At 38.7% G+C, this 72,089-nt stretch overlaps 2 protein-coding genes across 6 annotated transcripts; one reads left to right on the forward strand and one right to left on the reverse strand.

Annotated features, from left to right (window-relative positions):
• Nucleotides 1–12,305: 12,305 nt before the first annotated feature.
• On the reverse strand, nucleotides 12,306–56,576 carry LOC149163427 (cullin-3A-like). Of its 5 annotated transcripts, none has more exons than XR_016260613.1 (4): nucleotides 55,887–56,576; nucleotides 52,003–54,122; nucleotides 12,915–13,065; nucleotides 12,306–12,762 (listed from the first exon to the last, which is right to left on the reverse strand). XR_016260613.1 is itself a non-coding variant. In XM_089431706.1 (2 exons), the coding sequence occupies exons 1-2, from the start codon at nucleotides 56,045–56,047 to the stop codon at nucleotides 52,076–52,078; spliced, it is 2,208 nt and encodes a 735-aa protein (XP_089287832.1). In that variant the 5' UTR covers nucleotides 56,048–56,576; the 3' UTR covers nucleotides 51,789–52,075. The 5 variants fall into 5 exon arrangements, 1 of the variants encoding a protein (XP_089287832.1); XR_016260615.1 differs by having other exon boundaries at nucleotides 12,671–13,065; nucleotides 55,887–56,172; nucleotides 56,420–56,570; XR_016260612.1 differs by having other exon boundaries at nucleotides 12,671–13,065.
• LOC149163428 (uncharacterized) lies at nucleotides 30,219–30,665 on the forward strand. The gene has a single exon (XM_089429126.1). The coding sequence runs from the start codon at nucleotides 30,219–30,221 to the stop codon at nucleotides 30,663–30,665; it is 447 nt and encodes a 148-aa protein (XP_089285252.1).
• Nucleotides 56,577–72,089: the final 15,513 nt, after the last annotated feature.

The raw sequence follows: 72,089 nt of genomic DNA on the forward strand, positions 1-72,089 counted from the left end.
ATTGTGAAGGTATTGAGTCTTATACCCATTCCTTGATTCAGATTCATTTCGAATCACTTCATTAGAAGAGTAACTAATGTTAATATTTCAACATTTCCACAATAAAATTGGACATTTTAAACTACTTAAAATCATGTGCTAGTAAAAGAGATTAATCCCATTCCTTAAGCCAGATTATATGAATCATACCTCCCTCAACTAAGTTATATGAATCGTGCTTCCTCTTCCCTTTCCAAAAGGAGCAAGCCACAGGAGGAGACTAATTATAGAGCGGTTGACCCATGAACCATAATTGTCTCAATCTCTCTATCACTCCAAAAGAGTGTGGCAACTTGATTGACAAAGGCAACCTTGCATATTCTTATCCGGTTCCACCCAATGGTGATCCCTCATTAAATATTTCCACCACATGCGTTTGATATTCTTTTGCTTTGGACATTGTGAATCATTTTTCTTTTACCAAAAAACCCCCATAAACCCTTGCTCAAATAAAATTTGCAAGAGAAAGCAATATGTTTGTAATTATCTTTTGTATAAAATTAATTAATGTTTAATTTAGGGAAAAAAAAAGTGCACGATCAAAAGATCATGTCCCCTCATGTAAAGGCACCCAATGCTATATTTAAGCCAGGGCCCCTCCCATTGTAAACATCATCATTCAGTTTCTTATATATATATTAAAACATTGAAGTTATCTATTGCATCTAGTATCATATGACATTAGAACAAAACATTGAAGTTATCTGCTTCATCTAGTATCATATGACATTAATCTATAGAAGAAGCAAGACATAAAGCCAAAGCTGCAGAGAAGAAATTTGAAATAATACGCTACCAAAGATTGAAAAGAATATTTAAAACGAAGGTTGCCCCAATATTCTGACATGTAGAATACAAGGTATGTTCTACATCGATTCGAAAGAGGAAAATCTAATACAGAGGTGCAAAGAATAAAGGAGAATAAATGCAGACATTGTGGTGAAAAATGGGACCACATACACAAATGTTTTAATGGAAAAGATACCAAGAACTTATAAAAATGTGAAGCAACCAATGATTTAAATAACGAAGAATCGGAAATAGAAGAAGTTGAGGATTCTCAACAATTTTCTGCAGAACCAGATGGAAAAAATAATCCACAAGTATCATTATCAATCATAAAAGAAATAGCTTAGCCTCAGGCCTTAAAGTTAAAAGAACATATCAAAAAGAGCAATGCAATGGTTCTTATAGATATAGGAAGCACTCACAATTTTTTGGAATCAAATCTTTCAAAAAGTTAAACATTTTCACATATCCAATGCCTCATATGAAAGTGATGGTAGCAGATGGAAAGAAAATTGAAAAAGTAAGAAAATGCCATAAGGTCAAATCGCAAATTTAGGACTACAATCTAGAATCCCCATTCTACATTGTACCGCTTGGGGGAGTGGATATGGTTCTAGGTATCAGACCAGGAGGTAACTCAAAACAATTCATGATATTCATTCAGGTTGGTCTTTATTATATACATGAGGGAGAGACTGTTCATTTCATCTCCCGGTGACTCTTCATATTTTCTATTATTTATTTACATCAATTATAGTTATTCACCCAATCCTGATGATTAGGTGTCAACATTCCCCCCCTTAATCTGAAGGGATGTTGGTGAGTCCAAGCATCACTCTGGATCTTTCAAGCTTTTCTCTTCCAAGCGCTTTGGTGAAAATGTTTGCAATTTGCTCATTAGTGGAACAATGGCGAAGATGGATTGTTTTGGCCTCAACATGATGTCGAATTAGATGATATTTAGTATTGATATGCTTCGTTTGATCATGGAACTTTGGGTTCTTGGCCAACTTTATTGCCGAGGTATTTTCAATCATGAGTGGAGCCGATTGAACTTGTTTTCCCTGCAAATCTTCAAGAATTTTCCTGAGCCACACAATTTCTTTTGTTGCCTCAGCTGCTACCACATATTCTTCCTCTGTTGTGGAATCTGCTGGAACTGATTGTTTGCGTGATCTCCAGGAGACAACTCCTGATCCAAGACTCATAGCATAACCTGAAGTAGATACCCCAGTTTCTTTGTCTCCATCGAAGTCTGAATTAGAGTATCCAATCAAGCTAAAGTCGTCCACCTGTGTATACTTTATTCCAAAGTCTTGAGTTCCCTTCAAGTACCTTAGAACTCTTTTTGCAGCAGACCAATGTCCCTCACAAGGCTTTTGCATAAACCTGGAGAGGATTCCAACAGCAAACGAAATGTTTGGTCTGGTAGTAGTTAGGTAGTTGAGACTTCTTACAAGTTGTCTATACTTTGTTGCATCCTCAAATTCTTTTCCTTCAATGGATGTGAGCTTTATGTTTTGTTCCATTGGAGTAGTAAGAGGATTGCATTTTGTCATGCCAAACCTGTTCAACAAATCTCCAATGTACTTCTTTTGAGAAAGGAATATGGACTTCGGATGTTGAGTTACTTTAATACCAAGATAGTAATGAACATAGCCCAAATCAGTGATTTCAAAACCTTTCCTCAATTCCTTCTTTATGGATGCAATGTAGCTTTCATTGTTCCCTGTCATCAAAAGATCATCTACATATACCACAAGATATACAACTGTTTTGCCAACCTTCTTGACAAACAAAGTTGCATCATCAAAATCATAATGTTTGAATTTAAGTTTCAGAAGATGCTCAGTTAGTTTTTCATACCAGGCTCGCGGTGCTTGTATGAGGCCATACAATAATTTCACAAGTTTGCATACTTTATGTTCATGTCTTTTCACAGCAAATCCTTCAGGCTGGGACATAAAAGCATTCTCTTTTAGATCTCCATTCAAGAAACCAATTTTTACATCCATTTGATGGACTTTCCAACCGTTCTGAGCTGCTAGGGCAAAGAGTGTCCAGATGGTAGCCCATTTTGTTGTGGGGGAAAAAGTCTCCTCATAATCAACCCCTTCCTTCTGTGCAAAACATTTTGCCACAAGCCTGACTTTGTGCTTGTCAAGTAAGCCATTAGCTTTATACTTGTTCTTGTAGACCCACTTGCAACCAATTGATTTGGTTCGTAATGGAAGATCAACCAGCTTCCAAGTGCCATTCTTTATCAGGGCATCATACTCCTTTTGCATCGCTTCTTTCCATTCATCATGAGAATCAGTGTATTTGAAGGAATTTGGTTCAAAATCTGTAAACAAATTCAATTCACAATCATAAAAAACATCCATATCAACAGGTGAATCAGAGTCATCTACATTACTTCCATTTTTCCAGTTTGAATTTCTAGTTCCTGTCTTTCCAACCTCATCAGGATGAACACTTTCAAGTGTCTTTGTCAGCCACTTTGGGGGACCTTTCTCAGATAGTCCACGCTGCTCCGTTGAATGAGTTGGGACTGAATCAAGATTGAGTCTCCCAATTCTATCAATCACATCACTTAAAGTATCATCCATTGTTGGAGTTTCATGTGGGGGAGAGAGTGCTTCAGAAGAATATTTTATAGGTTGATCTAGTATAGGAATCCCCCCTTCAAGATGTGGAATCTGATTATCAAATTCTTGGAATGATTTTGCATTTGCGAATCTACCCAAGCAATCAAGTTGCCGCTCAACAACATTGTTATTTTTGGATGTTTCAAGAAAGATTACATCTCTAAATACAACAAACTTTTTATTGACTTCATCATAGAGACGGTATGCTTTGGAGGTGTTTGAATACCCCAGGAAGATACACTTACGACTTCTTGCACCAAGTTTGTTTCTATGTACCTTTGGTATCAAGGCATAACAGGTGGAACCAAAGACCCTGAGATGCTTTACCGAAGGAATGTGCCCATACCACATTTCATAGGGAGTCTTGTTTCTGATAGAATTAGATGGACATCTATTCTTTATATATACAGCACATAGAACTGCATCAGCCCAAAACATCAATTTTACATTTTTGAAAAACATCATGGAGCGCACCATATTTAAGATTGTCCTATTCATTCTTTCAGCTACACCGTTCTGTTGGGGATTATAAGGCACGGTTGTTTGATGTTTGATCCCATGTTGGCAAAGATAGTTTTCAAATTAATTTGAAGTGTATTCTTTTCCATTATCAGTGCGAATAGAGCCAATATGAGATTGTGCATCCTTTTCAATCCATGTATGAAAGTTCTTGAATGTTTGAAAATCATCAAATTTGTTCTTCAATAAATAAACCCAACACATTCTAGTGTAGTCATCAATAAATGTCATTATATATTTATTTCCATTTGCAGAAGGAACAGGCAGTGGACCACATAAATCTGAATGAATGAGTTCAAGTTTTCTATGTACTCTTGAATGTGAATCATGAAAACACTGTTTGCTATGCTTTCCTAGAATGCAAGCACACATTGCTTAAGTTTCCTAGGAATTGTAGGCAAACCAGTAACACCATTTTTCCTCGACAAGTGGAGGTTGTCATAGTTCAAATGTCCAAATCTAGCATGCCATAGTAAACTTGATGGAAGTGTACCTTCTTCATAATGAGAATTGTATGAGAAATGTTGTGCACAAGCAGAGGTACCCTACAGCTTGAGAAGTCTTTCTTCTTCTATCCCCCTCATGACAAGTGAGTGGTCAGATGCTTTTCTCACCTCAAGCTTGCCATCAAACATATGAATGGAGTGACCTTGCTGGCGGATGTGGACAAAGGACAGCAAGTTTCTCTTCAACTGTGGGAGATATATAACATGATGCAGAAGGAAGTCTGGAAGACCAGGCAATTTAAGCCTGATTGTGCCAAGCCCTGATGGCTTGAGTTTTGATTGGTCTGCAAAGTATACTGTTCCATCAACATTGTCAGCAAATTCTTCAAAAAAATCTTTTCTATGAGTCATGTGACAAGTTTCTCCTGAATCAAGCAACCAATCATTTTTCCAAGAAGCAAGTGAAGCATTAAATAAATCTTCATTTACTCCAATATTACATTGTGCCACAACATAATGAGCGGATTCAGGTGCTTTACCTTTGTCTGTGTCATTAGTTTTACCTTTGGGTTGGTTTTTTTGCTGCTCAATTTTGTCCCAAGGTAACTTGCATGTGGAGGCATAATGTGATCCATTTCTTTTGCAACGTATGCAGTGCAAATCTGACTTTTCTCTTTGAGAGTGTCTGCCCCCCCTGCCTCTGAAATATCTTCCTCTTCCTCTTCGACCACCTCTTCCTTTGGAAGAATCTTGGGCAAGATTCTTTTCTTTATGAACAAGGCACACAGTGTCTTCAGAAGATTCAGGGGTTGTCTTCTTTCCAAAAGCATTCTCTCTTTCAGCAAATTTTTTCACAAGAGAGTCAAAGGTAATATCTTTGAGATTTCCATTTGCTTGCAATGACTCAAGATAATTGGAGTAAGTAGGATAAAGTGCCTGAGAAAAGCGATAAGAGGAATATCCAATTCAACCTCAGTGGCTTTGATATCATGCATTATAGATTTTACTTTGGATGCAAGAGCAAGAGGATCATTATTTTTTAATTCAAGAGTGAAGAGTTTAATCATGAGTTGAACAACTTCAAATGCAGAGTGTGAGTCATAGAGTTCCTTCCAATCTTGTAAGGCTTCAAAAGCATTTAAAAAATGGTGAAATATGGCGACTCACTTATTCACTTATAGATGCTGCAATTAATGCATAGGCTTTACTGTTCTTATTTTTCCAAATGGTGAATTCCTTGTCTAAGGTAGGTTGTTCTAGCTCTTTATCTCTATCTCCAACACACATTCCTTGCCACAACTCATTGAAAATGAGGGTTTGTTTTATCTTCCGGGACCACTCAAGATAGTTCTCTTTGCCAGTGAGAACTACTCCCACAATAGATATGATTGAATGCATTGTAAACTCTGAGTGTTGTAAAAATACTTCTGCTGCAAAATTTTGCTCCTAAAAAAAATTTGATTCTGATATATGGAGACAGAGGTATCACTGTACAAAATGTAATACCATACACCGCAAGGTAGTAGCATTCACCATTCACCGACTCAATGCCATACACATATACAATGCAACAGCTCACAGTGATTAAAAATAATCATACCATTTGCGCAGAAGAGGAGGCTCTCATGCATAGGCCACGAGTGTATCAACAGAGGAGAACTAGAGAGCCAGGAATCCGAGACCAATACTGAACCCGTCACTCGATTTTATTTTTTTGGTTCAGGAACTGCAGCTCCTACGAATGCAATTGGGCTTGGTGGAGTGGTACCACAAGTGTGCGCTAATAATTGGATTATTCGCATTGATCATCGCCTTCTTGTTGAATCTTTTAGCATTTTTGTGGAGAGATAAATAATAATTGTAATACAGCCCCTCATCATTCACTCATAGGCCACGGAGCGTATCAACCTGGAGCAGCGATGAAATGAACACTAGTCCACCCAGCGTGCGTTTTCCCACTCAACGTTCACCTTACGGAGGTCGTTCTCCTTCTTCCTGCTGTGGGGATATGCAGTGATGGCGGTGGAGGCGGAGCTTTTCCTTCTCGCTGATGTGGGGATACGCAGTGATGGAGGCAGGCATTTTCCAAATGGAAAATTCACAATGCTTACAGAGATCGTCTAAGGCAGAGGCGGGAGCGGCTGCAGCGGGAGTCTCGATTTCATCGACAAGAAGTGCCCATTTCATCGACAAGTAGTGCGCAGCGAATGAAACCGTTTCAAAATTAGGAGTCCACTGTATTTTTGGATGGGAGGTAGCGTCAGAGCTGCCAAGCTAGGCAGAATCAGCAGAATTAAAGTGAGACCACCATGAAAATGGCAGACCAGGAGAATGGCAAGAAAATGCAAGACAAATTTCTGAAGAAATGGCAAAAGGGAGTTACAAAAATGGAGCTGAAAGCCAAAAATGGCGCTGGCTCTGATACCATGTCAAACCAGGAGGTAACTCCTCAAAACAATTCATGATATTTATTCAGGTTGGTCTTTATTATATACATAAGGGAGAGACCGTTCATTTCACCTCCTGGTGACTCTTAATATTTTCTATTATTTATTTACGTCAATTACAGTTATTCACCCAATACTAATGATTAGGTGTCAACATTTAGGCACGTACTCAACCAACTATCAAAAGCAATTTATAAATTTTAGATGGGAAGGGCAAAAATATAAGCTATTTGGTTCTCAACCACCTCAAAATCAAATTGTATCATCCCACCAGATGATGAAGCTAATCCGAAAAGGAGCACCAACGTATATAGTGCAACATCATTAAATGTAAGTGTTGGCTTCGATTGGCGAAGAACCACCTGAGTTTCAAGAGTTGATACAAAAACACAATAAAATATTCCAAGATATTCCAATGAAGATGTCTCCTAAAAAAGAATTGCACACAATCGAAGTCAAGTCGAGATCAAACCCCATCAACATCAAACCATATAAATATCTGCGTCATCAAAAGACTAAAATCAAAATATTAGTCCAAGATCTCTTAAAATGTGGTAACATTACAAAAAGTAAAAATCCTTACGTTGCTCTGGTGGTTCTAGTCTGAAAGAAGGATGGATCGTTTAGACTATGCGTAGATTATAGAGGATTGAACAAGATAACAATTAAGAACAAGTTCCTTATTCCCTTCATAGACAAAATGTTAGATGAACTTCATGGAGCCAAATATTTTTCAAAATTGGACTTGAGATCAAGATACTACCAAATCAGAATAACTCATTAAGGTCATTATGAGTTTAAAATAATGTCTTTTGGGTTAATTAATGCTTCAGCATCCTTCCAGACTATGATGGATGAGTTATTCTTACCATACTTAAGGAAGCTTGTGCTAATTTAATTTATGCAAAGATGTCCAAATGCACCTTTGGAAAAGAAGAGGTAAAGAACCTCAGACACAATATCCAATGGAGTAAAAGTAGAACCTAATTAGATCAATGCAATAAAAGAATGGCTTAAACCAACTAACATCTCCAAATTAAGAGGATCTTTAGGGTTGACAAGAGGTTTATTCGAAACTATGCTCATATAATCGCAATCGTAATAAAACTTTTAAAGGATTCCTCAGTCTAATGGGGATGATAAGGCACATAAGTATTTCAAAACCTTGGAAATTATTCCAATGCACCTTTATTATCAACTGTAGACTTTTCAAAGCCTTTTGTAATTGAATGTGACACCTCAGGGTTTGAAATAAGAGCAGTGTTGATGCAAGATGACCATCCAATAGCATTTGAAAGCAAAAAGCTCAATAAAATGGAATGTCTAAAATATGCATACAACAAAGAAATGTTCGCCATTATGCGTGCTTTAGACAAGTGAAGACAATATCTTCTAGGAAGTTAATACAAATAGATCATAAAAGTTTTCAACACCTTCTCCAGCGGAAAACGCTTTCTATAGACCAACGAAAATGGATTGATAAAATTGTCGCTTTTGACATGGAGATATTACATAAGAAAGGGAAAGGCAACATAGTAGCAGATGCTCTATCCAAAAATGATGAAGAGTCATCGTTGATTACAAATTCGGTTATAGTCCTAGAATGGCTTAAAGAAATTCAAAATGAGTATACAGAAGATCCAGAAACATGTGCTATAATCAACAATTTTGCTCATAATTCAAAATTCGAATGAAAAACAATATTCTTTGGTATAAATGAAGAATTTACCTAAAGCCCAAACTTTGAGTTTATGTCCAAAGATCTCAAGGAGTCCCATGATTCATTATCAGTAGGACATGCAAAATTCTTTAAAACCTATCATAATGCACACCAATCATTTTTCTGGAAGGGAATGAATAATGATCTTCAAAAATATTTAGCAGAGTTTGATCAATGTCAAAGAAATAAAAATGAAAACATTGACCCCGTGATTGTTCCATCCATTAAATATTCCAAACCAAAAGTGGGAAGAGATATCAATGGCCTTTATTGAAAGACTACCCATATCGGATGGAAAAGACAAAATCCTCGTAGTGGTCAACAGGCTCACCAAGTATGCACATTTCATAGGAATAAAGAAATCAAACTCAAATTGCAGATATATTTTGCAAAAACGTCTACAAATTACATGAATTTCCAAAAGTCATTGTTAGAAATAAGGACGCCAAATTTAAAGCGAATTTCTGGAAGGAATTTTTCAAACAGATTGGAATATACCTCAATATGAGTTCAATTTATCATCCTTAAACAGGCGGTCAAACAGAAATTGTTAATAAATGTATAGAAGCTTATCTTCGTTGTTATGTAACAAAAACAAAATAAATGGGCCCAATGGCTACATCTTGCGTAATGGTGGTACAATTTCACTTATCACACTTCAACAAAAATGCCTCTGTTTCAAACTCTTAACAATTACGAGTCTTCTAAATGGAAGAAATTCACCAATTATTAAGACAAAATTTCCAACAGTGAAAGATCAGTTAGAATAAACCCAAAAAGTCTTTCAAACACTACAAGAAAATCTAAATATTGCAAGAGATGGTATAAAGCAATGAATTGACCAACACAAAACAAATAGAAAATTTGAAGTTGGAGAATGGTTATTTGTTAAATTTCAACCTTACAAGAACTTATCACTAAAACAAAAAGGAATTGACACTAATGTTTTATAGGTCATAACAAAGTAACAAAAGAACAGCCTAGTAGCATAGAATTTAAGCCTCCCTAATAAAAAGTCACATTCACAACACTTCTGACATTAGATGATGAAAGGAAGATTATTTTAGCACCAAAAAGCATCACCACGACCAAGAAAAAGAAATTATGGTTGTGAGTAATTAAAAAATATCTTATTAAGTGAAAAGAACCTACATGAAGATGCCTATTGGTAGACAAGCATTTTATCAACAACACCCTTTGTTACCTATGCTTTGAGGACAAAGCAATTTTTTGAGTGAAAAGTAATGTTATGTATAAATTAATTAATGTTTAATTTAGGGTGAAATGGGCACAATCAAACGACCATGCCCGCTCTCATGTGTATTTCTTACTAAAACAATGAAGTTATTTACTTCAAATCCAATAATTCGTTTTTATTTCCCATTGTGCAACTTAAATTTGTCAATATTTTTAGTTCCCATTGTCCAACTTAAATTTGTCAAAATTTTTAGTTCCCTATGTCCAACTTAAATTTTTCATAATGATCTATGATCAATTCAATCTAAATATAAATTCAGACAAAAATAATGGAACCCAATGGCTAAGCTCCATATATAAGGTAATAAAATTACACCCAAAAAAAATTTGTCATAATGATCTATTCTCAAATCAATCTAAATATAAATTCAGACAAAATAATGGAACCCAATGGTTAAGCTCCATATATAGGGATATAAACTTACACCACAAAATTCATCAATAATAGAGGCAATCACCAATAAGCATTTCAAGGTTTTTTCAAGGGGGGGAGGGGGGAGATTTCACCGGTTCACTATTTTTAAAGCCATTTTTTGAAAGAAAGAAAAAAATGCAAATTTGATAATATTCAGCTAAAAAAATACAAATTTTAATAGTAAATTGTATGTTTTTATTAAACATTTGCTATGATAACTAAAATAGTTGCTAGAATATTATACATAGGTCTAATATTTAAATTAAATCCTTCAAAAATCTTTACATGAATTTTAAATAATGTTTTGGCAAACAAACAAAAAAACTGAGCTGCTCCGTAATATTTGCACTTTAGTGGTTAAACGAATTTATTTGTAATGCATTTTGTTATATATTGAATCCCGAAAATAGTATCTCTTGCACTAAGGAATATTTATCATGAAAAGTATATGAAGAGTATAACTATATATTCAAAGTTCACTAACAGGATTGCTAGAAACCTCTGCATAAATTTTAGTACTGTGTGATTTACCTATGTTATATCCACATCTTATTGATGCCCCATCAATAATGTTGCATGCATAACAATTATAAAACGTGCATGCTTTATATAGCATTATCCACAACAAAATTTTACCAATCCAAATGCCGGGCTTTGGGATGCAAATGCTTGAATTGGTGTGATAGCAATTACCCTATATTAACGCATCTAATCGGCATTCCAAGTGAAATTGGGATTTCATTACGCATAAATACCCCTCCTCTTCATATGAAACAAGGGAACCTTACTGAATGCATTTAGAAAGTAAAGCAATCCATTTGGAACTGTAGTGAACTGCATTTGTTCATTCCATAACGTTGCTAATGATGTTCACGAAAAGAGGAATTATCAATATCCAATTCTACTTTGTATAGTTTATTATATGCCTTAAAACAAGAACTCTGTTACTGCATTTGCATGTTTGTAGAGGCAGCATATAAATGTTTTTTTTTCTATTTTATATTGCCTGTCAGTTGCCCCTGGCATAGGTATATCGTCATCCGGGTTCATTTGCTGGGAATCAATTCATATTTACTGTGTTCTGTACTAAAACATTATATTTTCCCTATATTCGTGTTTATTTAATGAGTACAAATAAATAATGTTACATCTTGTATTCTTCACTAGGAGAATCTTTTGTCATGACTTGCAGTTTTTTTACATTGAAAAGCAAGCTACTTTATGCATATTAAGGTTAGTGTTGAGAACCATAAAGTAACACCCCCCACATGAAGTCATAATACCGTAACACCCTTGTTCACAAAACAAAAATGAAACAATGCCATTCTGCCAAAACTTTATGTAGTGTTAACATATGCAATTTGATTAATTTTAAATTTTTATCATACGCAATTGAATTATGTGCCTCTGGTCCAATTTTAAATTTATAAATGTCGGTAGAAATAAGAGAGTCGAATTGTAATTTGTCAGTGGAAATAATTGTGTTTGAGCTGTAGGCTTTTTATAGTAATTGGGTCTATATGTTATTTTCAAAACAATGAATCTAGAATGTGGAACTTTGATACTGAAATGCCTGTAAAATGTAATCATTGAGATTTTCAATTGTAGCTTGGTAAGGCCAACTGTAATCAATGACAGAAAAGTAAAATTCAAACTCCAATTCTCTATGTAGAAAGGGATGAGTAGATACATGTAGTAAGAGAGAGCAATGCTTAGGGTTCATCAAATAGATGCATCACCTTGTTGATTGACAAACTACTTGTTATGAACTCTATTAAATTTATTTTCTCTATTATTCTGGAAGCCAAAACAATAGTATCCGGTCTTAACAAGTAAAGCCATTTGAATCAAAAACCAACAAAGATGTACCTTCCACCTTTATGGTAGATGGTTATGTTCCTGATTAAAATAGCTAATAAGCAATGTTGCATTTTGCCATTATAACTGAGATGTATATACTAAAACAGCTAGAAAACTTGAGTTTCAATTGAAACGCGGGAGATGGATCCAGTCAAAACACTCACAAATTTGCACGAGGATGCTTTATATCATTTGCAATGAATAGCCGACACTTTGATGGAAAATGATAGTGTAAATGGCAAACTTCTAACCTAAAGAAATATTGGCATGGAGAGAATTCAGTTGAAGGGAACGAAATGATGAAAGTCTGGACTAACTAAAAGGGCACCTCCACGCATAAAACAAATGAAGTGACCTCAAAGGCAACGAAATGATGAAACTACGGACAAATTAGAAGGGCACCTCCACATATAAAATGAATCAAGTGACCTCAAGACTGACTGCATTGCAACCATTGTAGTAAAAATCCAAACTTTCATAGCGAGAAGTAGATTTCTTCCAAAAAGATTGTAGTAACCATACCACATAAGTGGCTCGCACCATTGCTTTTCCTTGCACTTTTGTTATTACTCTGCTGAATCACAACATACGAGTGCACTGTTTGCTACGATTTTTCTCATACCTATGCAATTGTTCCAATTAGCATAATCCCATAACAGGAAGACATTTAAAAGGTGCTTTGCTTGATGCAAAAAATATAATAGTTAGCACTGTGAAATTGCTTCAAGTTAAAATTTTATTGCCAAAGAAATGTATACAATCACCCCAAATTACCTCTCCAACTATATTTGCAACGAAAGAACACAATAACCCCTTTTTTCCTCTACAACTATCTCGGCAGGTAATGCATCTTCATTCATGGAGATATGAGTTATTTCCAAGTTTGATCTTCTAGCTCGTCATCCTCCTATGTGCTATACTCCAACTGCTTAAAAAATAAAATGCATTCGTCCAGGTGATTAGATAAGCCCTTTTGTCGTGGAAATAAATAGCTGTCAACTTAGTAAAATTGAATGCCTTGTGGAACTAATAATTCCAATTTCCTAGCTCATATCAACAATAATAAAATGTGTTTTTCTTCATTAGCTTTCAAATTAGTAAAAATTAATGCCTAATGGAACCAGTAACTCCAATTGCCCAGCCGAACTCAACAATAACAAATGACTAAATTATTACGGTGAAGTAAGATGAGAGTTACAAAAGTGAACTCTAGGAAAGATGAAAATGTGAGAACAAAAAAGCACAAGATCCTAATTCCAAACGTTAAAGACGATGAACATTATCTAACTGTTTCCATGCACTCCAAAAGATTAAAAAAAAATATTCCGTAAATCTTAAATAACATTCCAGACTTAATTAATGGAATAATATTACTCTATATAATATATGTAGGCTATTCACACCTAATTAACAAATCATGATTATTACATCATAACATATTGCATCTATTGTTATATAATTTTCAATAGCACATAAAAAAAAAGGTTTGATAATCTCATGTTCACAAGGGGTGGCAGGTGTGGGAGGCAAGGGGGGATCATTTTCGATCCCAAAAACACGAAACAACAATGCAGATTAAGGGAGGCATCCAAACATTCAATCCAAAGAGCCAAGTGTCAACATTCCTCAGCTCTCCAGTACTCTCACACACTCTCTTCATCATAGTGCAGCAGAAACATAAGGTAAATTACTAAACTTGTTTCGGACTTTTGGGATAATTATGGACTTCTTCCTGGCTTGTCTCATTCAGGAATTTGCTTTGGTCGGTAGAGATTGCAAACTCAGAGATCCAGGCTCCTTCCATTGGACTTTAATCTGCTGGGTTGTTGGGATCCTAGTACTGGAACCTTGGGGAGATGCTTATGGTGTCCATAGCAGGTCTGGATTTGGGGTTTCCTTCATTTCTTTCACAAGCAAAACCTGGAGAATTGGGAATATGGATGGGCATAATCATTCCAGGTGTTTCTCCTGTGAGTCATCAGACCTGCAACATGCACTGCATCGGAATGAACATCTGCAGTCTGACAACCAAGTAGCTATCTCCAATCTGAGTAACAGAACTTCTAGGATGAAAGCACAGAAGTCTAAGAATGCAGGGTTTCTAGCTATAGTAACCATTAAAACGATAAATTGAGAAGTTTGAAACTGAATGTGTGTTAAGATTGGCAACTAGGGCCAAATTCCACTTTGAACAGCTCATTTGATGGAGATAATTAGTGCATTGAATTCCTCTTTTCAAGAGGACCAAAATCGACCTAAAGATCACTAAATTTGGACAAGGAGAAATGTGTTTTTGAAGTGAACCCACATATGTGCAAATTGTCAAGGTCGGCTACACCATCATGTAGGCTCATAAAGTCCAAGAGACATGTCTTTTCACCCACATGGATTCACAGAAATAAGAGTGACCTTCAACCTCATTTAGCCCCTCATCAACTCAACTCATTCTTCTCTCTCCTCATCTAATTGGTTCGTACAGCATTGAGCAGCTCTTTTTCTCACACGTGTGGGTGAAAGAGGACGCCAAATTTCAGATCTGATGCAGGGTTTGACCAGCGTTGACCAAGGACTGTTTGACTGATCTTGATTGCGATTTTTGTGGGAAACTTACTGTTTGGCTAAGTTGCACTGAAACGAATACGGATACAACAAATTTTCAAAATATCAGGATACGATACAGCAAGGAAACGGCATGCATATATATATATATATATATATATATATATATATATATTTCATATTAACGATCATCTTTTAGAATCTAGAATCTATATCTTAAAATGCATACTCATCATCATGAATTCAACATAAACAAATCACCATCATCACCCAGCATAAACATTGTCATCATCATTAGTGATTATTATAACATTCAACATATTATCATCATCATTAATAATGTAATCAGAAATGCTACAGCCTTTGTGCTTTCGGGTCCAACTCCTTCAAAGAACGTGTCATGCATGGCAGATGATATCTATCTTCCTTGCATGACAATTAAAAGGCCCATGGGATCATTGGGATATTCCATCAAGACCTATTTGAACATTTCAATCTTCTCAATGTCAGCTTGGTCTCATGACTATATGCAGGCACAAGATTGGCTAGAGAAGATTTGTTATATTGGAGGGATTTATGAAATCAAGAGCAAAATCAATGACAATTAACAAAACCTTAACCAAAATGAAAATTAATCGCTCAAATAAATCTCTTTACGAAGACATTCATCAAACCCTTTTATTTGCATTTTTGAACATCTATCTTTTTCTTAGTAAGAATCCTTGATAAATATATGGAGTGTCATTGTTTCTAAAGATTTAGAAAAGACTTTATGAGACTCTGTTTATAGTGAGTTTATTTGCAAATATGATTTCTTCATTTTTATTATTTATTTATGGCTATACAAATTTTCAAGATTTTTAAAATTTTAAGGGTGGATTCCGATCACAATTTTCGTGGATCTATTTCTGGATTTCCGGAAACGGATCCAAAAAAGATTAAATCCCTTGGAAATGTATCCAATTCCAAATCTAAAGTTTCCGATTTTTTGAAGCAACACAAAAACGTTTTTACAAAGTTTCGGACAAGAATCGTATCCGTTTATGTATCAGAAACAGGGATCCGTGTTTCCGGAAAATTCTTCAGGAGTTTCTGGTAACTTAGCTGTTTGCGCAGGCCGCATTCATTGGCACAAATACTGAGATTTTCTGGGCTGTTTGACTGGCGTTGACCGCAGGCCTGTTTCACCACAGGATTGACTTTTGTTTGACTGGGCTTGACTGTTTTGGGTTGACTTTGACCAGCTAAGGAAGCCGAGTTGGATGCACTTTGACCAAGTTGCAAAGAGGTTGTTTTGACCATGGTTTTAAAACCAGGCCAGTCTGAATCAGATTTGCTCTGGTCAACCAAGTCAGTCCCTTGCCTGGGCCGGCTCGATATAAAAACAAGTCCGATGGCAGGTTCAGTGACGGACCAGCCAGCTCGGCCGAGCCCATATTAAACAGGGTGAGCTAGTCAGCAGCAATGTTTTAAAACTCCAACTCCAATTCGACTAGACTACAACAACAATAATACCAATTCTCTACCCCTAATGAAGTCTCAAAACCCTTGATTTAATTCTAGTCAAACTCCAAAACAATCAGAGGTAAATATGTGTTTATTAGTCCATTGCCAGAACGTTTGCCTTTCTAAAAACATTGTATGGCTCAATGCATTGTATCAATTTTCTAATTATGCCACTAGGATAACCATACTTCGGCCTTGAAATTTTCAAAACTTTCTCACGGTGGTAGATTACTTTAGGGCTATAAATATGCAATAAACAACAACCCAACCATTGATATGTATGAAGCGGAACAACTTTTGACAAATGTGCTTCAGGATTTTTGTCAAAGAGCCGCGCCGGCCGAGTCATTGCCGAGTCAACGGAGTCACTGACTAGCTCGGTAACAACCCGGCCAGTCGTTCCGTTTCGGCCACTGAGCTGATCCGACCAGGCATTGGCTCGGTCTGACTCAGTCGAGTCGGAGTCGACTCGACTGCCTTTTAAAACAATGGTCCGCGGCAAAAAAAGACGGCAAGTCATACTTGAAACTCATTTTTTTTTCTCAACGCATCTACCCCTCTCCTAGGCCTATAAAAGTGACCCAAACCCCACATATAGATCCCAGTTGGAAGTTATTGATTCATCCTCAGATTGGGTAGTGGAGAGTCAACCAATAGAGTTTGACCGTGATGAGGATTTTGGTGTTGATATTGATTTAGAGATGGGTGCATTACAAACTATTCAGTTAAACGCAGATCCACTAGTACCAGCCCCAAGACCCCAAGTTGCAAGCACTTCATCTACTCAGCCACGACACAGGCACATAGCTCGTCTATCTCAGCGTGCAACTGCTGCTAGTGCTACTACTTCTACAGTTGCAGTTGAAGATCTTGAAGAAGAGGAGCCATGGGTTTTCCTGTCTGACTCTGATTCAGAATCTAAGCCAGATGATGTTGGCTTTTCTAGCAGTGGTGACCAGTGATGTTTTGTTGTAGAGGCCATTTAGAACCTCCTTGGTTATGTGTTTTTGTTCTGATCTCTATGTATTACATGTATTGGTAGTGCATTGGGTGCCATTTTGATATAATAGATATATTCATGAGCATACTTTGATCATATGTTGTCTTTTCTCTATATTCTAATGCTTTGAGTTTGGAAACATGAATGAAAATCTTTAAAAATATGTTTTTTCATTAAAAGAATATATATTTAATGTAATTTTTACAAAGACCAAGTCATTGAAATCAAGTAGGCCGAGTCAATACCGAGTCAGAGTCTACCCTCGACTGGTTCTGAATCCGAGTCCGAGTTTTAAAACTATGGTTTTGACCCTTGATCATTGACTAGTTAGGGCACATAGTGCTACCAATTTGACTAGGTTGTTTTGGACAGTGATTTGACAAGTCAATTTTGACTTTAACTCTATTAATGTACTCTCCCTCTGTTGAACATTTGATATAATAATAATAAGAATTGATCAAAGGGTTTTCCCCATCTTAGGGTTTTTCCTAGCATTCGCCAAATTCTAGTGTTCTCTTGTCTTGGCTTGTTTTATGGATTTATTGTTTATGTTCTAGCTACAGTGACCGTCAATGTGATTATTGGTTAATGTTATTGTCATTAATAATTAAGTGGAAATTGTCATTGGGTTGATAAAATGACATTGATGTAATTGTTGCAAGCATAGAACATACCATTGTCACCTAAAATTAACAATGTGGCATGCTTTATCAATTGGTCTTGGGCCTAACTAGCTCTCAATCTGGCTTTTCATCCAAAACTATGAAAAGGGTCTGCGGAGAATAACTTCACAATGCGGTGACTCTTGGTTTCCTCTTCCTAGAGGTCAGTTGATCTTTCATATTCTCCTATTTCTCCTAGTATTTACGTTTTATTTACAATGAAAAAAAAATCCTGAAGGGTTATGTGCCCAACATTACCCCCATAAGCTAGAAGGGTGTTTGTGAGTCCAAGCATCATTCAAAACTTTTCAAACTTCTCTCCCTCGTGCTTTGGTGAAGATGTTTGCAATTTGTTCATTTGTGAAACAATGTCTCAAATAAATAGCCTTTCCCTCCATATAATAGTGAATTAAATGATCGTTTATGTCTATATGCTTGGTTCGATCATGGAATCTAGGATTCATGACCAATTGATTGCAAAAGTATTGTCACCCAGAAGAGTAGAATTCACCTATTCATGTAGAAGCATCTCTTCAAAGTCAATGAGACCTCTAGAAGGTCTTATGAAATTTACTAAAGGGAGTGGGTCCCTTAATTTAGTTTCTAAAAGATAGGATTAGCTCAAGAAATCTGGGATTTATTTCCCCATCAATATGTAATTCACTATTTCAAGTAGTTTGTTAAAAGATTTTAGGTTAGATTGGATATTCCCTAAAAATGAATTATTTCAATCCATCTTTAGTGGATCTTAACCAAATCATCATATTGTATATAACGAGTTTTGTAATAGGAAAGTTCATAGTGTGTGAGAGTGTGGTGTGAGTGTGTGAAGAGGCCCGAGGAGACCAAGAGGGAAACACTGCGCATATCACTTCTTTATTTGTCTTCATCCATTTTTAGGTTTACTAAAATATCAAAGTTATGTATTTTCCCATATGTGACTATTTGGGTTTCATGTTATAATATATTTTGTGTCATTGTCTTCATCCATTTTCAGGTTCACTAAAATATCAAAGTTATGTATTTTCCCATTTTTTCTCATATGTGACTATTTGGGTTTCATGTTATAATCTATATTGTGTCAAGAGACCAAGTTTCTTTCATTCACGTGAGAAATATCCCTGCAACTATACTAACCAGTTGTGATTCTAGGATGAGGTTCCAACCCCATCTTAAAGCCTTCCAACAGCGTTATTCCATACAATCTGGTTATTTGGTGCCACAAAGTTCCATTGCAGCGTTCACATGGAGTCCATATGTCGATAGCCATTTTCCTTTGTAAAGGTTCCAAGCACGAAGTTCATATGATATCGGGGAAAACCCGTAACACTCAAAATTCATGTTTTTCCCAAGTTTCGATGGCAGTTTTGTCAATTAACAAGCTATTGTGATGAGGGAAAAGGTCATCAAATATTATATGTTACACCGACATACAATCTTCCATAGTCATGGTTCCACTATGGCAAGGTTCAACCTTGGCCTTGGTGTTTTGTGACTAATTGTTGTGTATTTCGTTTTGGGGAGATTTCAATATCCTATATGCCCACAACCATAAATTGATGAGAGAATGGCAATAAAACCTTTACCGTCATTTACCATTCCATCTACGAAACTACCTCTAAATCAGAGTTTTGTTGAAGTTTATGGAAACATCAATCTTTGATATGGCTTGGCTTTCGATATCATATCATGATTTTATTTGGTCATTTCCCCAATATATGTTGTTCGTCAATATCCCTATGGATTGACCCTTCAATGTTGTTAATTGACGAGGAAGCAATCCGCTTATTGATGTCCCAACACACCGACCCAATATAAAGGAATTGTGGGTTAGAACCCTTGGTTCACTGATGTGTGATAAACAAAAGCTCCTAGGCATGCTGCCCAATCCTATGTGCCTTGTTCTCAAATTTTGGTTTTATCATGTGGTTGTAGTGTTGGTGTTCAACAACGTAATTTGTGGGTATAACACTTGGTTCCATATAGTGTTGAGTTATAGTGTTTTTCCTGAGTTTCGATGGCACTTTTGTCAGTGAACAAGATATAGTGATGAGGGAAAAGGTCGTCAAATATTGTATGTTACACCAACATACAGTCTTCCATAATCATGGTTCCATTATTGCAAGGTTCTACATTGGCCTTGATGTTTTGTGATTAATTGTTGTGCATTTCGTTTTGGGGAGATTTCAATATTCTATGCCCACAACCACCAACTGACGAGAGAATGGCAATAAAACCTTTACCGTCATTTACAATTCCATCTACGAAACTACCTCTATATTGGAGTTTTGTTGAAGTTTATGGAAACATCAATATCTGATATAGCTTGGCTTTCGATATCATACCGGGATTCTATTTGGTCATTTCCCCAATATATGTTGTTTTTCAATTCAATGTTGTTAATCAACGAGGAAGCAATCCACCTCTTGATGTCCCCGCAAACCAACCCAATATAAAAGGAATTGTAGGTTAGAACCCTTGGTTCACTGATGTGCGATAAGTGAAAAGCACCTAGGCATGGTGCCCAATCCTATGTGCTTTGTTCTGTTAGTGTATGGGTGCCAAGAGGTTCTCAAATTTTGGTTTTATCATGTGGTTGTAGTGTTGGTGTTCAACAACGTAATTTGTGGGTATAACACTTGGTTCCATATAGTGTTGAGTTATAGTGTTTGGCACTAAGTTTATAGAACTTGGCCAATTAACAACAATTTACAAGGCATTGGAATTTGGATTTGAACTATGACCAATTAAAGCGAGGAACTTTGACAATCAAGAGAATTTGAGGCCAAAAGTATGTTAGTGGAAGTTGTGTTTGGATGCACCCAACATCACCTATTTTCCCACAAATCTTCTAGTAGTTTCCTAAGACACAATTTCTTTGGTTTCTTTTGCATCTACCACATATTCTGCCATTGTTGTGGAATCTAATGGGAGTGACTATTTGTGTGATATCCAAAAGACAGTTGTTGATCGAAGACTCATGAGATAGCTTGAAGTCAACACTCCATTTTTTGTCCACATCAAAGTCTGAATCAAAATATCGAATCAAACTATAGTTCAAAACCTCGAGTTCCTTTCAAGTATTTCAAAACTCTTTTTGAAACAAACCAATGTCTTTCAAAAGACTTTTGCATTAACTTGGAAAGAATCCCAACAACAAATGAAATATCTAGTTTGGTAGTGGTGACGTATATAAGGCTTCCACACACATTGTTTGTTCTTTGTTGCATCCTCAAATTCATTTCCTTCTTTTTATGTGAGCTTCAAATTTTGTTCCATTGAAGTAAATACAATGTTGCCTTGGTTGATTTTCCAAGGCCAAAATCTTCACGAGGGCCAAGTTCCAAAAGGGACAAATTCCTTGAAGTTGATTTCCCAGAGGGGCAAATTTCCAGAGTCCAATGATTTTAAAAAAAAAAATTGTGTATTCTCTACGGGTCTAGGCCCTAATTTTCATAAGTAATCTAAAGTAAAGGAAGATTGTTTTGAGGGGATTTTTCTACTGTAGTGTAATTGATTTCTGTTGATTTGGGGTAGCATCGGATGTGCTCTAGCCACGGAAATTGGTGGAGAGGCTAAAGCACATGAGATCTCCAAGACCCATAAATGGTTTGGGCAAAATCTAACCAATTTGGAAGATATTAAAATAATTAATATTTTTAATGGAGTTCCTAAGTCTAAACTTAAGAAAAATAAAATATTAATGGATACTAATATAAAACTGGGTTAGAATGGTCCACAAGTCATGGATCAAACCAAATCTAATCTTAGCCGTTGATTAGAGATTTAATCTCGGTCGTTGATGGACCAACCAAAAAAGTATAAAAGGAGGCTTGAGGGTCAATTGGAGAACACACCAAGAGAGATTAAGAACTCGATTTCTGGGGCAAGGTTTGCTGAGGAAATTGAGTGAGTGATCTAAGTTGCAGCTGAGGGGCGGTGAATACATAGCAGAGAGGCACAATTAGTACCGGTAGGATCGATGCAAAATTCGGGAGAGGTTGACGCACAGTGAACTAGAGGCCACACAGAGGCAGCCAAAGGCCACGCAGATGCAGCCAAAGGCCACGCAGAGGCAGCCAGGAGTTGCGCAGAGCCAAAGAGGGCCAGCGTGTGAGACACAAAGGCTCCATAGGCTGACGCAGAGCCCAGGGAGGCTGACACTAGGCCAGAGAAGCTGACGTTGGGCCTAGAGGCAACACTGAGAGATTTTCATGGGACAGACTGGAACTGGAGAGCCGGATAGGGTGACACAGTCCCTATCAAAGTGATGCAGAGCAGCAAAAGCTGTATTGTTGTTGTGGGATCGTTCATCCGCTGATTTAGCCAGAATATCTGTATCTGACTGAGAGGTACTACTAACGAGGGCAACTCTGTTAAGTGAGCCATTTCTGGCACCCAGGTTGTATTCTGAAAACTGCATAATAATAAAACCCTCTAAATAGCTGCATCGCTTTTCCTGCATTAGGCTTTTTCGAGGACATTAGTCCAAAAACAACGGTGTCACTTGTGTGCTTGTTTACTTTTAGTTGATGATTTGTAGATGTTGATATTGTACTTGTATTTATTTTCAGTATTTACATGGTAAATAACTTGTCAAGTAATTGAACAAGTAGGAAGAAATAAATCAGATACTATAGGAAGAATTTCTAACGGGTTAAACTTAGAAATTCCAACATGGTATCAGAGCGTGGTTGCAGATCACAGGATAATTGAATGCATTAGCTAAGCAGAGCAGCAGCAGCAAAAACATTTGTCCCAAGTGACAGAAGTTGTTCCTAATTGAAAGCAACAAAGAAGGGGTGACGCAAAGAGCCTGCGTTATCAGTTCGAGCCAGGAGGAGGATCAGCGCTGAGGCAAAGAGGCGCAGACCTGACCTACGCAGTGCTCGGTCATCTTTCTCAGTCAGGAAGGATCGACGCTGTTGCCAGGAGGTGTAGATTTTGCTGGTGTCGGGATTGCGCAGAGCCTAGAGGCTCAGACCTTCAGATTGTTGAGGCATAGGAGGCTATGGGTGAGTTGCAGAGCAAAGTTGGTGGGGTAATGTGGTCAGAACAGTACCTAACAAGGCAAGACCAAGGAGGAGGAAGTTGCTGTCGAGGATTTCTAGCCAAGAAATCTGTATCAATGGTGCAATTGCACAAACGACCGGAGTGGGGCATCTCGACATTGGCATAGGGGTTTCCAGAAGGGAAATCAAGGCTCAGAGGGAGTCATACCGAGAACTTCCAAACGGGAAGTTGAGAGACTCAACAAGAGTCGAATAGAGGACTTCTAAGAGGGAAGTAGAGAGACTCGAAAGATTCGAAAGAGAAGCAGTGAAATGGCAGTGAAACGGTTGAGAGATCAAGATAGACTAGACGGAGCTTCCAACTTCGTAGTCTAGAAGGTCGGGATCTTGTCCATTCTAGACAGATATTGCATCAAGCACTTCGCCTTGAAAACGATGGTGATCCCAATTGACCCAACTGAAAATGAGAAGTACAAAGAGGCAATGGCCAGGGATAAGTGCATCATCCTTGACAGGGTCAAGGATCATGTGGTACCACATATTACGGAGAAGGGTACGGCAATGAGATGTGGGATGCCCTGAAAAAGTTGTATCAGCATACTTATGTGCAGAGGAAGATGCTTCTAGAAAATCAACTGCGGTCATACCAGATGCGGAGGGGAGAGCAGATAGATATCTTCCTCAGGCGATTGACAAAGATCCGGGACCAACTTACTTCCATAGGGGCCACGCCGGATGAGAAGATGTTGTTGAGGGCCGTACTGAACGCAGTCTCAAAGGACTGGGAGGTATTTTTCCAAAGCTTACTAGGCAAGTCGAACCTTTTGGATTGGGAGGAACTATGGGCAGCTCTTCGTCAAGAAGAGATCAGACAACTAACCAAGGCAGGGAGTAGCGATAAGGGGATCAGAATGAAGAAAGAGGAATAGGAGGATGTGGCTCTAGCATCTATACGAAAGCAGGAGAAACAAAAGAAGGACCTCTCCAAGGTCAAGTGCTTCCACTGTGGGGAATTAGGTCACTATGCGAACCAGTGTCCAAGGAAGTAGAACAAGGGAGAGGCTTTTGAGACCAAGGCAGCGCCAACGATGGCGGAGAAAGAAGTGGAGATAGATGACAATTGTTTCATGAGTGCTCATGCGCCACTTGAGAGGAAGTGGGGAGACATCGAGCTGTAGTCAAACGGACTACAGACGATGAGGGGCAAGATCCTCGAGGCACCAAACCTCTTGGATTATACCTGGCTATGGGAGCCCCGAAAAGGAGTAGCAGGACTCGCTGATGTCGCTAAAGACAGATGCGGATGGAGCAATAAAGAGTGCTACAGTGCAGGAGTCCCTGCACAGCGTCAGGCAGCAGTGCGAGATGCATGGAGTTGTTGCAGCAGTGCGAAGGTCAATAGAGGGAGCACTTGTCAACGACAGAGGGAGCTTCAGCATCAGGAGTGTTTTTAGCCTAACAAAGATGTCAGAATTGGGAGGAACAGTTACTTACTTCTCAATAACTGAGTTGCAGTGTAGCAGTTAGCAATGGCAGTACTATGGGCAGCATGATGCAACATGATGAGAAGGGATGCAATGCAGATGCAGCAGTGGTAGTGGCAGGGCCATGGGCAGCAGCACGAATGCAGAGGGAGTTGTCGTACGGATGCAGCAGTGGCAGTGGTAGGGCCATGGGTGATGCAGCAGTGCAGAGGATGTTGGGCGGGGAGGCCTAGCATCAGCGCAAGGACCGATGTTGGATGATCGGGGTGTTACTAAGTGAGGAGTATTACTAGAGCACAGTCATCGCTAAGTGGGAGTGTTGATTTGGGATAGCATTGGATGTGCTCTAGCCACGAAAATTGGTGGAGAGGCTAAAGCACATGAGATCTCCAAGACCCATAAATGGTTTGGGCAAAATCTAACCGGTTTGGGAGATATTAAAATAATTAATATTTTTAATGGAGTTTCTAAATCTAAACTTAGAAAAAATAAAATATTAATGGGTATTAATATAAAATTGGGTTAGAATGGTCCAAAAGTCATGGATCAAGCCAAACCTAATCTTAGCCGTTGATTAGAGATTTAATCTCGACCATTGATGGACCAACGAGAAAAATATAAGAGGAGGCTTGAGGGTCAGTTGGAGAACACACCGAGAGAGATCAAGAACTCGATTTTCTGGGGTAGGGTTTACTGAGGAAATTGAGTGAGTGATCTAAGTTGCAGCTGAGGAGCAGTAAATACATAGCAGAGAGGTCGAGTTAGTACCGGAAGGATCAGCATAGAAGCCGAGAGAGGTTAACGCAAAGCTAGCTAGAAGCCACGCAAAGGCAGCCAGGAGGTGCGCAGAGCCAAAGAGGGCCAGCGTGTGAGACATAGAGGCTCCAGAGGTTGACGAATAGCCCAGAGAGGCTGACGTTGGGCCAGAGAGACTAACATTAGGCCAGACAGCCTGACGCAGGGCCTAGAGGCAACGCTGGGAGATTTTTCGTGGGACACACTAGAGCAAGAGAGCCGAATAAGGTGACTCAATCCCTATTAAAGTGATGCAAAGCAGCAAAAGCTGCATTGTTTCTGCGGGATAGTTCATCTGGTGATTTAGCCGGAATATTTGTCTCTGATTGAGAGGTACTATTGTTGAGGGCATTCTCTGTTGGGTGAGCCATTTCTGGCACCCAGGTTGTATTCTGAAAACTGCATAATAATAACACCTCTGAATAGCTGCATCGGTTTTCCCGCATTGGTTTTTTCCGGGGACATTAGTCCAAAAACAACGGCGTCATTTTTGTGCTTGTTTACTTTCAATTGATGATCTGTAGATGTTGATACTGTACTTGTATTTATTTTCAGTTTTTGCATGGTAAATATCTTGTTAAGTAATAAAACAAGTAGGAAGAAATAAATCAAATAGCACATGAAGATTTTCTAACGGGTAAAACTTAGAAATTCCAACAATTTCCCTATTTTATTTTTGTTGCATTTTAATATTTAAAAGTTAAAATACCAATGATTTAATTATCCGATAGTTTTTATTGAGTAAATAATTTCTAGCTATAAAAGAATTGTTAAGGGGCCCACATGGGTAGCTCAATTGGCAATAGTTTGTGTTATTAAGTATTATGTAAACCATGAAATTCAAGGTTCAAATCCCTTGTGGTTCAAGCCAACAAAAAAAAAAATTGATGAGGTATAATGAAATCAGATGTGGTATTAGAGCAATAGAAACCCTGTGGGGAAGATCATACAACACAAGGGTTTTACAACAGCAAATTTTTTTATTAGCAATTTTTTTATTTTTGCAACATGAGTTTTGTGGCTGAAATCAACCTGGAGATGGCATCACCAAATCTGAGATTTGAAGACAAGCTCGAGAGGGTTGCAAACTCCAATCCAAAAAAGGAGAAGATCACAATTGTTCTGATGGCAAATAGCCTATGGGAACATGCAAAAAGAGAGATCCAAGTTCTTAAAGATCCTACACAAGCTGCAGAACACAATCTGAAAGATGTGAAGGCTAGAGGGATCATATTGGATGTTGTGAAGGACCACATAATCTCTTACATATCAAGGAAGCATATAGCTCACCAAATGTGGTCAGCATTAATGAACTTGTACCAAAGTAACCACCAAAACAAGAAGATGGTGTTGAGGGAGAAACTAAGAAACATAAGAATGAACAAATCTGAAATTGTACCCTCATACTTCACAATAATCCAGCAAGTTCGTGATGAGCTATCAGTTGTTGGGGAAGCCATGGATGAGGGTGAACTTCTCAATATAGCCCCAAGTGATTGTACCGAGCAATGGGCTAACATTGTGTTGGAAATACTGAGAGGGGGTGAATCAATATTTCTTACTTCAATTAGTAATTTTAACTTTTCAGAGCATTGAACATTATTCAACTTTAGTTAAGCATAAACAATCATTAACACCATTCAACAATTCACATAATCAAAATAGTAGATGCCAAAGATTTTTAGGTGGAAACCCTTCCAAGAGAAAAACCACTCAACTCTTCTTAATATTTGTCTTCAATAAGTACGTCAATAGGAAGCTCCAACTTCCATCATTTTCAGCCAACTTGAGAGAGTCTCCAACCCCCTAGTTTACAAGCTAGAACCTGATGAAGGCTCCAATACCTTGTTTACCAGCTGCTACTGGAAGGACGCTCTAACACCCAGGTTTACAAGGTCCAACCTGAAGGATGCTCCAACACCCAAGTTTACAAGCTCTGACTTGAAGGATGCTCCAACACCCTATTTACTAGCTACTATTGGATGGACACTCCAACGCCCTGCACAGGCTCCAACCTGCCCTAGCACCACCCTACCGCCCTAAAGTGCCCTCAAGCTCCAACCTTAAGGAAACTCCACTCCCCTGCCTTGCACCACCCCATCACCTTGATCAGCTAGCGGACCACATTTCACAATTTTCAAATCAGAGCGGCCTGTGCTCGATACAAAAGGAACTGCAATACTATCTCTGTCAATCAAGTCTGCCTCTACTCAATCTGCACATCAAACCCTAGCTCAGCAACATACTCTCCCTGCATAAATAATTTTTGCCAAACCCCTATCTCAATATGTATGTCACTGTTATCATTATACATAATCGACAAATCGTCAATCAGCTGAATACAATCATCCATCTCAAATGCTTGCATCATATGCCACAATCTATGCTCATATGCAACCTTTGCTTAGGATATTCTCTTCCAGACCCTGGTATCTTTTGTTCAGGCAGAAACCCTAGCAACTTTGTTCTACTTCTGTTCTACCTGTAGACTCAACTTCAGTGCAACAACATCATGTTGCTAGCCTATCTCAGCCATAAACATGCTAGAGGCATCATACACATAAGTTCATAATTTTTCAGTCCTCCAACTGTAACATCGGCTTTCCAAACCCTAACATCAAGTTTATGTGCATCATTCTCAAAACTGTCTTCCTACCGCACAGCTTTTACTGTCTTAACACATACTAATCCTATACTGCTCAGCAATATCTATATAGATTGAAACTTCAAGTATATAATGAGAGACAAACAACCTCAGAACAGCTGCTAGATTATGTCATTGAGTTCTAATTGACTTAAGAGTCATGTACCTCAAGTCTTCTATTCTTTGATGCCTTAACGTGCTAATACCTCTGCTCCTCAATCTTCTATTCCCGAATGCCTAAATGTTTTGATACCTTTGCTCCTGTAGAAGCAACTTCCTCTTGCAGGTCTCTACTGTAAGCAACTCTTGAAATAATTCACAACAAGGTATATTATAATAAACTTGAGCCAAGTGAGCAATGATCCAACGACTTCTAAGATGCACCTTGACTGCCCTTGCAATACATGACATTAGTCTGCAGTATTTTTGCTTTACGTTCTGCTGATGTGTGCTTCAGGTGTATAACAAAATCAGACTTCATATCAGCTTTTCGTAACATTTAGCTACTTCATGCTCCTTCAATCTTTAACACATGATATATGATAGTGGCATCCATCAAACAGCAATCCAATGCAGACCCTACAAAGCTCATAATATAATGATCATGGCATTTACAGGATACAGATCAGCCACTATCACATAATCATTCAACCACAGTGGCATAGTTCAGTTGTTCAAACACAGCATCTTCGGTCCTTAAATGCATGGCTCTATCAACAATCAATGCACACAAATTGCATACTCGCACAACTATATATATTTTATTGTGCGTGAAAACTTGACACACTATCTACAACGTCATTGCTCTTGTTAACACAATAACGCAGGAAGACTATATAGCAAATTCACACTGTGTGAGTGCACAGATTACAAATTTACAAGCATAACATTCAGATGACTTGTATTAGGATATACACCAAAACACACGTCCAGTCACATTGTATTGAAACACTCAGGCCATTGCAATGTATTCACAGCTCATTCTATCATGCGCATGCTACCCTCTATACCTCCAAAGGAAAGGAATCATCTTTCGTAGCTCTATGTGACACTGTCAAGAATACATATTTTCGCATGATTTGTTTCAGTGTAAGTAACCTCAGAAACCAGTGCAGATCTCAAAAGTTTTATTGTGACCCATCACATCCATGCGCTAAAAGAAATACACGTTCTAGAAAATAGAGTGAGCTTCAGGGTTTACTTCAAGAGCAGCCAAATGAACTGGACAAATTATGCATTCAGTTATTGCAGATTGAATCTAATCATCGCCACAACTGATCAATGAATTTGCTTGTCCCTTTCTACAGATCTGAGCTGATGATTTTTGACATTATTGCCTCACAAAATCAGAAAAAAAAAATTCAGAAATATGCTCAGAGGTCTGTCCTAATAGATGGGCGAAAATCACAGATCACTAGATAAAACAGGCAGGCAGTGTATTCTCTCTAAATTAACACAGTGCAGAATCCTGCAAAAGGGACCTGAAAGAGCCCAGTGAATCGCATATAGCCAAGAAACCATAAAACCCTCACTGAAATGCCCTCTCAAAAAAAATCTTCAACACTCCTCAAAAGCCACAGTTGATTCCACAAAAGATCAATGAATTCTTTACCTCACTTTTGGAGGGCAAGTTCACCTTTATATAGATTTGAATGGGTTCTATTTGATGGAGCCGACCTAATAGATTTAGGAGCCCAAATAAGAGGCCGAGTTACTTGGGAGCCCTTTTAAAGTTTTTGGAGCCAAAACCCTTCCCTTTGAATTTTGATCCATTTAATAAATTGATAAGAATAATATTTGACTTTATAAAATTATCCTTCTTTCATAATCAAGTGTGCCATGGTTAAACCAATAATGTATTGCCACATCAACTCTGTTTGGGGTTTTTGACCATAAGTTGGGGCTTTGCCTTTTCGAAGGGCATATCTTGCAAACCTTGAGGAACCACGAGGCATGCCATATACTGTTGGAATCGGCACAACGAGGAGCATCCACTGACGATGGTCACAGAGGCAAATTCATCAATCTTCATGCTCAAAAACCTCAATAAGTGTATTCAATCACTAACGTTGGCATCAATGAAAACACCATTCAACATATTGTAATAGGTCTCCTTGTTCAAGATAAGCTTCATGATTGAACTAGGTTGTGAGACAACTTCACCCAAAAGGAGGTATGGGAGAATTCGATATCTAGTGGACAGCGTAAAGATGGAGGTGGAGATGAGGAACTTGCTCTTGTTGGGAAAGCAAATGAGGGAAAGGATAAAGCCAAGCAGAACCAAAGTTGAGAAGGATCTTCACAGGGAGAGAAAAAAAAAAAGGATATGAGCAAAGTCAAGTGCTTTGCATGTCATGAGTATGGTCACTATGCTAGACAATGCCCCAACAAGAAGAAAGGCAAAGGGCAAACATCAATGGTTGCATCTTCGCAAATGGATGAGCTAACTGAGAAATTCAAGGAGATTGCATTGGTGTCGTGTCTTTTAGGGGCCATGACATGTGGTGGATGGTTTGTGGACAAAAAAGCTTCTCGTCATATGACAGGATCTTGTGACCTCTTCACGAGTATGGCCAAGGAGCAATGTGATTTGCATGTGGAGTTTGGTGATAATGGAAGATATGCAATCAAGGGTATTGGCAACATGCCATTACAGCTACACATTGGGAGCCCTATGAAGGTGAACGAAGCATTGTATGTACTAGGGTTGACAAACTTGCTCTCCATTTTGACAATAGAGGATAAAGGACTTGACGTCAGTTTCACGGAAGGTGAGGTATCTGTTAGGCAAAATGGAGTTGATTCTAATGTGAGGCAAGTAATAGGTAGCAAAGAGAGTACCCTGTATCTGTTGAGAGGATAGTCGATGAAGGCCCTTGTACATGACAGTGGCAGCGAAAGTGAGCTCTGGCACAAGAGGATGGGGCATCTATAGTACACTCTACCATTGCGTGCAAAAGAAGTGTGCTTGGAAAGCATGCCAAAGCAACATTTCCTAATAGTCAGACCAAGTACTGTTGGATAGTTGCATTCCAATATTTGGGGTCCTATGCCAATGGAATCTACCTCTAGATGCAGTTATTCTGTGACCTTCATAGATGACTATTACAGGAGAGCATGGATTTACTTCGTAAAGGTCAAGGATGAGGTTTTTGGTCAATTCCAAGAGTTTAAAGCTCTTATGGAGAACCAAACTAGGAAAAAGATCGAAATCCTGAGATCAAACAATAGGAGCAAGTATACCTCCAATGAGTTGAAGGGTTTCTGCAAAGAGGCAAGAATCAAGAAAGAACTAACAGTGCCCTACAATCTGTGGCATAATGGAGTGGCAGAGAAGAAGAACAAGACCATAGTCGAAGTAGCAAAGGCAATGATCCATGCTCCAGACTTACCTATGTTCTTGTGGGTGAAGGCTTGTAACACAATAGTGTGCCTATAGAACAGGAGTCCGCATAGACCAGTGGAGGACAAGAATTGTAAGGATGCATTTATAAGAGTGAGACTGAAGGTAATCCATCTTCGTATCTTCGGTAAACTAGTGTATGTCCATATCACATCAAAGAAGAGGACTAAGATGGAGCCCTCATCTGAAAGAGGGATTTTCGTTGGATACAATGATATCTCAAAGGCCCATAAGGTCTACATTTTGATGGAGGAAGAAAGTAGTTAGTCAAGATGTTAAATTTGAGGAGGGTGGGACCTTTAGGAGGTTGGATGAAACCGGGCAGCAATGGTAGAGGACTGGGAGCAAGAGACTCTGAAGGTTAAGCAGGGACCAAGGACACTAGCAACGAGGTCACAGCCTTATGATTAGGAGGAGCGAGATGTTCCTTTGAGTTCTGCCAAGAGGAGGCCAAGATGGGCCAAGCAGACCTTGAGGGATAAAGAGGAGTATGTAGAAGATCTTGGCAAGACCTTCAGGGAAAGTAAACTACCAGCTAGATTCTCCATTTATGTGGCCTTGAAGGGCAGCATCACTGAATCCGAGCCTTCTATCTTTGAGGATGTACCAGACCAACAGCTTTGGAATGACACCATGGTGGAAGAGTATAATTCCAACACAAGGAACAATGTGTGGGAGATAGTACCAAGGCCTAAGGGGAAGTCAGTGGTCACTTCTCGATAGATCTACAAGATCAAGCATGTAACAATGTTGATATTTGGTAGCATCAGGATGTACTCTCATTTTCCCATGGTGCTAAGTATGTGAGAGGAAAACACTTATATAAGTGATTTTATGAATGTATGAGCTAAGTGATGGGGCTTTGTACCCATAGACACACGGTATCCTGATGATCCATGGTATAGACCCATCGTATTGCACCCATTGAAAAGGTATAAATTAGAAGCTAATGGAGAGGCCTGAGATCAATGATGGAGAGGAGAATAACAAATGTTTATTTTTTATTGGGGTTCAGATTTGTTGAGGAAACTACAAACCTGCAAAGGAGCAACAAGGTACTCTTGAAGGATGTGAGTAAATTGGTTCATCGGGCAAATCTGTTAGGACAAATATTGAAGGAGGCTGTTAAGTTGTTCTAAAGGCAAGGAAGGAAAGGCTGCAAGGAGGAAAGGAAAAGTTGAGGGCATTAAAGACAGTTTGTACCCTTGGAAGGGTTGGAGCTGTGGCATGAACAACACGCCGCAAAAAGGAAGGGTGGGGGGTTGTGGTTTGGAGGCTGTGATATCAGGCCACAACAGAAGGGAAAGCCGCAAGCCCGTTGAGTGCTATCCACGGCCATAAAAATACAGACCAAGAGGCCTCTTTGAGGATCGCAGGCTATGAGAGGTAGTCACAGCAAGACAAACCTATAAAGAGAAAAGAATGTAAGTGGATCGAGTGTTTAAGGAGGGATGGGAAACCCTAAGGTGCTACAGCACGGTCATCGTGTGGACAGTCCATTAAAGGAGAAGCTAGAGTGAGTAATTTTGGGCAGTGAAGGCTTGAAGGATTTAGCCTCAGGCCAAGGATTTTGTACTTGTGTTTTTGATAGGGGAGTATTTCTTGTTAAATGAATAATAAGAAATTAGTTTTGGGCATTAACTATTGTATATTGTAATTGATCTAATTGTTGGTGCACATTTTGTTGTGTAAAAGTTCTAAATTTAGGCATTTCAGTGTGTTTATGTTTGTTGTTTTGTGAAACTTGCCCAAACATAGACCAAACTTGGGGTGCATGGATTTCTAACATGGTATCAGAGCACTTTGAAGAGCAGTTGGATCAGAGATTAAACAAGTGACAGCTCTAAGACGAAGTCGAGGGTGACTGTTTGCATATAGCAACAGTCTTGAAGAGTTGTTGCAAATCTTAAACCTAATTAAGGACATAACAGAGACAAAGAAAAAGGTTCCAGAGACTCAAAAGGAGTCATGTTTTAAAGGGAGTTCACAGATTCAAAGGGAGGGTCGGCAACCCCACAAGCTTGTGTCATTAGATGGAAGAAAGGAGTCTTCCAAAATCGACGAACGTATCATGGTCTGGCTTTAAGGCCATGCAAGATAAGGAGAAGTGAGAGGCTTCTAGTAGCAAGGTAAATTCCAGAAGGTTTCAACTCTTACAGCGGTTTTGGCTTCAGTGACGAAAGAAGAAGCTTATGATGAGTGTTGGAGAGCAATTTTGGAAGAGGACTATGTTCCAGTGCAGGAAACAAAGAGATTTCGAGGAAATAGAAGTACCTCGTTTTAGTTTTTGTAGCATCGGATGTGTTCTCGCCACGAAACCATGTGGAGAGGCTAGAATGAATGAGTTATCCAAAACCCGGAAAACGTTTCTAGAAATTCCACCCAGAAGTGTCTTAATTAGATTATTAACCAATCTTTTAATTATTTCCTAAGTCTAAACTTAGGGAATATGGTTAATTAATCAGTATTAATTGAGATGTGGTGAGAATCATCTAGAAACTCACACGGATCGACAGGGAATTAATCTGGGCCATTGATTATGTTTTAATCTTGGTCGTTGGTGCTCCAACAAAAGATTATAAGAAGAAGTCGATGGGTAGATGGAGAACACACCAGTGCAGATACTCAGTTGCCCAGGCAGATCGATTTTCTCAATGGCTGAAGTTCAGCAAGAGAAGATAGAGCCAAAGGGTGAGTTGCAAGGGAGAGAGAGAGGGCATCAGTAGTAGTCCAAGAGTGTAGGATATGTTCAGGAAGGGCCAGCGTGAGAGAGGACACAATTCATTAGGGCATTGTGCAGTCACTGCGCAGAGGATGACACAGTGAGACTAGCGTAAGGGCAGAAGGTCTATTTCAGGGTCAGAGAATCGCTGTGGAGAGTGAGAAATTTAATGCTAAATTTCCCTCGGTGTTTCTTTCTCTCTGATATCTTGTACATGAATTATTGTTGAAGAATAATAAAGAAACCCTCATCTGTTGCACTAGTTTTCCCACATTGGGTTTTTCCGGGGACGATTGTCCAAAAATAATTGTGTTAATGTGCTTATATGTGTGCTAGCATTTCTCTAATTTTCCTTGCATTTATTTTTCCACAGTATTTAATTTGTGAAGGTTGCAGTGTATTTATTTTGATATTTTCCGTAAGAAACTGCAAATAATTTGTTTAATTTATTTAACAAATAGAAGAGATAATATCAGTTACTGCAGTAGGATTCCAGACTTCGGAATTTTCACATGGTATCAGAGCACAGATCATAAGTCGGAGAGCTCAGTAGCAGAAGGGAAGAGAATTTTGAATCTCTACAAAGGCAGAGGCAGAGGGAACAGTTCAAAACCCTCTAGAGGCAACGCAGCCCCTTGGGGCCAGAAGGGTCAGTTTTTGAGGAAAAATTATTTCTCTGAGAGAGTCGACAGAGAATAAAATTTTCCAGATCGAAGATTACCAGAGGCAGAGGGAGTTGCAGCAGTTTCCTTGCAGAGCAGATTTCCAGCTAGGACGCAGCATTTTGCAGTAGCAAAATCAGCGTTGAAAAGGAAAGGAGAAATAGCACAAAAAAGTCATGGATAGAATCAGGAAGCCTCAGAATTGTCTTCCAGATTGGAAGATGAATTTGTGTGCTTGTCAGGTTCAACATCATCTGGTATCTGGTATATTGATAGTGGAGCTTCATCTCATATGACGGGAGTTAGAGAATATTTCTCTAGCTATCAGGAGGAGCAAATGGACTTCCAGATCACTATGGGGAACAGAACTAAATGTACTCCGATAGGGAGAGGCACCAAAGAGTTTCAAACTGAAACAGGAACTAGCATCAGTGCTACTAATGTACTGCATGTGCCAGGATTGGGTATGAACCTAATTTCAATGTTCTAGTTACAGGACAAGGGGTACGATGTACACTTTGTGGGGATAAAAGTGTATGTCAAACACTCTAGCTGGAAGAAGGTGAGACAGATTGGAGCTAGAAGCAACAGGTTATACAAGTTGCAGATTGATTCTCCAATGGCACTGATAGGCAAGGACAATAGCAGCGAGAAGGAGCTGAACAAACTATGGCACAAGAGGATGGGACATTTACACCATGGAGCACTTAGGATGCTCAGAGAAACTGTGACGGGTGTTCCAGTTCTTAGTACTGAGCACGACGATGTTTGTAGAGGTTGCGTACTTGGGAAGTACGCTAAGGCAACATTTCCCATAAGTGATAGCAAAGAAAAAGGCATGTTGGGATTGATACATTCAAATATTTGCAGTGTTGTTAAAATCGCGATATTATCGTTTAATTGCAATTATTTCAACTAAACGATAAAATCACGCATAGTAATCGGATAAAATAAATAAATAAATAAATAAAATTGCCCAATTTTTTTCGAAAAAATCGCGATTTTTTCCCCAAAAATCGTGGGGAAAAAATATATATATATTTTTGAGGAGGAGGAGGTGACCCAAGCTACCCCTGTCACAAGTAGAGGACATGGTCTACCTCTAGTAGCTTCTAGTTCTTCAGCTTCTAGAGCACAGCAGACTTCATAGTCTACTGCACCCTGCCAACTCCACCAACATCTACATGTAGAGGGGCAAAGGAAATCAATAGTATTAGACTTTAGTTATTTGGTTCATTTCATTGTATATGACATTATGACTCATGATATGAGATACATTATTATATTTTTTGTTGATATTTTGAGGTTGAGTTGGGACTCAAGAATCAGGACTTACTATTCAAGACATGATTCACTGTTATGTGTGATTTTAGCGCTAGAAATGATATTAAACATCTTATATATTAGTTCCTTTATCATATTTATGTGTCAATGTATTTATTTTATGTTGTAGATGGTTTAGATATTAAAAAAAAATGAATATTTTTGTACCAAACGATTTTTTCCTTATTATTACCATTTTTTTCCCGATTATTACGATTTTTTCCTTGCGTCGATATTATCCCGATAACTAGTGCAACATTGAATATTTGCGGCCCTCTGTCCACAAAAGCTCTTAGTGGAAGCGAATATTTTGTCACATTTATTGATGACCATTCCAAGAAGACCTGGATTTATTTTGATATTTTCCGTAAGAAACTACAAATAATTTGTTTAATTTATTTAACAAATAGAAGAGATAATATCAGTTACTACAGTAGGATTCCAGACTTCAGAATTTTCACATGGTATCAAAGCATAGATCATAAGTCGGAGAGCTCAATAGCAGAAGGGAAGAGAGTTTTGAATCTCTACAGAGGCAGCGGCAGAGGCAGCAGTTCAAAACCCTCTAGAGGCAACCCAGTCCCTTGGGGCCAGAAGGGTCAGTTTTTGAGGAAAAATTATTTCTTTGAGAGAGTTGACAGAGAAAAAAAATTTCCAAATCGAAGATTACCAGAGTTTACAGCGGTTTCCTTGCAATGCAGATTTCCAGCTAGGATGGAGAATTTTGCATTAGCAAAATTAGCGTTGAAAAGAAAAGGAGAAATAGCAAAGAAAAGTCATGGATAGAATCAGCAATCAAGAAGCCTCAGAATTGTCTTCCAGCTTGGAAGATGAATTTGTGTGCTTGTCAAGTTCAACATCATCTGGTATCTGCTACATTGATAGTGGAGCTTCATCTCATATGACGGGAGTTATAGAATATTTCTCTAGCTATCAGGAGGAGTAGATGAACTTCCAGATCACTATGGGGTGTAAAAATTTCTCATTTCCCACCCCGGTTTTCAGTTTCACCTTATTTCTCCCATATAGTTAAATGCCCTTTCCCATATCCATACATTCAACAACTGAAAAAATAAATTTTTGCTGAAAACACAAATTCTGGAAATTTTACAGAATGCTGGAAAATGCAGAAATAAAAATCAGCAGGTACAAATAGCCATTTAACACATTTGAACACAGTGATTTTTGGTCAATGTGACCCTGGAAAAACCCCCTACAACTCTTGGGGAAAACCAATTCGAGAGCTCTTTCTTATTTCTGAAAAATGCTTTTACAGTGAGAAATATTCAGCAAAAATCAGCAAGCAAATTTTACAACTTATCTCGTTTTCCGTGCCTCACAGCCAACTGGAAAATACTAGCAAACAACAAAACAGGACAGCAATAAATGTTGTACGGCCTCCTCGATTTTCATGCCCACTTTCAGCCTTAAATGTTGTTGTACAGCCTGCAATAAATACGTTGTACATACCTCGATTTGTGTGCAAAAAAACAGCGATACGCTATACGGATTTCCTTGGAAAATGTGCCAGCAAACTGCTCCTCGATTTCTATGCAAACTTCTCCTCGATTTCTGTGCAAAAAGTTGTACGGATTTCTAGAAAATCATGCCAAAATCTGCCTTTCACTATGTGCTAACTCAGCTGTACGGATTTGCTAAACTGTTGCCTTGGAATGTGTGCCAAGCTGCTGTCTCCTTCTCCTCCCTGTCCAGAAATCTCCCTTGCTCTCTTGCTCTCCTTCTCTCAATCTGCTCATGAAAGAATGAATGACATTTTCCTCCTTTTCCTCCTTTAATCTAACCCTAAGTGACTTTTGGGTGATCCCTAAATCCAATGGCTGAAATAGATTGAGATCTAGGGTTGAGATTAAATGCTCATTTAAATCTCACTTTCTATTTTTTAATTCACCCCACTTTAATAAAGACCCACTTAGTCATTTATTCCCAAAGTCACTTTTCCTTTCTAAATTTACATTGACTTTAATAAAGTCACTTTAAAATTACCCTAAGTGACTTTTGGGTGATCCCTAAATCCAATGGCTGAAATAGATTGAGATCTAGGGTTGAGATTAAATGCTCATTTAAACCCTAAGTGACTTTCGGGTGATCCCTAAATCCAATGGCTGAAATAGATTGAGATCTAGGGTTGAGATTAAATGCTCATTTAAATCTCACTTTCTATTTTTTAATTCACCCCACTTTAATAAAGACCCACTTAGTCATTTATTCCCAAAGTCACTTTTCCTTTCTAATTTTACATTGACTTTAATAAAGTCACTTTAAAATTAGACTTTAGTAACTTTATCACTTAAAGTCACTTTTAAATTAGATTTGACTTTATAAAAATTATAAAGTCACTTTACGAGAAAAAATAAATTCTTTTTGGACACTTTTCCCTAGGCCAAAGATCAAAGCCTTCGGGAACCACCTGTCCTCCGGTACAAAATTTCAACATGGGGAACAAAACTAAATGTACTCTGATAGGGAGAGGCAACATAGAGTTTCAAACTGAAACAGGAACTAGCATTAGTGCTACTAAAGCACTGCATGTGCCAGAATTGGGTATGAACCTAATTTCAGTGTTCTAGTTGTAGGACAAGGGGTACAATGTACACTTTGTTGGGAAGAAAGTGTATGTCACACACTCTAGCTGGAAGAAGGTGAGACAGATTGGAGCTAGAAGCAACAGGTTATACAGGTTGCAGATTGATTCTCCAATGGCATTGATAGGCAAGGACAATAGCAGCGAGATGGAGGTGAACGAACTATGGCACAGGAGGATGGGACATTTACACCATGGAGCACTTAGGATGCTCAGAGAAACTGTGACAGGTGTTCCAATTCTTAGTACTGAGCATGACGACGTTTGTAGAGACGGGAAGTATGGTAAGGCAGCATTTCCCAAAAGTGATAGCAGAGATAAAGGTGTGCTAGGATTGATACATTCAAATATTTGCGGCCCTATGTCCACAAAAGCTCTTAGTGGAAGTGAATATTTTGTCACATTTATTGATGACCATTCCAAGAAGACCTGGATTTATTTTCTCAAGACCAAAGAATCGGTTCAGGGAGTTCAAGGCACTCCTAGAGAACACGACAGGGAAAAAGATCAAGGTACTACGTTCAGATAACGATGGAGAATACATTGATAAAGACTTCACAAGTTTTTGTGCACAGGAGGGCATCAAAAGAGAATGGACAGCTCCATACAACCCTCAGTAGAATGGAGTAGCGAAGCGGAAGAACAGAACAATAGCTGGGGCTGCAAAGACTATGTTATATGACTAGGATTTGCCTAGATTTCTATGAGCTGAGGCATGTAACACAACAGTGTACATTCAAAACAGAACACCTCATAGAACATTGGGGAAGAAAACATCGGGAGTCTTCACAGGGAAGAACCCTGAAATAAGTCATTTGAGGATCTTTGGATATAGTGAAACCTCAATGGCATACAAGATCTACCTTCCTAGTAGTAGGAAGATTGTAGTAAGGCAAGATGCAAAGTTCATGGAAGACAGAGCTTTCAGAAAATCTCGAGAGATGCCTACAAGAGATCAATCAGCACAAGTTTCGTTAGTCCAACAAAAGGGACAACAAGTTGGACAAGCAGGAGGACATTCGCAAGGATCGAGTACAGTGACCTGTACCAGCATCTCCTTAGGAGTAGGAGATCCAGGAAGTTCTCAACAGATGGAGCAGTAGGAATAGGAGGAGGAATTGACTGAACCTCACACCACCAGTGGTAGAGCTAGTAGGGAAGTGCACCAAAACTTGAGAGACGCAGAGGAGTTTGTCAAATCTCCCAGAACAGACAAAAGACAACACAGGCAGCCTGACAGATATCAAGCCTTGGTAGTTCAAGTTGCAAAACCTTACATTTTTCAAGAAGCCGCACAGCGTCAAGTGTGGGTGGATCCCATGGTAGAAGAGTACAGCTCTATCATGACAAATGATGTTTGGGAGGTAGTGCCTCGTCTAGAAGACAGATCAATTGTAGGTTCCAGATGGATCTACAACATCAAGTACACCGCAAATGGCAGTGTAGAGAAGTACAAGGCTAGATTCGTGGCAAAGGGGTATGCACAAAAAGAAGGAATAGACTATGAGGAGACATTTGCCCCAGTTGCAAGATATACCTCTATCAGATCCGTCATATCCCTAGCAACTCAAATGGAATGAGAAATTCACCAAATGGACATCAAGACAACATTCTTGAACGGGGTGAAAAAAGGAAGAGATATACATAGAGTAGCTTGAAGGCTTTGAAACTCATGAGAAACACACTCATGTATGCAAATTGAAGAAAGCTCTATATGGGCTCAAGCAGGAACCCAACGCGTGGTACGGTCAAATTGACAGTTACTTGCAGCAATTGGGATTCATCAAGAGTGATGTAGATCCCAATCTCTACTATCTGATGGTGGAGAATGAGCCTCTCATTCTAGTTTTATATGTAGATGATCTGTTTTTGACAGGATCATAGAGGCTCATAAAAGACTGCAAAAGAAACCTTGCAATAGAATTCAACATGAAGGATATGGGGTTTATGCACTATTTTCTAGGACTGAAAGTATGGCAAAAGAATGGGGAGATCTTCCTTGGGCAAGGGAGATATGCTACAAAAATTTTGAAGAGATTCAAAATGCAAGATTACAGACCCATGGCAACACCAATAATTACCAACTGGAAGAAGATAGATGCATCAGGGGACAAAGAAGTCGACCCCACCTTATACAGACAACTAATTGGGTTACTCATGTATCTGGTCAACATTAGGCCAAACATTCTTCGTTGTCAATACCCTTAGCCAGTTCATGGTGGAACCGAACAAGATTCATTGGGCAACAGCTAGGCACATTCTCAGGTATGTGCGTGGAACAGTCAGGCTTGGGTTGAAATATACTCGAGGAGATGACGTCAAATTGATCGGATTTAGAGATGCAAATTGAGCAGGTAGTTCAGTGGACAGGAAAAGCACCTTCAGGTACTGCTTCAGCGTTGGTTCAGGGATGATCCCTTGGTGCAACAGGGAGCAAAAGCTAGTAGCAGTGAGCTCAACAAAAGCAAAATATATGGCGGCCAACACGGCTACGTGTGAAGCCATATGGCTTAGGAAATTGCTAGTGAGTTTGTTCAGGAAGAAAATTGGAGCAATCAATGTTTACTGTGATAATTAGAGTTGCATAAAACTCTCTGAGAATCCAATATTTCATGATAGGTTCAAGCACATTGATATCAGATGTCATTTCATCAAAGATTTTGTTCAACATGGGGCAATCCAGCTACAATATGTCACCACAGGCAATCAGGTAGCAAACGTACTCACTAAAGCTATAGAGAGAGCTAATTTCATCCAATTCATAGAACATATGGGTTATGGTGGAAAATCCATTTCAATAGCAGAAACTGATGGATTCTCAACAGTAGCAGTTGAGAGGGAGTTGCAATGCAGATGCAGTATTTGACAATGGTTTAGCAAGGTCAACAGCAACACAAATGCAACACATATCAAAGTGCGCGGTAGTTGGTGGGAAGCAGCAGCCAGACATCAACAGCGTGAAAGGAGATGATGCAGAGACAAGGTGTTGCTACAGGGGGCAGCAGCACTATAACACTTTCCTCGCTAAGAGAGAGTGTTAGTTTTTGTAGCATCAAATGTCTTCTAGCTACGAAACTTTGCAGAGAGGCTAGAATGAATGAGTTCCCCAAAACCTAGAAACCATTTCTGGAAAATCCCATCCAGAAGTGGAATTCCATCACCACTCACATTAGAGTAGTGCCAAGAATCTGTTGAGATATCTTTGTGGCCGACCAAGAAACTCCAGGTATGAATCTAACATTGTTAACAATAAGCAAGATGAATATTATCTACCAGCAGCTCTCTCTACCACTGCTCCCCCAGACTCACTAGGAAATTAGCTTATTGATAATGGTGCTTCAAGGCACTTCACTGGTTACAAAGAAGCTCTCTCTAATCTGGTAGAGAAGGAGACCCACCTGGAAATTGTTCTTGGGGACAATTCAAAATATCCCCTGAAAGGCGTAGGGAATGTCACTCTTCAATTGAATCAGGGGAATACAATTCATTTACAAGATGTATTATATGTACCTATCCTCAAAAAGAACCTGGTGTCCATCTCGGCAATGGAAGACAAAGGCTACAAGGTGGCCTTCAACGATGGCAAGGTACGTGTATGGAAAAAGAACTTTAAAGATGCTTTCACTCTTGGGTTTCGAGTTGATTCATTATATCAAGTTGGAGGAAGTCCGTTGGGTGTCTTGTCTTGTGACACATCTCTTCAGTCCGAACTATGGCATTGGAGGTTTGCTCACCTTCATTATAAAGCTCTACCCGATGTGAGAAAAATGGTGACCGGGATGCCCAAGTTCAGATTAGAGCAAGAAGGTGTCTGTCCAAGATGTGCCGAAGGAAAGCTCAAAAGGGGACCATTCCCCTCAAGCCAAAGCAAGACCTCTGAAATATTGCAGTTGGTTCACTCAAACATATCCAGTATGATGCCTGTGAACTCCTTGGAAGGATATTTATATTACCTCACTTTTACAGATGATTATTCTCGCAAGACTTGGATATACTTCTTGAAAAAGAAGGATGAAGTGTTCTCCTAGTTTCAGCACTTCAAAGCCTTGATCAAGAATCAGACCGAAAAGAAGATCAAGATCTTAAGGACTGATAATGGGACTAAATATGAATCCAATGAGTTTCATGATTTTTGCAAAGAGGTTGGCATTAAGAGGGAGACTACTACACCATATACTCCTGAGCGGAATGGTGTGGTGGAAAGGAAGAACCGTACGATTGTGGAAGTTGTCCATGCTATGCTCCATGATCAAAGACTTCGAAGTTTCTATGGGCCGAAGCTGCAAATACCACCGTATATGTACAAAATCAATGCCCTCATCATGCATTGGGTTCCAAGACTCCCGAGGAAATGTTCATTGGTAAGAAACCTAACGTATCTCATTTTAAAAATTTTGGAAGTCTTGTTTATTTTCATGTTCCGAAGGAAAAAAGGAATAAACTGGGTGCATCTAGAACGAAAGGAATCTTCATGGGCTATAGCGAAAATACCAAGGGCTATAGAATCTATGTGGCTAGTCAAAGGGAAGTCGAAATTAGCCATGATGTCACCTTTGACAAAGATATGGCTCTTAGCAAAGTTGACAATCTTCCTACTCTAAGAGGATCTAAAGAAGCTAACACCAAGAAACCAAAGGAAAAGGAAGACGAGACGATGCCCAATGTGGAAGAACCTATGGATCCTATTGATCCTCCTCCGCAAGAGCCTTCCTCTTCTAGAAAGAGGCCTTCATGGCTTAAGGGGACACTTGATGATCCTGAAGGACACATTACACCCAAAGGAACCTTCCGTGAAAGTAAGAAGCAGAACAGGTATCAGGGATACCTGACCATCATGAGCACGATCATCCAAAATGAGCCTTCGTCATTCACAAACGCTGTCAAGCATCAAATATGGAAGGATGCTATGACCGAGGAATATGAGTCCATCATGAAAAACGATGTTTGGGATGTGTTCCCCAGACCCCAAGACAAAGTAGTTGTCACTTCGAAATGGATTTACAAGATAAAGCATGCAGTTGATGGAAGTGCGGAAAAGTATAAGGCTCATTTTGTCACTCGTGGCTTCTCCCAGAAGTAAGGTATAGACTATGACGAGATATTTGCACCTGTTGCCCAATATACCACCATCCGCTCGATCATAGCCCTTCCTGCTTCGCAAGGATGGAACCTACATTAGATGGATGTCAACACTGCATTCTTACATGGTTCGATCAAAGAGGAGGTCTATGTGGAGCAACCAGAAGGATTTGAGATTTATGATCGAGAATCTCATGTGTGCAGGTTGAAAAAGGCCCTCTATGGGCTAAAGCAAGCACACCAAGCGTGGTATGAGACGATCGATAGCTACTTGATGAAGCTGGGATTCACTAGGAGTGAAGCCAGCCCTAATCTTTACTTTAAGGTTGTAGATGACAAGCCTCTCATACTGGTGCTATATGTTGATAACCTCTTTCTAACAGGTGTAGACCCTCTCATTCACAAATGTAAGAGGGAGTTAGCTTTTGAGTTCGAGATGAAAGACCTAGGACTTATGCACTATTTCCTAGAACTAGAAGTCTGGCAGAACCAAGGGAGATTTTCCTATCTCAAGGAAAATATGTGGTGAAAATATTGGAGAGATTCGGCATGGTGGACTGCAAGTTGTAACTACTCCGATGAAGCTTGACTTCAAGAAGTTAAGCGATAGTGCTGTTGGACCTGTTTTACGAAATGCTACCGAGTATCGTCAACTCATCGGAGCATTGATGTTCTCGGTGAACTCCCGTCCGGATATATGCTTTGCAATCAACACATTGAGTCAACATATGGTTGAGCCTCACCACTCACATTAGAGTGATGCCAAGAATCTGCTGAGACATCTTTGTGGCACGATCACTCATGGGTTGAGACACACTACCGAAGATGTGAGACTACTTGGATATACCGATGCTGACTGGGCAGGCAGTGTGGTGGACCGAAAGAGCACTTCAGTGTGTTGTTTCTCTTTGGGATCTACCTAGATATCCTGGATGAGCAGGAAGCAGAAGTCGGTGGCTTTGAGCACCGCCGAGGTAGAGTACATTGCTGCTAGTATGGCCTCCTGTGAGGCAGTCTGGTTGCGAAAGCTCTTCAGTGAGTTGTTTGAATTTACATTGGATACCACCGTGATCCTATGTGACAACCAAAGCGGGATTCGTTTATCAGAGAATCCCGTATTCCATGATCGCTCCAAGCATATCGATATCAGGTACCACTATATTCGAGATATGGTGGTGCAAGGAGCCATAAGGCTCCAACATATCGGTACAGATGAACAGGTCGCCGACATTTTGACAAAGCCCCTAGGAAAGGTCAAATTCTTGACTTTCCAAGAACGACTTGGTGTCGTTCAGAGACCCTCTTATGAGGGTCAAGTATGATGTATTGAGCTCTAGGAGCTCTAGGGGGCGCGGGGTACTTCTTGGAGCGACATGCGACCACTGGGCAATTCACCATCCCCTGGTGGTGCACTATGTATAGGGGAAAGGTTCAACCTTCCTCTATGACACCCTGTGGCAACTGTGGAACGGGATGATTAGTTCTGTTGTGGGCCAGGATGATTAGTTCTCTGTGGCGACTGTGGAACATGATAATTAGTTCTCCTGTGGGCCAAGATGATTAGTTCTCCGTGGCCACTGTGGAACAAGATGATTAGTTCTCTTGTAGGCCAGGATGATTAGTTCTCCATGGCATCTATTGGACAGGATGATTTGCTCTCCTTTGGACAGGATGATTAGTTCTCCTTTCGAGGCATCCTACCCATGCAGTCTGGGACTCATGGGAAGTACCTTTCATTTGATCAATGAGCATGGAAATGAGGTTAGGGACCAAAGTAGTACTATCGATGGACGCATCATTGTATCTACCGTACTCCCTATGCTAGGATGACCTCCATTGATCTGAGATCAGTGAGAGTGTTATGACACACTCTGACACTGACTTCGGGTCAGTGGACATCTTCGATCATCTCTTCTTCTTAATAGGTCAAGCAGAGCAGGACCAGTGGTGCAGGGCAGTGCATTTGATGGCTGGGATAGTAGCGACAGTCAAACAGATTGCAGATGGAGTTCTCCCTAGTTGAGAGGGAGTGTTAAAATTGGCAACTAGGGCCAAACTCCATGTGGGTCACCTTATTTATGGCTGTTGATATTTTTCCCAGATTCCTCTCATTAAGAGGTGTAGGATTGACCATCTAATTCTGACAAGTATTTATGAAGATATGAATTTATTTTTAATTACTTGACAAATTGTCAAGGTTGTCGAGAGGTGTAGGATTGATCTAAAGATCATCTGATTCCGACAAGTATTTATGGAGATATGAATTTATTTTTAATTACTTGACAAATTGTCAACGTCGGCGAGCAGCTAAGTGTGTGGCACACATGCCCAGCCAGAGTTGCGGGGGAGCGCTCCCCCCCTTCGAACCCACTCCCAATCCGCGCTCCAAGCGGGAGCGCGCTCTCGATAAAAAAATTGGCGCTCCTTGCCAAAATCGGGAGCGGTACCGCTCCCGGAGCGAAAATTACAACTCGGGAGCAATCGCTCCCAAGCGTTAAATTTTCGCTCCGGGAGTGATCAGGGCAAAGAAAAAAAAAACAAAAAAACACAAACACAAACACAAAACAAAAAACAAAAAACAAAAACAATTTACAAACAACAACCACCAAAATATATATATATATATATATATATGTTTTAAAAACACAATGGGGCAAAAAAAATTTCATTATCACTTGAATGAGTTGAGTAGAAGTTGGAGAGCAAGAGCAAAAGAGCGAGGAGCAAGCGCCGAGGAGCAAGGAGCAAGCCTGCAAAGAGGTTAGTAACTTAGTAATTTAGTTTAATTTAGTTTATTAACTTTATTTAGTTAAAAAATCATGAATCTAAATTAAATTAATTAATCTAAATAAATTAAATTAATTTGCAGATTCAAAAGCCTACAAATATCAAACATCATGGACCTGGCTATATTTCTTGGCATTTTCCTCTTCTTGGTCCCTTTTATGGTTATTATGGTGTTGGAGAGCAGGAAACGGAGGGGCCAAAATGAAGAGGGGGATGAAGAAGTTGGAGAAAGTGGATTTGATGAAAACTCCAGTGAGGAGGAGCTAGAGGAGGGTGAACATGACTCTCAAAAAACTAAACAAGACCAAACCCCATTGTGGAAATATGTTAACAGGCCTGAAACAGGGAGAGGGGGTGGAACCACTAAATTTCATTGCCCCCATTGCAACAATGATTACACAGGTTCATACACCCGTGCAATAAAACACCTCTGCGGGAAAAGGCCATGGGATGGAGACAAACAAATAGGAATCAAAACTTGTCCAGCGATGTCAGCAGCGGATAGAGCCAAATACATAAGGGAAGAGGAGGGAGCCCAATACAAATCAAAAAAATCAAGGGGTTTCTTTGAACCAAGCTCACAATCACAAGCACAAACAACTCCTTCAGCATCCTCCCAAGGCAGTGGATATGGAGGCACAGGGTCATCAGCTTTAAGGCGTAGAACCATATCAGATTTCCTTGATGAGGGGTGTAGGAATGATGTGGATTCAAAGGTTTACAGGCTTCTCTATGCATATGGGATACCATTCAATGTTATTTGCTCACCTTATTGGCACGAAATGGTTTCTGCCATAAATGATGCCCCTAAAGGATACAAAAGCCCTGGGTATGACAAGGCAAGAACCATTGGACTTGATCATGAAAAAGCAAAAATATCACATTCTTTGAATAGAATGACAAGTTCTTGGACTGACCATGGGGTGTCCATTGTATCTGATGGATGGACAAATGTAAAAGGCAAGCCATTGATAAGTGTTCTTGCTGTGTCTGTTAGTGGTGCCATCTTTCTAACTGCACATGATTACTCAGACAAGTTCAGGACCGCCATCAACATTGCAGAAGCATTACTTGAAACAATTGACCGTATTGGGCCATACAATGTCATCCAAGTCATCACTGATAATGCTCCTAATTGTAAGGCAGCGAGAGCAATTATTGAGGATAAATACCCCAACATATTTTGCTCTAGATGTTTGATTCACACATTGAACCTTCTGATGCATGATGTTGTCAAGAACAAAAATGCACAATACAAATGGATTGGTGATTTGTACAAGAAAGCAAACAAATGACAAAATTTATTACAAATCATAGCAATACCCATGGCCTTTTCCACAGTCACTCAAGATTGGAGTTGTTGAAGATTGCGAAGACCAAATTTGGTAGCTATTACCTCACCTTCAGGCACCTTTTGAAGGTAAGAGAGTCATTGGCTAGCATGGTATCAAGTCCACATTGGCAGGTATTAAAGGAAAGGGCTACAAATGTAGCTGACGAGCAAGGTTTTGAACTGGTGGAGGAGGCTGCTCTTGATGGTCAGTTTTGGACAAGTGTGAGGCAAGTATTGGATTTCACCAAGCCCATTTATCACATGATTCGGTTTACAAATACAGACAAACCAGTGATTGGCGAGGTGTATGAGTAGATGGATACCATGTTGGGGCAAATAAAAGATATTGTTCATAACAGAGATCTCGACTTGTAGAAACTGATTCATGATTTTGTGTGTGAACGGTGGAATAGACTTAATCTTCCACTACATTGCTTGGCGTGTATCCTTACGCCAAAATACTACTCTACATCTTGGTTGGGCCAACCTGCACCAAGGGGTGGGATTAGGACCAAACCCCATTTAGATGCAAAGGTAACTAGTGGATATTTGCAAGCATTAGAAAAGTTGATACCTGACAAGGAGGAATGTGCCGCTGTGCGCCTTGAAATAGGCAAATACTTCAGTGGCACTAGTTTGTTTGGTACCTTCCATGCAATGGAAGACAAAGACAGATTTGATGCTCTCACATGGTGGGAAACATATGGCGGCCATGGACTTTTGCCAAAATTGGCAAAAAAAGTTCTATCACAGGTTGTAAATACTTCTTCTACTGTTGGAGCACCTACAACTTCATACATAATGTGAAAAGAAACAGAATCAATGAAAATCGGGCAGAAAGCTTGGTTTATGTGCACTACAACTTGAAGTTGTTGAGTCATTACTGTGATCGGGCTTATGAGGATCCCACATATAAAATTTGGGACAATCACCCAGAGGATGACAATTTGGAGGATGGTATAGTGCATCTTGAAGAACTGGAAGAGGAACTCATAAGGGATGAAGATGAAGCAGCTGCAGCTGCAGCAGCCATGCCATCTCCACCTCCACCATCCAGTAGCAGTGCTCGAGTTCCGAGTCTTGTTCCTTTGTTGTCGCCACCTCCATCTACACCCTCACGTGGAAGGCATGTGCCTTCTAGTTCTGGTCATCGATCTGTGCAGGAGACTCCTAGAAGACCACCACGACCTGCTTATACTCCTGGAGACTCTCGTGGCAAGGGCCACATGTAGATTTATAGTTTACTTGTCTTTTCTAATTTCTATTAGTTTTCAAAACTGTTGAGTCTTGAGTCCTTGACTCTTGACTCTTTCATATCATAATGATATTTTTTGTAAACAATATATGACTGTGACAATGAAAATTTTAAGTTTGAAGTTGGCAATTATAACTCATTGGTAATGATTGTGAATAATGAATATGACGCTTCGTGAAAGACTAAAGTTGTTTCATTTCATTTCATTATTCATGTTTCATTTCATAACATTTCATTTCATGTTAACAATTAGAAGTTAGGACTTAGAAATATCTAAGATATTATTTCTTGTAATGGTTAAACTTAGCTTACAAGTACAACTTTGGTGATCAATGATGATAAATGTTATATATTGAATTTTCAATTTTGAAAGCTTGAAGTTGAAACTTTAAGATTGAATTTGATGAATCATAATTCACAAGACTCAACATGTTGCAATTGTAATATGTATTTACTAACTTGTGGACATGGTTAATGAAGATTATAACTTCTAGATGATTGATGTGATATGGTTCAATGATCAATTTATGTTTTTTTATGTTTTTTATATCTAATTCATCATTCTACATGTTTTTGTTGACATATATGTATCAAAAATTAAAAAATATAAAAATATATATATTTTAAAAAATCGCTCTAAGATTCGCTCCCAAACCGAGAGCTTCTGAAAATGTCGCTCCCGCTCCCCGCTTTCGCTCCCGCTCCGTTTTCGCTCCCGCTCCCCGCTTTCGCTCCAGCATTTCATATAAATAGAAGAGAGGTTGAGTCATTTGCAACTCATCTCATCACTCATCTTCTCTCTCTCCTACGCATCAAAGAAGCCTCTCTCTCTCTCTCAATCATGTGGCTGGAAAAGAAGACACAATAGAGCAAGGCAGATGCAGGAAGAAGGACGCAGGGGCTGCAGGTCATCTCTTTGACCAGCGTTGACCATCTAGGAGTGCGGATTTGGTGTGGCTGCCTCTCCTGGGCAAGCCACAGATTTTGGCACGAAATCAAAGTGATCTGACCTCTGGTTTGACCGGTGTTGACTGCCCTAGTTTGAGGCAGCAAGTTGACTTCAGTCAACTGCAGTTTGACTACGTTTTCAGGGCTGTTCAGGGGCTGTATCTTCAGGCTGTTAGAGGGTTAGCTGACCAGAAATTGACCAAACATATTGGAGGTCAATTTCCACTAGTTTGACGAAGTTTGACTTTGCTGATCTAGGGTTTACTGCTGCTGATATAAAATTACAGAATTCTGAAATTGTACTATTTCTCTCAGCTGCACTATTGAAAATAAAAGAAGAATTGATCAAAGGGTTTCCCTGCATTGGGGTTTGTCCCTGGCTAGCCGCCACATCTTGTGTCTCTTGTCTTGGCTTAGTTTCTGTCGATCATTTAATGTTCTATCTGCACTTTACTTTATGTATATGCCATTGCCAATCTGTGGGTAATAAGAAGAAAAATAAGTAAACTACTCTAAGCATAAAACATACCATAATTTAACATTAATGCTATAATTTTTTTGGATGCTAGAACAGCTCATTCTATAGAAAGAATTTTGTATTTTGGACTCTTCCTAAAATAGCGGCTGTTGAAAAGAAACACCTTGTTTGCATTACTATACTAGACAGTGAAACCACAGCAACTTTTCAATACAATTATAATCCCCCAGTCTAAAACAAACAAACAAACAAACAAAAACTGATTTTCACAAAAGTCCACAAAACGCACAAACGAAGAGCCTACTATCCAAATGTAAAGGCATATTCTATTTGATAAGAATAAAAACTTCCATGGGCAAGGTTAGGAAAACTCAGGCACATTCATGCTAAATTGGTTAAACTTAACTCTCTTGTAACCTTAGAGTAGGTTATTTTTTTCTTTTCAAAGGAATGTTTCTAAGAAGTTCCAGAAATTCCATCTAATGATCTAGTATATGTTCGTGATAGTCGACGGAACAATCAAGAAATTTCAAGGAAAAGAAGCAGCTACTCCTAAATAGTCGAAATTTTATTTAGTCAAAGTAAACTACAGCAGATATTTGTGAGATGCCTCTAGCATATATCCATCTTAATCCTTCATTTATTGAGCACCATGAAGAATCAACTTGCTGTAGAGCAACTTGCTTCTCTCAGCACAATGAATCCAGTATTTAATATCTGGAATATAGTTCATCCAAACATCAATAACAGATCAAAGTTTCAATTGGAAGATTTCTAGCTCTTCCCCCACCCAGGCTGTAGAGAACCTTGCCTGTCTTGGCATAAAGCATAAATGATAAAACCAGTACAAAATATCTGGAATAAAGCTCATCCAAACTTCAACAACATATCAAAGTTTCAATCTGAAGTTAATTTGCCAGTCTCTTCTGCAAGTTTCTCAAAATTATCATTCTCTAAAGAGATAGGATTAGGCTTTCATCTTTCATTCATAGTTATTGCCTATTAATTTGATATCTAATGTTTGTAGTTGAAAAATATTCACAACCAATCCATGTTTGCTTGCAACAAAACTACAGGTTCGTGAATTTGCCTCCTTTGCAACTCAATTTTGAACAAAGCATTGTTTTTGGCATTTGGTATAAAACAAACGGTTGCAAATATACTCATGTTTGGTGTCCTTTCATTTTCTGTTGCCTTTTCAACAACAAATATCATTTAAAAACAACTGTAGTTTCAACAAAAAATCTAGGCCATTCAGACCAACATTTCAACAGCAAGAATCCACTTTAGAAAAACAATAAAAAATAATAAAACATAAGTTTTGTGACTACAGGACAGACACAGTACACGGTTTTCCTAAAATAGCAGCAAAACCCAAGGTATTCAATGACATGATGAAACCACATAAAATACTGTAATTTTTCCAGCTGTGAGAGAATGAAATTACAAGGCTGGTTAAGCAATACACCTTGTCTTAGGAATTTTACAAAAATAAATTCTTCCGCAAATGACAATTTTGCCATATCCTTGCCTCCCATATCATGTCATGATACAAAGATTCAACAATTATATCACTGAGAACAAACTTGCAGTGACTAAGATGATTACCTGCAATGAGGAAGCCCCTCTGCTAACATGTACAAATTTATCCAGATCACAAGTAAAATTCTTCAGCAATATCTCAAGCAAGATATCTGTACAATTTCCGGTCCGTCTTATCCCTTTCTAAGAACTCCCGTTCAATGAGTGACTCTATTCGTTTCTTTATTACAGCAGGGTTGGGCAGAAACCGTGATTGTAGCTGTTTGGTTACCTCAGCCACGATATTGTTATGGTCTAGAACACGCCTTGCTTTCATAATTCTAACAATAGCAGCTTCAATTTGAGGCTTCCTATCTTCCTCCACCCTTTGACGTGTTTCCTGTTTTTCTGGCTCAGTCTCCTTTTGTGCAGCAACTGTGCCTATCTTTACCTTGTAAAATTTGGAGGAAAATTTTTCATTAAAGTAAAAATCATCTTCCTCACCTATGTCCTTGCTCATAGGCTCCTTACTCAGCACATTTCTTCCCTTGACACATGCGAGAGACTGCAGGCATCTCTTCAAATCTGGAGCTGGTATATCTGTTGCTTCTTCAATGTCTTTGTAACTCAAGCGCTCTGCTGAATTAAAAAGTATAAGAATACACATCTGATAAGTTGAGACATTAAGTTCATGTTTCTGACCCTTTCCAAAGGTTGCTTTTAGGTCTGCTGTTCCCATGTTTGTCTGCCATGTCAACCTACGGCCTGTATGAGTGCTAAGATAGTATGCCTTAAACTTGTCACACACTGCCAAGATTTCTTTAGGCAAGTTGCACCTAGCACCAGTTTGTGTTGGCCACGAACCTGTCGTGAGAACCTGGACAGCCAGAGTAGGGCCTTCATTGCTTTCACTGGATGCAGCCAACATTGCAGTAAAACCTTGCATTGTGTCACGAGAAGTCTTCATATCTGTAAACATACCTTCTAATTTTGATGTGAACTGATAACCACATTCTGTCTTCAATTTTACAATTAGGCTCCTCTCTGCATCATCTGAAACAGTCTTGCCTGATAGAAGTCTCTTAGCCAAGTGCTGCTTGTAGTACTTCTCAAAGACATCCTTCTCTTGAAGATACCGGAACAACATCATCACTTTGTCCAAAACCACTTCAACATCTTCCTCATTGACCCCTTTGAGGCCTTTTCGGAGCTTGTCATCAACAAATAAAGAAATAAACTCGGGTGACCTTGCATTCAAATTGATGAAATACTCAAAAGATGAATTTAAGGCATTCTGGAAGGTTTTATCATTGCTGAAAGCCTCACTTATAATCTTGTCATACTTGTCCTTCTCATCAAGAAGGCATTGCACAAATTCCACTGGATCTTTCAGTTTCTCTGGGTCAGTGACTAACTGTTTCCCTGTTTCACGTAAATGGGTAGTCATTACATCTCGGATTGTAGGAAGTCCTGCAGGAACCCGACGAAACAGGTTGTACATGCGTCCTAAATCATCATACTTATCATCCACAAGCATGCTTACAAGCCCTGAATTCTCCATGTGCACCAACCTCTGCATATGATTTGCTATCATTTCTCTCTCAACAACAGCTGTAATTTTTACCTCACTCTTTGAATCAAGATAGTGTGAAACCCTCTCTATCTCTTCATTTAGCCTTCTCTCAGCTTTCTGCAGATAGTCACCACAATCACAGCATTCAATAAACTGTTGAGATTCAATAGAATAAAAAGTTGATGCCTCATCCACGAAATGTTTCTCAAAATCCTCATGGTAAACAGAAGGCCCCAGCTCTGTTAGCATTTTAATGATATTACGCATTAAACCTCGATTGATGACTTCTCCAGTTCTTTCACAACGTACAAGTTCAAGAAGTGTATTCAATAGCCTATCCTTAATTTTTGCAGCACGAACTATATGGTCTCTCCACAGATTTAATCCAAGTTCATGGACAGGTGTTTTGTTGGAGTTTGTAACATATGTTCTATCCATATACATCAAAATGTCCCGAATCATCTGCAGTGCTTTGTTATGATCTACCCATTTTCTATTCAACCCTTCCAAAAACAAACTCCCCTGAGCAGCTTCAATTGTCTTTGCAATTTCTCTCAAATGGCCAGTCATTGTGGTCACAAGGCCAGAATAGAGCTTTTCCCCATATTTATGAAGCACCATATTGTAAGCATTCCTGCATGTAAGAAATAATCTTAGTGAAAGGCTTTCCGATATTTCTAGTTTTGGAACATTTGGCATATGTGAAGACACAAAACTCAGAAAGAAAACCTATTGATACTACAGTTCAAGCTTTTTTCCAAGAAAAAAGCTCTATATTTGATATTTCATGCTAGCAATCAAAATGCAAGACAAATTCACGAGAGAGGACTTCCCTCTGAATTCTTGCCTTGTAGATAGTACTGTTCATCCTACCTGAATAGCAAACATTTCATGTGCAGCATTCCAGACTCTTGACCATACTATAAGCAGCTCCAGGAATAGATATGAATGTTGATTCATCTTCTATAATATCAGATGGAAAATTGTCTAAGATACAGTTAGGTGTCAATGAGGCCATGGTTCAACCTAACAGAAATGCTTGTGTTTCTGGCTTGCATCATTCAGTTACTTGTAGTGCCTGATCTATTAAGATGTTTTTATTGAGTTTAACCAATATTGCAAACATCGGCATCAGAATAAAATCAGCAAGGGTCCTGAAAACCAAAAAGATTGTAATTGAGAAAATTTCAACAAAAAGCGCAAACATCGGCAAAATTAAGATACCACCAAAATATTGGCAAAAATCAGCAAATATCAGCTAGGCCAAAAATCAAGATTTTGCGAGATTTTCGAAAAAAAAATCAGAATGTTTGCAACACAAATTTACGGAGACTCCAAAAAGTAGCTAGATAAGTTTATCCTTCTTTTCAAACTGGTTTCCTTTGAAGCCAAATAAGCATTGGCAATTTAAATCGAAGTAGATGTACGGAACAAACCAATATTCAAAAGATGGATCAATGAGAAAGAGACAAGTTCTGTTAGTCTGTTAGTCTAGCTGTGCCAAAGAATGGCTGCCTCTATCAATAATGTAGAACAGATGAGCAACAACTCTAATGAGGAAAAGTTCAATGGAAAGAATCTAGTACCAATTGCAAAAAAAAAGTCTGCTTGAAATCAGCCTCATTTCTCCATTGAAACAGTACAAAATCAGTAAAAGGCGGCTAGTTTCAGATATCTGGTCAGCAATAACATTCGCAGATAACAGTTTCCACAAAATCCAACTAGTCCATGGTCATTCTTCTTTACAATGTTGCGATTAAAAGTATGATCAACTACGTAAGAAAAATACCATTTAAAACCTTGCGGTTAAGCTGGAGACAACATGACAATCCATTATTATATCTACAGAACCCCATAAAAACTTGCAACTTATCTTCCAAGCGCAGAAAACATCTTCAATTACTAGTGTAAATCTTAATAAAAGCCCAGCTTGGTCTTTTGATTATGGTAATCTATTTAAGGTTCAATGTTCTAACTAAGAGAACATTGTCGTGCTGAGCCTTTGGCACTCTAATACTCATTTACATGTTTACTAAAACGACAAAGATGTGGGCACCTTATGAAAGGACCAGTTAAAGATCAGAGTTTTGGTTAAGTATCAATATCCTCAATTACAAGGATCAATGTTCGAAACAAAGAAGTGTGTTAAACAACATAAATACCAGATCAAAGAGCATAAATACTGCTCCGTGGTTGATAAGGACAATGACAAAACAATAATCCAATGGGAAAACCACACATAAAAACAATAAATTTCTCAAATGCCGGTGAAAAATAAATGTGTACATCAGCCCTACAATAAAACCCTCCTTTCTCGCAAATATGGCAAAAATTTGACATTGAACAAATTTAAAAAAAAAAAAAACCCAAATGGATGAAAATGGAATCTTAAACTCACCTGTAAAGTTCTTCAAAACTCAAACCACTGGCATTGTGATTATAGATCTCGTGTATTGCATGCTCGAGAATCTTCCAGGTCTTCTCGGCATATTTGGGATCCATCTCCACCCTGTGCCTGAATGGCTCGATTCTGAATGGCTTTCTGGGATGGTTATTCATCCTTCTTGCCCTTAAAAATCCCAAACGCTGTCTTTCTTTGCCCACCACCTAAAACTGCCCCCGAAGACCTTCTAGTCTCAACCCACAGGACGAATCTTCATGTGCAAATTATTACTCCCTTTGCCCTAACCAGAAAAGCATCAATGCCGAAACCCTCAAAAAAAATCCTGATCGACCAATTTTGGAGGGAAAAATCCTTTAACCAGTATGCAAAGCAACCGAAGTTCTAGGGGAATATCCCTGGATTAATCGTGTCTATATATATAATCTAATGTATGAATTATCGAGGGTTTGCAACCGTTTTTCTAAGGGTTTCAACCGGGATTGAGAAAAGACGGGCAGGCAGTTTAAAGGGCTTCAGACAAGTTATACCTTCCGTGAGCAGCCGCGTGAGCAAAAATCCGTGCCTCCCCTCTTGCCCGATGAAAGATTGTGAGCTTCCCTCAGATTTTCACTTTCAGTCTCTCTCGTTTGTAGATAAATACACCACAGGGAAATGTTGACGAATCGCAAGTGCTTTTCGCCTTCTATGGTTATTATAATTTGATCTTTATATCAGTTTCGGTGCGTTTTTTTTTTTTTTTTTCTATAGGGTGGTTTTTTGTTTTTTTTAATTAAATTAATGCTTCATGAGCCAATCATGGTTGACAGATAACCCAAGTTTAAACCGATGCGGCAGAGAGGGTTGGAATAACGGATGAGAAAAAAAAATATATATATATAAAATAAAATAATAATAATTAATTAATTGCAATGAATATGTTATATATTTTATATTATTAGTGTTAAATAAAATTTAAAAAGTTTACTTATTTTAAATGGAATGAAGGTTACAATCCATTAGTTTGCAAAGTCATTGAAACCATATAATAATTAGGATAGTGAACCCTTGGCATTCTTTTTGGACAAGGATTCATTAGTGAACCTTTACCATTATTTTTGGACATTGGAATCCTTGATGAGTGATTTAATTTTAAAAATTGGATAAGAAAACAAATATTTTCTCTTCTTTTTATGTTTATAATACTTTTTACCTTAACCATGAAAATGGGGTAAGTATTATTACTATTAATGTCAAGTGCGTGCTATTGTCAGCAATTTTCCTCTATGGTCATGTGTTATTTTGATTGTCGTGTATGTGGGAGGTTTTGTTTGTTATTTTACTATTATTAAGTAAGAAGTTTTCATGTATGAATGTTATAAAAGGAAATTTGAGGAAGTTTAGATGTTTAGATGTTTAGCGAATATATTTAGACTTTTTTTATTTGTGATGAGAATATTGTATAAAATCAAAATTTACGTTTGGAACGTGGCCTATATACCACGTGAGTATAATGGAAATCTTTCGAAGCTAGTTAAATCTATAATCTCGCGATAGTATTTATTCTTAATATATAATTAGCCGTTTTACCATCCTGAAAGACACAAGGTCTTTGGAGGTGCAGATTCTCTAAAAGATTTGTAAATTTAGACAAAATTTACACTGCATATCAAACACAATATTAAGGAATAGTTGTGAGAAAAAGAATATCGTTTCTCATTAGGACTCATGTGTCCAAGTTTACATCTTTATTGGCGAGATCATTTACAACATAATTGTTCATTCTCAACACATGGAAGAAGTTAATAGTAGAGAAGGCTAGCTTTGGATTCCTAATTTGATAAATAATGCTTCGCAACTTGCAATCCTAAGGCAAAGATCCATGAACAAGGTCATAGATAACCTGTTGTGAATCTCCCAACACCACCAAATCTTTGATGTTTGCTTCTTTAACCAAAAGGAGCCCTTGTAGTAATCTATATGCCTCTACTACATTATTTGTGCAATTGCCTAACCCTCAACTTTACTCAATTTCAAATTTTCTATCGGGGTTGAGAATAACCCATCCTGCTCTTGCCACTCCTGTGTTATGCTTTGAAGCACCATCAAAACTCAACAAAAATGATGTCTGAGATTTCCTCAATTTCTTAATTTCTTCTTGATCTAACTTCAACTTCCACCATTTTGTAGGACTTAAGTGATTTTTCTTGCTTCTTGGCAAACCAGGAAGGAGGTTAAGAAACCATTCCTTTTCTTGGGAATCCACATTTCCCATATTAATAAGGAGGAAAGAATTCTTCCAATATTCAACTCATGGCACTCAAGCTCTTGAGGCTACAAAGTGAAGTTGATATTGCTTCTCATTGAAAATGTTATCATTCTAAGCTATCTAAACCTTCCAACAAATAGATTTTGGGAAATCCAACCAAATTTGCTTGAAAGAGCTCTTTCTTTTGAATTTTCCATGGTAGCAACCCTCCCAAGAAGTTAAAGAGGGAGGTGGGTTGGTCAGGACATCAAATTCTATAAAAGAGAGGAGCAAGGGCGAACTCCCAGACTCAGCGAACAAATCAACAACTGAGAAAAAGACGAGCAATTATTTCTTTCTATCTTAGGCACAAATGATTGTGTGAGGGGAAAACAATTCCTCTTCCAAATATTCTCCATTGTCAAGATTTTACCATGTGTTAACAACCAGCAAAAGGAGTTAAGTTTTGATGGATAGTTGGGAGTCCAAACTCATGACCAAACATGAGACTTTGGAGGAAGTCCTACTTGAAACAATAAAACAAAGTAGCCTTCTCAAACCATAAATTTCAAGTTTTTCCACCCAATGGTCAATAGAGGCTTGATTCCTAAGGGCACAGCCAGTGAATAATGACATCAATATGCCAACTTGAGCTGAGAGATGGTGTGGAACACATCCCAGGTCCCAACAAATTCATAAACTTAAGCTATCCATTTTGAAATATCTAATAGCCTGAATTTTCTTTCAAATATAAGCCAATATCTCATGAGGATTAACTCCTCATGACTTTCCAAAACTTGTTTACCAAGGATTCAATCCAGCCATAGATTTATAAAATTATTATTCCTTGGATATTTGGAAAGATGCTCTTTAATCATATCCATGGATGAATAGAAGAGCTTCTAGTTGGACGAGCCTCGTTTTGGATCTAGGGGAGCTTTGAGGCTGAAATCTTGGCCTTGCTAAAAGTATTTGAACCGTAGAACTTCTTTCCATCAAGAAAAATGATTTGAAATGTATCTCCACAACAACTTGGCACCTATATATGCATAAGGGAGGGATCCCGAATCTGTGGAAATTTCTCTATGGATCAGCTACCTCTGATACCATGTAGAAATTCTCATTGTAGATCACCTGATAATGCAATGTAATAAAGCAAAATACTTGATCTACTTCTACTATCAAACTTTGTGGAAGCTTAATCAATTTGAGCAAGATCAATCGAAACACATATAACTAAGAAGAAGAAATCATACACATGAAACACAAAAGAATACTCTGGGGAAAACCTCAGCTAAAAACCCCGCTATCTGTATTATCATACAAGTGTAAATATCTCAGGATTACACAAAGCTTTTGCTCACAAGCTATCCAGCTCTCAGTACAATCCCTCACTGTTGCTCATAGACAGAATAGACAACACATATGCATTCCTTCAGTCCTCCAAGCCTCCTATTTCCTTGTGCAGTTTCTTCTGGGTCCTCCAGCTGTAACCTGTGTGACTCTCACCTCACACACAACACTCACCTCTGAAATAATTGCGCAACCCTAAAGGAGATAATTCCTTCTGCATGGATGAGTTTCCTTTAGAGGAAAAATCCTCCAACTAATAGTACAATGTCCATATCTTTAATCTCAACTGGGTCTTTGTCTGCACTGACATGCATGAGTTATTTATGAGAGAATATTCAGTTATCTCAAGAACACTAGTTGCATGCATGCATGCATTAACTGACTGAACTCACAATTAGTTCCTCCAACTGTTTGGAACTAATTTAATTGGACTTAACTCAGTTAACTGAGCTAACTAATTACAACTCATCCTTATCTCCTTAATTAAGGGATAACGTCCTCAATCAAAGGGATAATTGTTGCATGTCTTCACAAAGACTTCATGTTTGATTTTCACCAACTAATTAACTCAAGATGAATTGATTAATTATTTTTCAAACAGCTAATGAGACTAAATTCGAATTTTAATTCTCAATTTTAATTCAAGGACAAATTAAAATTGGAATATATCCTGAAATGCTATCTATAGCAATATTATTTTTAGCATTTCTATTTTTAGCATTTCTTGTTGTTATTTTCAAAACTCCCTCTCAAGAAGAAAGGCATTCAATTCGAACCCGATCATGAACCTTTGAAATGTTCTGCATGCAACACTTCTCTCAAGTGTTGTTGCTCCAACAACTCTAGAAACACAAAAAAATATCCATCCTGAATCAGAATGATGCCTCTGTCACCAAATTCTCTGACTGTTATTACCTCTGTTGACTGAAAACTCTGCACCTCTATGCTCTTCAGTATCTCACTACTCTAGCTTTGATCTCTGATTGCATCAATCGCACTAATTCCTCCTGTTGCATCCGTGCTACTGATGGTTCTATCTCCCAGCACTGCATCCGCACTGCACCTCCTCTCTTCATGTTACATTGTGCTACCCACTAATGCACTACAACTCAGTTACTGAGAAGTAAGTAACTGATCTCCCAACTGACCTCCCTGTTGGGCTAGAAACACCCTCTGATGCTGAAGCACCCTCTGTTGTTGACAAGTGCTCCCTCTCTGACCTCTGTGTTGCTGCAACAACTCCTTGCATCTCGCACTGTTGCACACCTCTCTGTGCCATCTTGCACTGGTGCAACACTCCTGTGCCTCTCGCACTGCTGCAGCCTCGTGTAGTCTTAGGATTCCTGCATTGTAGCTCTCTCTGCCACTCCATCCGCTTCTGTCTCTACCCACTCAACCAATCCTGCTACTCCTCATCGAGGCTCCCATAGCAAGGTCTAATCAAAGAGGTTGGGTACCTCAAGGATCCTGCCCCTATTTCAGCCTTCTTGGGACTATCGCTTCACATCGCCCCTCCTCACACCTGGAGGTATGGCTACATGTGATCCCTCTGCCCACTTGGCTCAAAATTTCCCCCTACTAGAGGTCTCTGCATGAGTCGATGCCTCCACTCGATCTCCTCTCGGCTTCTCTAGTTGTGGCTACTCCTCAACCTCCTGAAGTTGCTTCACCAATTGTGGCTCCTCCACAATTGTCTGAGACTTCTTCTGGCATTGCATGTTGAGAGCTAATGTACTCTCCCTCTCAACCACCAAGTCTCTAACAGTTGCCTTTCTCCTCAAGGCCTTGCATGCATCTTGAACCTCAAGAGCATATAGGTTATGTACCTGTGAACTGATCTGTTTCACCTGACCCGTGGTGATGTGTCTAAGCAAAACCTTTCCCTTGCTAAAGACAACATCGTAACCTTTGTCCTCCACCATCGCGATCGATACCAAGTTTTTCTTCAGTCCAGGCACATACTTCACATCAGTTAGGGTGATAGAAGCTCCATGCTCCCTCTGAAAAGCAACCATACCTTCACCTGGAACATGGTACCTTTCATCATCACCCACCTCTATGAGTATCTTGAGGTCTTTCTCCTCTAAGCTACTGAATAAACTCTTATCGTCGGTCATGTGGAATGAGGCTCCACTGTCATGAAACCAACCACAACCCATCATCGATGAAACCATGCATGCGATATGGGTAAAATCCAATTCGAACTGAGAGGCCACTGCCTCACCTTCAGATCCTTCCAAGGATCCCTTCTTGGACTTCTTCAATGGACAATTAGTTGCATAATGGCCCACCTCGTGACAATTAAAGCATCTCACTTTAGATTTGTCAATCTTCTTCCCACCATGAGAAGAACTCAATTTGGGATGAGAATCCTTCTCCTTCCCTTTCCTTGCCTTACTAGCTAAGGCTAGATTTTCTTCATCATCCTTGGATGAAGAACCATCTCTGGTGCTCCTCCTGATCTCCTTCTACATCAGATCTGACCACATTCGTTCCCAATCTAGCAATTTCTCTCTTCCATTCACTGAGTCCTAGTAGCTATGACAGCTCTTAGGAAGACCGAGGAGAGTAAGACTCACTATATCATCATCGGATGTCATGATTCCTACACTTCCAAGCTCATCTTTGCAGGTTGTGAGCTTGTTCAGATATGTAGAGATCGTGTCGCCCTTTTCACACTTGATTTTCTGAAGCTTGTCCTTCAGCACTAGCTTCCTCTGGTTGTTGTTGTTCTGATATAGATCCTTCAATGTCTTCCACATTGAAAATGGAGTCTCCTTCCCATGGAGACTTGAGACAATATGGTCTCGAACTCCCTCCAGAAGAATCCTCCTCGCTCTCACCACACATTTCTTCCACTCCGCCAATTCTCAGACATTAGTTGCTGCTAGCTTGGGGACTTCTTGATCAATGAAGTCCTTCAAACTGTTGTCCTCTAATACCACTTCCATGTGATCCTTCCAGGCTATGTAATTCGAGCTTCCATCCTTGAGTCTCAAGCCATTGAACACCATTGGTGAACTTTGAGACGTGATAAGAAATAGATTCTGTACCTATAATCAAGAACTTCAAACTTCGAACTTCTCCCTTCTTTGTATATTGTTCTCCACTTTGATCAACTTGGCTCTGATACCATGTAGAAATTTCTCCATGGATCAGCTACCTCTGATATCATGTAGAAATTCTCACTGTAGATCACCTGATAATGCAATGTAATAAAGCAAAATACTTGATCTACTTCTACCATCAAAATTTGTGAATGCTTAATCAATTTGAGCAAGATCAATCGGAACACATATAACTAAGAAGAAGAAATCATACACATGAAACACATAAGAATACTCTGGGGAAAGCCTCAGCTAAAAACCCCGCTATCTATATTATCATACAAGTGGAAATATCTCAGGATTACACAAATCTTTTGCTCACAAGCTATCCAGCTCTCAGTACAATCCCTCACTGCTACTCATAGACAGAATATACAACACATATGCCTTCCCTCACTCCTCCAGGCCTCCTATTTCCTTGCGCAGTTTCTCCTGGGTCCTCCAACTGCAACCTATGTGATTCTCACCTCACACACAACACTCACCTTTGAAATAACTGTGCAATCCTGAAGGAGATAATTCCTTCTGCATGGATGAGTTTCCTTTATAGGAAAAGTCCTCCAACTGATAGTACAATGTCCTTGTCTTTAGTCTCAACTGGGTCTTTGTCTAAACTGACATGCATGAGTTATTTATGAGAGAATATTCAGTTATCTAGAGAACACTAGTTGCATGCATGCATGCATTAACTGACTGAATTCACAATTAGTTTCTCCAATTGTTTGGAACTAATTTAACTGGACTTAACTCAGTAACTGAGCTAACTAATTACAACTCAAATACAACTCATCCTTATCTCCTTAATTAAGGGATAACTTCCTCAATCAAAGGGATAACTGTTGCTTGTCTTCACAAAGCCTTCATGTTTGATTTTCACCAAGTAATTAACTCAAGATGAATTAATTAATTATTTTTCAAACAACTAGTGAGACTAAATTCAAATTTTAATTCTCAATTTTAATTCAAGTACAAATTAAAATTGGAATATATCCTGAAATGCTATCTCTAGCAATGCTATTTTTAGCATTCCTTGTTGTTATTTTCAACAAGATCCCCGGGCCACCAGAAGACTTTGGGGGTTTTACCACAACCCATTTGATGAGATGAAAATTTGTATGACTCTGCTTATGACTGCCCCATAAAATTTTCCTCATAATTTTAGCTAATTCCCAAAGAGTCTCGGTTGGCACTAGGAGAGTTGTGAACTCGTAAAGAGGAAAATTTGATAATACTATTTAATAAGAACTTGATGCCTAGCTAAGTTCAACCAAATCGCTCCCCATTATTGTAGCTTGTACTTGAATTTTGTCATCATTCTTGAGCAAGATTGAGAAGAATGGGATTTTAAATAAGTAGAATCCCCAAAAATTTGAAATACTTTCAAGAGGTTAGAGGATGAAAAACAAAAAGGGGACCCAACTATTTTTGAAGAAGGGAGCTAATATTCCAAGAATAGATATGTGATTCTTTATGATTTATAGACCTTTAGAAGCCAATAAATACTGATCTATAACCTATTTGAAGCATTGTGCAATAATTAATTAGGCTCCTACCAATAAGAGGGAATCTTCCATGAATTGAGAGTGATTTATACTCTTGATGCCTAAGACATATCTTATACCCGGAAGGTTATCATTCCTTCTGTTATCACTCTGATAATTCCTTTGAAGTAATAAGAAGGAAAAACCAAAGGTAGCCACTATTCGCTTTTGGAGATCAGGACCTAGCCTTCTTGATGCTCAGAGAGGGCTCTCTCTTTAAAATGTAATTTTGTTTTAGTTAAGATGTTTTTAGGCTAGTTATGATTGTTCAAGGAGTGTTTGATTTTGCTTGAGATTGGGTAGTGGTATCTGCTTAGACAAATGGATAAATTGATGTCTTTTAGACCATTGGGCTATGGAGTCAACTAACAAGGAAGCAAAATTGGATTAACTCGCTAAAGGGGATGTTCCAAGGGCAAGATAGCAGAGTGTATTTCAGATATTTGAGACAGAAGAATGAAAAGATTTCACTCGGGGTGAGAGAGCAGTTAAGGGTTCTCAGACCCGGATAATGAATGAGGAAGGAATTGGTAATCGAAATCAAAGGGCAGTTAAGAATCCTTTAACCTGGATTATTCATGAAATCAATCTAAACCAAGGAGCAATTAAGAATTCTTTAATTTAAATATCATAAGAAAACATTCAAATGATTAACTCTTAAGACAGAGTGTGATTTAAATAAGTTATGAAATATTATTCCAGTTATAGCATTTAGATTGAAACACATATAAGATTATGAATAACTTTAAGAAAAATGACAATAACACATGAAAATACTTGTATGAAATTCGCTTAACACATGAATCCTTGGAAAAGTCTGATCTTTATTAATCAATCCAGCTTGTTGGCTCATCAATTGATACAATAACCTTCTGGGTCTTCTTGATAAAAAAAGTCTATAGAAATGTCTAATAGAATCCACCCTACATACTTCGAATTGTGAAGTATTTATACAAAAGTTTATTACAAAATATCTCAAACTAATTTGAGATTTAATCTAGGAAATAAAAATATCTTCTTGCAAGAAGATAGAGACAGCTATTGAACTGTTTCATGTTGTCCCTTTTATTTTGGTACTGTTGGCTTTTATGCTTTGATTTTTAGCCCTTTATGTTGCTTTGTTGTTTGATCTTTCACGCTGGAAGCTTCATTTACTTTAGGCTTTCATCTGATACACTTTGACCTTGCTGATTTGTCTTCATCCTTTTACCATGTTGTTTTACTTTTACTGTACATTAACCTTTTTACTGCATATTTCTACAGTAAATCAGTTAATTTTTCCCATGCTTCAGCATCAAGTAATTGGATTTTTAGCATCCTCCTATATATTTCATCTGCCTCGGTGTATTTGGCAAAAGTAAGCTTATTGATAAATAAGTTTTTTACCTCATGCTGGAGGTAAAACAAGTTTTCAAATGTCTGGTAGAGTACTTTGCCTGTTGGTAATGCCTTCATTGATGATGTATTCACCTGATCCTTTGCTACCTCTCTGATTTTCCTGTTGTAATCCTCCTGAGTCATGAGCTTGTCATTTATCACTAAGGGTTTGGGTAATCCCTTCTCTCTCAAAATTTGGAACTTAGCCATAAATTTGTCAATGGCTACCTACATATTCTGACACTTGTCCTCCAAGTTTTGCATTAAGTTTCTCTTGGAGAGGACCTTTCTGACCTCCAAAATTGTCTCTGTTCTATCCTCTATTTCCAATTCCTGAAGCTCATACTTATTCTTGTTGTTAAGGAACTGGATAATTCTGGTGGCCTCTTTTGGCATTTCTCCCAATTCTTCTTTTACTCTTTGGATGGCCTCTGTAGCCAGCCTTATCAACTCTACTTGCTCAAAAATTACCTGAATAGATGGCTAAATATTATTGTCATAGTCAATGATATTGGCCCATAGGAGTTCCTAGCCTGCCCAAGGGGTTCCTTTAGTGTTAGGTCCTTTTCCATGGCTTTCAATCTCTCACTCATCCTGGTAGCTTTTTATACTTCTTCCTTGTGCATGATTTTAGCAAGATTGTAATCAGTTTCCAAGCTTGTCACTGTCTCTTTGAGCTTATTCATCTTTGTTGTTTGTATGGACATTTCTTCCATAGCTTTAACCAACTTTGTTGCTTCTTCACCTGATGTACCTGTTGCTGATGTAGATTCTGTAGAAACTGGTTGTGCTATGACCATTGGAGTTGTGGGAGCCAATGAGGCTGCCAATGTGGAAGGAACAGTCGTGGTAACTGATGGGATGACATTCACCGAGCTAGTGCTAATATTAGTTTGCTTTTATTCGATTAGGCTATCCAATTCCTTTTTAGTCTCCCTCAGCTGATCATTTAGTTTGAGGACTAAGTCCATCAACTCTTCATGCCTTGTTTGATTTTCCAATACTTCCTGTGTCTGGGGATGTTGTAGTTGATCATTAATACTTTTATTGTCTGGGAATGTTCCTTTTATTTTGGTACTGCTGGCTTTTATGCTTTGATTTTTAGCCCTTTATGTTGCTTTGTTGTTTGATCTTTCACGCTGGAAGCTTCATTTACTTTTGGCTTTCATCTGATACACTTTGACTCTGAGACACTTTGACCTTGCTGATTTGTCTTCATCCTTTTACCATGTTGTTTTACTTTTACTGTACATTAACCTTTTTACTGCTGATGTTGATGTTGTTTTACTTTTACTGTACATTAACCTTTTTACCGTCCTCATTCTTTTTCTTGATCAGTTGTTAGTAGCCTTGATGTCTCGGGGATCATGTCCCAATTCAATTACCAAGTCTTCCAAAGACTTGATTCTGGTGTCTTTGGCCTGTGAGGAGGCCTTCTCCAACTGATACTGGGTTGAAATGTTGTTCAATGAATTCTGCAACTGATGGGCAGCTATGGCTTTTCCTGTAAGGGTGGAGTAAATCATTTCTCCAGCCTATTTGTGAAATTCAATTTGGTCAATGGGATGAATATCCCTTGCCAATACCTCAAAATCAATCTTTTTGAAATCTATTGATGTCCTTGGTTGTTGTACAATTGGATTTATGAAGGACATTTGCATCTTTCCTTCCTTGATGTCAAAAGCTGACATCAACCTAGTTTGATTGGTGGGTGTAAGTTTGAGACACTGTGCATAGGATTGTGCCTTCAATTTCTCATTTCTCATTTTGATTTATTTGAATATCCTTGATGTCCCTATCTTTATCAGCATGCCTACTAAATGAGGATACTCCTACACTGAGCTGCCTTTCTAACATTTGAGTCTGTGATGTAGATGGCTCCTATGTTTCACCAGTTGGAGTTGTGCCCTTGCTCATGTCTAACTCAATATTAGTTATTTCTACTGGCCTTTTGTGTCTTCCTGTTCTGAAACGGGATTAAGCCTTAGCCTTTTGCTTTGGTTGGCTTCATACTGTACATTGGATGTGTCCATACCTAAGCTAGAGGCTCCCTCTCTGTTCCTTTTGGGATTCTTTTCCTCATTCTAAGGAGTCTGCAAAATAGTAGGGGTACTCATGGTTCCTCCGTGCTCTGGTACCTACAGGAATGAGCTTTCATCAAGCTGTCTCTCCAAATCAAACAAGGCATTTTCAACACTACCTTTGTGTTATCCCTGTCTATGAGAGTGTTTTCCAACCACTCAGATTGATTGGCATATCTCTCTATCTCTGTTATGGGGTGATGAATGTAAGGTCCCAATTTAACCTTTTGTCTTAGTTTGGTAATAAACCCTTGGGGGTCATACCTCCACATGAAACTGTTTTGAAACTTCATTTGTTGCAGAATTTGATCTACTTCCTGCCCTGCTTCTCTAGAATTGCAAATGAAAGGGCCTAACTGATTTTTGACCTTGAACTGAGTTATTTTCTTGGTTGAGATAAAGTTGACATCATTAGAGTTCAGTATCTGCCTATAATACTCTAAAGCAAATAATCTCATGGGGAGGTATTTGGGCAGTTTGTATGGGGCAAGCTGGCAACCATAGATTCTTATTTCGGTGTGATTTTGGTAAAGGTACCAATCTCCCACCTTACTTTGCTTGGACAATTGGAGCACTCTTTTGATTTCTTGGCTTATTCTGGGTGGAGGACTTCCTGTCAACATGGTCATGACTGGATGGAAAAAAGAGTCAATGAAGTCTGTGTAGGTGTATGGTGATGAATATCTGTGGAATAATGGTGTCCAAAATATGACAGACCTGGGTTGGCCTTTAGTATCCAACTTCTGGATGGTGAAGGGAAATATGTCTGACTGATAATACAAAAACATGTGGTATAGTACAGATGAGTACTTGAATACTCTTTCATTGTGCATTCTGGTAAATTGTTCATGCATCCTTTCAGCTATGAACTGGGCATAATTGTACAAAGTAGTAGGAGGCTTTCCTGGGGTGAAAATGGACATGAAGGCCAAGATGAGCTCATCAACAAATTCATCTGTGGTACAACCCAAAATACATGATATCATGGTTACAATTTTCTTGCCTCTTTCAGAGAAAATGGCAGAAACATATGGAGGGGCATCTTTAGGAATGTGTTGCTCTTCTACAATGAAAGTTTGGAATATTTGGGCCAGTCTAGATGGACTCAATTTGGTGTACTGGTCTAACAAATCCCCAATGGAGAGTGGGGTCAGGTTTGGACCTGGTTGGACTTGCAACATCTCATTGATTGACTCAGCTGTAATGGTAAACAAGACTTTTTGGTTAGGGGACATTATAGCTCTCTGGCTGGGAATGTAACAGGCATGGCACATATGGAAAATCTCAGGAAAAATATGTACTTGTGGAAACTGGTATTTGGGCAAATTGGAGTCCCAAAGGCCAATGTCATCAGAATGGTTTAGATATTTGTCCTTACTCAAACAATGAATTTTGAGCAGGAGTTGATAGGCACTTGTGTCTCTGATTTGAAAATCCCTGTCCGCCAGGGGGAGGTGGTCAAGGTCCAAATGGGGAGTTGTGATAGGTCTGACATCCATGGCGATGGGGGCAGCCATAATTCAGTTCTTATGGATTTGAGCAATACAGGTTTATTCAGAGGGTTGAAAGAAACTCGGAAGCTTTCAGAAGGGTTTGGATATGCGCTTTAAATTTAAAGTAATTTCAATTAATTTTGCTTAATTAAAACACTTTAAAGACTGAACATTTTCAAATTTGAAAGGGTGTCTGGTAATTTGTCTTCAAATACCTGGAATTTGAGTGAATTAACTTCAAATTTGGGGCTTTCAGAAATTGCAGAAGGTTGAATGAGCTCTGGTACAAACTGAGAGCTTGTTTTGGGTCTTTGCAATTTCTTCATGAGTGAAATTTGAGGTCAATTGGTGATTTCAGCGTTTGCAGATGTCGCAATGGTTTACAAAGGTTCACAAGGAAAATGAGTGAAAAAGGCGAAATAGGGTTTCTCGGCCTTTTTATTGAGCAACGATCTTTTTGGCGGGTAAATTACAAATGAACAGTTGGCGGTTTTTCGAGTTGGGTGGGGAGGTGGTTTCCCAAGCCATCGCACCGCTTTTATGGAGGAGGCGGGGTCACCCGATCTATGTTAGCACTTAACACGTAGCAGATGGGGGGCCAAGCAAAACCACTTTATCGGGTGAGTAAAGGTAGGTCATCGGGTGAACTCGATATGGCTGTGGATCGTTGGATTTGAGCGATGACGATCAAACGACAATCGGGTGACAGATGTGCGTGGATGAAATGAGCATAGGTTTAGGGGGGCCCAGGGCTTTAATCCTTGGTGGTTTGGGATTAATTACAAGTTAATCATGGGTTTAAATGATCAGGCGGGGCTTAATGATGGGATTACTTTAGCTTTACCAAGAAGTGGTGAATTAAGTGGGTTTTCTTGGGAATATGGGGTAAAAGTATAGTTTATAGCTAAACTAAGGGTTGGGGTATTATATACGAGATTTAATTATATACGGGAAAAGGTATATCTAGAGCTATAGCATTATGTTAAAAATTAATATGAAATGAAATGAGCGGAGTGAACATACCCCTAAGCATAAATGTAATATTTGCGCATTTTATTCACATACACTTCATACTTAGGATAAAATCTTTTTGTGGGTATTTTGGATGAAATGGAATTTAACATGGGGTTGTTTACTTTTCATAGGCAAATGGAGTTTAACCTTAGGAAAAGGGGTTTTATTAGGGTAATGAAGGGAAATGAATTTTATGATGGGAATTCTAACACTTGATGTCCATAAGTCATTAAGCCGAGGGTCCGGTCCCACCAAAAGTCAGAGAAATGCTCTGAGCCTTTATGACTTGAAGGATTTTTAGTACTAGAACATTCTTGTGGATGGGGAAATTAGTAAGTATAAGGATGAAATGAATGAAGGGGAGTTAATTAAATGAACTTGTAAACCATTGTTTTTGCTTTCTTAAATGCTCATGCACATTGAAACATATAATTAAGCATGATAAATGTGCTTTTATCCAATCAACTTTATACTTCAGCAACCTTTCTTCTACTTACCCATTACTTACCCTAACATTTTTTCTTCATTTTATTTGGGTGCATTTAGGCTAGTAGACCCTTATCATTCATTTTTCTTTTGAAAAGTAAACTATCTACTTCTAACCTTATTTCATCCAAGGGCTCAGATTAAACTGATGAGCTCCTTTTATTTTCTCTACCTATCTAATGATTTGCCAAGATTAAATTGTTTGGTCAGATTTTATTCTCTAACTACAAACATAAAATTCAAAGCATGAAATAGTCAAGATTAAGCAGTTTGACTACCATGGGTTGTGGCATGTATGACAAGCTGCATACAACCATTATTTAAGACAGTAAAGTAGTAAAATAGTAGTGGCATTTAGACTTGCACACTTTCATGATCTGTTTGAGTTTTTGCGGTTCATATATTTTCATTTTTTTATATTTTCTTATTCTTTTTGTCCTTTGATATTTCTTTTAGGACATACCCTCTTTACATTTTTTAATTTTTAATATGGAAAATATTTGCAGAAAGCAAAGGTATGTACAATATTACAAGGCTTAACCTTAGCCAATTCAAAACTATGAATCCTATCTCTATAGGAATCTAACAATGGCTCCACATGGGGATGGCATTTCTTAGTGAAATGTCAAGGACTCTAAGGATTAGGCCTTTGAATTGTGGCTGAAGTTACCTTGCAAAGTGTCCCTTTGTGAATCTGCATTTTTGATACTTATGATAGTAAATCTTTCAAAGCTTAGGGCCTTCTCTCCGAACTTCAACTTCAAAGGATTACCATCCAATCCAATCTACACTCTGCAATGTTATGTACAATGATGTAAAGTAAAGTGAATTATTGTAAGTCAGTGGAAAAGTAGTGCTTCAACATCCTACCATTAATAGGTCCTCCTGGTAGGTCTGATCCATCTATGTTTCTCAAGAAAAAGGCATCGTTGCCTCTGTAGCCAAAAATGACATAAGGCCCCTACCATAGAAAATCAAATTTTCCATGCTTGCCTTTATCCTCTCTCCTTGAATCCCACTTAAGGACTTTGTCTCCTATGTGAAAATCATCTTCTTTAGTCTTTTTATCAAAGAATTTCTTGATTTTTTCCTAGATTATCTGTGATTTTACATATACTTCTTCTCTAGTCTGCTGCAAGTGTATGGTCTGATTTATTCTTCTTTGAATGTCATTCGGTTCCACCTGCAATTCCTGAAGAATTTTCATGACTGGCACTCCCAAGGATGATGGGAAAACTGCATCCATCCCATAAACTAGCTGATAGGGTGATGTTCCAATGGACTTCTTAGTAGTCAGTCTATCTGCCCATAAGGCATTGACTAACTTCTTGTGCCATGTATTTTTGTTATCCTCCAGTGATTTTTAATAATATTGACTAGGATTTTGTTGGATGACTCTGCCAGTCAATTACCTTAAGGGTAATAGGTTGTGGAATGGCCAAGGGTTATATGGTATTTGTTACAGAAATCTATCATTCTTTTTTATTTAAAGGTTGTTGCATTATCAATAATGAGCTTCTG

This window comes from Pinus tabuliformis, chromosome 5_1, assembly GCF_031772625.1.
Source record: "Pinus tabuliformis cultivar Carrire ecotype Pingquan chromosome 5_1, CPIR1, whole genome shotgun sequence".
NCBI classification, from domain to species: domain Eukaryota; kingdom Viridiplantae; phylum Streptophyta; class Pinopsida; order Pinales; family Pinaceae; genus Pinus; species Pinus tabuliformis.

Coding starts and splice junctions, on each gene's coding strand:
- LOC149163428 (XM_089429126.1), top strand. CDS start 30,219: ATGGTTGCATCTTCGCAAATGGATGAGCTAACTGAGAAATTCAAGGAG.
- LOC149163427 (XM_089431706.1), bottom strand. CDS start 56,047: ATGAATAACCATCCCAGAAAGCCATTCAGAATCGAGCCATTCAGGCAC. Junction 54,123..55,886: donor AGTTTTGAAGAACTTTACAG/GTGAGTTTAAGA, acceptor TCTTACATGCAG/GAATGCTTACAATATGGTGC.